General features: G+C 39.9%; 2 protein-coding genes across 12 annotated transcripts; one reads left to right on the top strand and one right to left on the bottom strand.

Moving 5' to 3' along the window:
• Nucleotides 1-24,801: 24,801 nt before the first annotated feature.
• Nucleotides 24,802-38,856, bottom strand: ATP23 (ATP23 metallopeptidase and ATP synthase assembly factor homolog). Of its 4 annotated transcripts, none has more exons than XM_070947235.1 (6): nt 38,806-38,856; nt 31,630-31,675; nt 31,466-31,547; nt 30,371-30,508; nt 27,385-27,468; nt 24,802-25,406 (listed from the first exon to the last, which is right to left on the bottom strand). In XM_070947235.1, exons 1-6 carry the CDS (start codon nt 38,831-38,833, stop codon nt 25,203-25,205), a joined length of 582 nt encoding a protein of 193 aa, XP_070803336.1. In that variant the 5' UTR covers nt 38,834-38,856; the 3' UTR covers nt 24,802-25,202. The 4 variants fall into 4 exon arrangements, with proteins under 4 accessions (XP_070803336.1, XP_070803335.1, XP_070803337.1 ...); XM_070947234.1 differs by lacking the exon at nt 38,806-38,856 and adding an exon at nt 38,361-38,795; XM_070947236.1 differs by lacking the exons at nt 31,466-31,547; nt 38,806-38,856 and having other exon boundaries at nt 31,630-31,670.
• On the top strand, nt 38,637-70,359 carry RPAP3 (RNA polymerase II associated protein 3). Of its 8 annotated transcripts, none has more exons than XM_070947231.1 (17): nt 38,637-38,716; nt 40,114-40,266; nt 43,104-43,241; nt 43,937-44,050; nt 46,804-46,931; nt 51,120-51,241; nt 53,208-53,278; nt 53,433-53,564; nt 57,729-57,856; nt 62,698-62,819; nt 63,201-63,271; nt 63,405-63,521; nt 64,814-65,040; nt 65,522-65,720; nt 68,054-68,151; nt 69,481-69,581; nt 70,110-70,359. In XM_070947231.1, the coding sequence occupies exons 2-17, from the start codon at nt 40,114-40,116 to the stop codon at nt 70,193-70,195; spliced, it is 2,007 nt and encodes a 668-aa protein (XP_070803332.1). In that variant the 5' UTR covers nt 38,637-38,716; the 3' UTR covers nt 70,196-70,359. The 8 variants fall into 8 exon arrangements, with proteins under 8 accessions (XP_070803332.1, XP_070803331.1, XP_070803330.1 ...); XM_070947230.1 differs by having other exon boundaries at nt 38,702-38,716; nt 40,081-40,266; XM_070947229.1 differs by lacking the exon at nt 38,637-38,716 and adding an exon at nt 38,947-39,118.
• Nucleotides 70,360-72,089: the final 1,730 nt, after the last annotated feature.

Here is a 72,089-nt window from a genome sequence, read left to right as displayed (position 1 = left end):
AATCCAGTAGCAGTTGAACTACTTCTTCCAAAGACACTCAGGCAGATCCACCCAGTATTCCATATCAGTTTACTCAAACGAGAAGTAACCTCATCCCTCAGACCACCTGCATCTACACCATCTGTTCCCATCATGATTGAAGGTGAACAACACTTTGAAATCAAGGAAATCCTTGATTCTAGGATCCACAGAGGGAAAGTCCAATACTTAGTTGCTTGGAAACATTTACCATCAGCACACAATGAATGGGTCACTAAACACCACGTTAGGGCTCCAATCTTACTGAGAAAATTTCACTCCCAATACCCTAACAAACCTTGTTGATCTACTATCATGAAATCTTGAAATCTTGTGTATATTTGTTTTTGTTTTTTTTTTACAGGTGGACCCTTTTGTTTTCTAAGGAGGGTAGCATGTCAGATCCCTAAAAGTGATACTGCCATTCAAGTGAAGGAAGGGGGGACTTGGATGGCCTGTGTCATCAGATATTTTACAACCTATATCCTGGCGCCAAGGAAGCCTGAGATTCCCTTTACCTGCAGGAATTTATATGATAACCATGTGGGTTGTCTCACTTTAAAGGGAAGTGGTGGGTATGCATGTGTGTTCGGGTTCTCAAAGGAAATAGTAAAGAAAACATCTTCACACTTGTGTATTGGCTGAAATCCGCATTCTGACCTAAAGGGAGGGGTCTCTACCACTTTAATCCTACTGCTTTGCCTAAGGGCATTCAGATTGTGCTTTAACTGGATGGTTTTCACTTCTGCTTAATAAAAGAATCCTTTTGAACAACTACGTTTCAAGAGTTCGTACTTTCTTAAGTTGGAAGGAGAGGTGATCCTTACAATCTTAATGAAAAAAATACAATCCCATTCCCTTTTGGAAAAAAACACCTTTGAGATAACCGTAACTTGGATGACTGAGAATTTCCATAGACATTGTTCTTTCTATCATTTTCCCCTCAGGTGCAGGGTTTGCTTTTTGGATCAACTAATGCCATTTCACCTGATTTAATGCAGGAACTGGATCTAAATGGGTGATCTTTATGTCTGAGTCAATTGCGTCCTGTTACCTGTGCTTTGATCTTCCATGCAGGCATTTGCCATCAATGTAAAGTGTTAAATGGTACAAGTAATGCTGTGGAGTGTTGCTGATAGGACATGGCCATACCACTATAGGCATTTCCTTCACCTTGGAGGTGAAATCCTCCAAGGTTTGTTACTTGTTCGCTATGCGCACGTGCGCGGTGCACACCAAATGCATGCTATGCACACATGCACAGTGAATGCCAAATGCACGCTGCTTGTGCATGCACAGTGTGCACCAAATGCATGCTGTGCACGCATGCACGGTGTGTGCCAAACGCATACTACGTGCAGAAAAAGGAGGCTTAAGAAGGTAAGTAGAACAGTGAGGGGGTGAACAGCTGTGTTGCGCGATTTAGATTTGCTAGAAAGCAGAATATAAATCGCGCGGCACAGCTGATCATCAGAAATACCGGTTTGAATGAACTGGTAACATTTTTTTTACTACCGGTTCGCCTGAACCGGTAGCTTTAATTACTACCGGTTCGCACCAGTTCGGGCATTTCACCCCTGCATTTCTCCCACATTTTTTCTGTCATTGGTGCAACATTTGTCTACCGATGGTTTGTTGCTAACATGGTCAAGAAGGGAAGCACCTAATGACCAACAGAACATATGCATCTCCCTGCATCCAGAGGGCATTCAGCACTTTTGTCCAGTTCTCAGCACCATTGTCCAGTTCTCAGCACTTTTGTCCAGTTCTCCTTCTACCACAGCCATGTAGCATTCATTTGTACAGACACTTCCCATTCATATCACATCACTTTGCAGATGGGATCTTAAGATGGGAGTTTGTCTTTAATAGATTTGCACTGCTGACTTAGATGATGGAGGTGCTTGAACTAGTCTCTAGATACACAATCTTCTTGATTTTGAGGCACAAACTAAATTGGCTAAGATGGTCATTCCATGTCTGAACACAGTGCTGAAGTTATTCTCTGATGGTAACAATGAACATAGAACAAGGCCCAGGGGACACTACGAAGCAGATTTCATATGATGGAATGGCATATTTGTTGACATACACTTTAACACATTTTTACTGTCTGTTGTTCTATAACCATATTTTCATGGTTTCTTATCTGATATTTGGTATGTTATGGTTTATTGTACCTCACTATCTGAACATATTTTTTACCTAGAAATGTTTCTCTACGATCCAATTTTTTTATCGTATAGTTTTTCTCCATCCTTTAATCACATTTGCCTCTTTTAGATTATCTTTGAATACTGTTGTCTTAGCCATACATTTCATTGTGATATCTCTGCTCTTTAAAATATATCTTATTTTCTTGTTTCTTTCTATTTTATTAACATGGTCCATAGTAGAAAACTTACATTGGCATTTATTTTATTGTCCTTTCTATAGAATTGTCTATATTGAAGTCTATGTTCAATTATCCTACTTTTTCCCCCTTTTGTCTTTCTTTACCTATCATGATTATTTGAAATATTTTATATTTTCAATTTTTGGGAATATTGCTTTCTACTTTCATTTTCCATTAATTCTTGCATTGCTTCTCATAGTTCTTCAGTCCTTTTTTGCATAAATGAAGCACATTGAATCTTTTCCTTACAGTGAATCTATCTTCTGATTGCATGTTGTCCAGGATGAATCTTTCTGTGTCATCTACTTGCTAATTCATATATTTTATATCAGAAATTCCCAGTCTGTTCTCCACCCTATACCTGGAAATGCCATGTCTGATTAAATTATACTTCTCCATCTTCTATTTTCTGTTCATAATCCAATAAAATGCATCTAGTGATATCCATAGACAGATTTACTTCAACAAAATTCTACTAAATTAGCTTGTCCATTAATGTGCTTAACATATTCAAATATTCCTCCATTTTTTTTCAATTTTGGAAACTTAACCTAGGCATCATTCAAGGAAAGATATATGTAGGTATGGATATGTATCTATATATATGCGTCTGTGTTTAGTATTGCAATACTAAGTTTACTTATTGTCTTCAATATTTATTTATTTATTTATTTATTTATTTATTTATTTATTTATTTATTTATTTATTTAATTTATATACCGCCCTATTCCCGAGGGACTCAGGGCGGTGAACAGCGAACGATAAAAATACATGTAATACAAACGTTAAAAAAACCAATTAAAATATACTAAACACTCTGGTCCTAGATAATTCAAGACATCCCAGTTTAAAATAAAATCAAAAGCAATATAAAGGGAAAGTTAGGCCAGGCTGGCCTGCTGAAACAGGAATGTTTTGAGGGCATGGCGGAAAATGCGCAGATCCGGAATCTTCTGTATCTCTGGGGGGAGCTCGTTCCAGATGGTGGGTGCCCTCACAGAAAAGGCTCTCCCCCTGGGGGTCGCCAGTCAACACTGTTTGGCTGACGGCACCCTGAGAAGCCCCTCTCTATGGGAGCGTACTGGGCGGTGAGAGGCTATTGGTGGCAGAAGGCGGTCCCGTAAGTACCCCGGTCCTAAGCCATGGAGCGCTCTAAAGGTGGTAACTAAGACCTTGAAGCGCACCTGGAAGACCACAGGGAGCCAGTACAGCTCGCGCAGGAGGGGAGCCATATGGGAGCGCCATGCTGCTCCCATAACTACCCGCGCGGCCACATTCTGGACCAGCTGAAGCCTCCGGGTGCTCCTCAAGGGGAGCCCCATGTAGAGAGCATTACAGTAGTCCAGGCGTGAAGTGATGAGGGCATGAGTGACCGTATTTAATGAGTCCTGATCCAGAAAGGGACGCAACTGGTGAATCAGGCGAACCTGATAAAAAGACCTCCCGGCCACAGCCGTCAAGTGTTCTTCTAAAGACAGCCGTGAGTCCAAGAAGACGCCTAAGTTGCGAACCCTCTCCGTGGGGGGCAATGACTCATCCCCAATAGTCAGTGATGGCACCAACTGACTATATCGGGACGTCGGAAACCACAGCCACTCGGTCTTGGATGGGTTGAGCCTGAGTCTGTTCCTCCCCATCCAGATCCGTACAGCCTCCAGGCACCGGGACATCACTTTAAGGGCATCATTGGGGTGGTCCGGGGTGGAGATGTATAGCTGAGTATCATCAGCATACTGATGATACTTCACCCCCAAACCACGGATGATCTCACCCAGCGGCTTCACATAAATGTTGAACAGAAGGGGTGAGAGAACCGACCCCTGTGGCACCCCACATACAAGGGGCCTCGGGGTCGACCTCTGCCCCCCTGTCAACACAGACTGCGACCGATCACAGAGAAAGGAGGAGAACCACCGCAACACGGTGCCACCCCTAACTCTTCCAACCGGTGCAGCATGATACCATGGTCAATGGTATCAAAAGCTGCTGAGAGGTCTAATAGGACCAGGACAGAGGAGCAACCCCTGTCCCGGGCCCTCCAGAGATCATCTACCAATTTAGATGTAGTGATCTGCATGAAAACAAGTTTGGAAGTGCTGTTTTGTGGAATTTAGCATCCACTTGAATAAACTCCCAATCCACATTTTTATGTTTAAAAGAGCAAGAGATATGCTATTAAATGTGTATACTTTTCAACAATTCATGCTGGCAGTCTTGAAAAACCATGAAAAAAAGTTGGACAGTTAGGTATTCTCCATACAAAAGTAAAAAATATTGTCACTGGCAATTGGAAGTGATTGAATGTCCACCTTTAATACTGGAAAAAATAATTTGAAAAAAAGGACATTTCACTTAAAATTCTGATTAATCGTAGTATGAATCGATCATCTAAATTACATACAGAACCCTTGCTGAATCATTCAATCGCTATATTTATTGAAGACCATGCTGTTCTGCCCCAAAGATTTAAATGGAAAACATGTCTAAATGTTTATCTTGAAAAATCTGAAAGAAGTTTTCTTAGACAGGATTACACTTGTTTTTCAATGATTAACTTCATAAGCTGACAATGTGATGTCGAACAGCCACTGTAATTATTTTTTAACAAATTGGAAACAGGTAAGACGCTTCCACAGAATTGAAGATTCTGCCATCAAAATGATGAAAATAGGATCATGCTATTACATTGTCAGAAATATGTATACAAAATGCAGAGTTTGTGGCACACTGGTAGGATGCTATTTTTGTCATTCACCCTCTATCGCTTCACCTCCACATCCACAAATGTTTCTGCAAGAGAGCCTGAGAAAGGTATATACTCAGTCCATTGGAGTTTATTCTAATATTGAACTCAGTTGATGTCAACATTCAGCTTCCATATCTTTCTGCAAGGGACATCCTTTATCTACCTATCCTAAATATCCTCATGGTAAATGCATCAGGAGAACCAGAGCCTGCCAAATATATTCTACTTATAGTCTCTGATCATTATTATGAGGAAGTAAATGTTTCATTTTTGAACTCTCTAGTGCTGAACAATGCAGCAGAATTGTGTTTAATTTCTAATCTGTTTTAACATTAGTTATGTAAATTGGATTAAAATGTACATTTAAATAAAAATGGAAATGCATGCTGAAATAATTCAAGGCTTGCTTTTCACTGTAGTTTAATTTTAGTGATACTCTAGCTCCCTCTGCTGTGCTGATAACTATCCCCAAATGCAAGGGCAAGGATTACTAATCCGATTCTCCCGTTTTTCCCCCCTTCAGTAAAATTATTAGCAAATAGCACATATTCATATTGTAGAGAAAAGCAGTGGTTTCTAACAATTATAAATAGTTCAGAAACTGTCTATTACCTCCATGTATTTTAAGATTAAAGTACATGCTGACTGCTCGTCATTTCTGCAACTATATAAGCAAAATCCATTCTTTTTTTAAGTCTTTGCACCTTTCACAGATGACCATTGGTGGCAGCATATAGTCTCAAAAAAGTTAAGCATGTCAGGACTGCTTAATGTTTGGATGACAGACCACCAACACCCCTTCCCCAATCTATAAACTAGATTGGGAATTTGAACAAAGTATTATGGAAGACTATGTCTGTCACTGCGTTATTTTATTTACCAGCTGAGCTCATCATTTCTGGACTATCAGACTTTCCGTAGCTTGCCAAGAATTGTTATCAAAAGCTACTACGCATGTCCATCCACCCACATTCTTTCACACATTTTTTCCTTTGTTCTCTTGCCAGAAAGGTCTGGCTGAGAAATAGCCGGCACGAACTATTTCAAAATGTAACAATTACTTTTCTTAGTTAGTGAGGTGTTTTATTTTTCTTTATAACAAATAAATGAGTTTTATTAGAAAATATTTCTTCGGGTTTTATTTTCAGAATATTGTAACTTGGAGAAGCCACGACCCATCCTCTAATTAAAAATCAGGGTGATTGTCCTAGAGCCAAAGATGGGATTAATCAATGCCCTGACATCTGGTAGCAGACGGACGGTTGATTTATGGCTTTTTCCTTGTTTTGTTATTTCTGATAAGAGCGCATAGGCAATTAGTTTTTAGCTACTGAGGTACGCTAATTATTTTGCTGAGATGCCGAAACAGAAGAAAAAAGGCAAAATGAAACTAAGACCACTCTTCATAAATGATTTGATTGATCTTTTCAACGAAGAGGTGGCAGACAGGAGATTTTCAGATTTCCAGCCCCTTGCTACAGCCACACGCCTGGAACAAGAAGCCGTGGGAGCAGAAATAGAGGGAGATAAGACAGAAGTTGTTTTTGAAGATGATGATTTACGACTGAGGTCAGTAGCATTTTCTTCTGATATTCCAAGCTCTGAAAAAGTCCTCCCAGAACCTTCTGAATTTGTAACGCTTGGTGCAGAGCCAGATTCCCCACAAACAACAAAGCCTTTTTACTCCCACGCAGAGAGAGAAATAATTCATTATTCTCCTCGCACTCTTGAGCTCACCCTGGATGAGCTGGCTATGAAAGCCTATCGTGACCGTATAAAATTCTATGAACAGGAGCTATCCCAGGCAAAAATGGCTATATCTATGCTTGAGCAAGATAAGGGAGAATCTTGTGACTTAAGATTTTCAAAAAGTGGCTTCCGGGTTGGCTCCGCGGCACCATGGACGGTCTTTTTAGACCGCCGCCCCCGCGATCCCGTTGAGCCGTTCTGTTTTTTTTTACAGAGCTAGGCGTCGCGTCCAATTTCTGCTGTCAAACAGAAGATTAAATGATTTCAAAAAAGCAGGCGGAACAGAAGCAGAAGGACAAGCTTTTTGCAAGTATAATACTTAACTCCGGGGATACAATGTTTCTAACTGGATTTTCTGAGCTGGAAGTAAAGATGGTGTTTTTTTGTTGCGATTTTAAAAGTGAAAGCTAGAAAGGAAAGTGTCTGCTAATAGACTCGTGCTCAGAGACTGGCTTTAAGTTGCTGGAATAGATTTTAAAGAGCTGTTTGGGAAAAGATTATCTCGTTTGGTGATTTATAAAGAAATTGCTGAAAGTTGCTCAAGAGGATGGCTGTGACTTTATGACTTTATGGTTGTGGGAAGAAAGAAAATCTTTTTAAAATAAAATGGCTTCCAAGAAAGGAGATTTTGAAAGTGCTGGAAGCTATTTGGAGGTGTCAGAAATGAAACAGTTGTCTGATTTACAGAACTATAAGGATTTTGATGCAGAATTTACAGAATTTACAGAAGCCATGAATAATCATACTGCAGCTATAAGTAATCAAATAGCAATTCTTAAAGGGATAACGACAGAAATGACTGAGGAGACAAAAGCAAGTACGGAGCATGATGACAATTCAGGAGACATTTTGATTGAAGCAGAGAAGGTGGAAGAATCTTCTCAAGAATTTTTGAGCTTATTCTCTGCTCTTTTTGAAAAAATTGATAGAATCTTTCAAAATTACAACTTGGTTTGGAAGAAAGTAGTAAATGACCAGACTTCCGAAGTTTCAGAAGATGAAGGAGATTTGCCAGTGGTATTTATACATTTAATAGAAAAGAAACAACTGAACTTTTTTTCACAAACTCTTGACAATCTTTGGTCTTACAGACGAAGGAATGAACTGATTTATATAAGCAAGAAGAGGCGATATGGGGGCTCTAAATCAGAGGAAATTTTCTCAAAAAGGGGACAATCTTTGCAGTTACATCAACCTCAAATTAAAATGAAAAACCTCCTCAAAATAGAAGTAGGAGGGATGCAGAAAGACTGGAAAAAATATAAAAAGAAAGCAAGAATGGAAGATTAACCTTTCTTTTTGGTTTTGCAGTTGTTCTATTCATGGTTAAAAATGATTATGTTTTAGGTGTTATAACTACTGAGGGGGGAAAAGTATAAATTTAAATATTGATTTTTAAATACGATGCATTAATGGTTAATTAAAATGATTATGTTTTTTTTTTTTAAAATGTAGAAATTTAAATAATGATAATGGCTAAAAATGATTATGTTTTAGGAGTTAAAAGTTGGAGGGAGGAAAAAAGACTGAGGGGGTAAACGTACAGATTATGATTAATTAAGGTTTATTTTTTGTTTTAAGATTTTTAAAATATTTGAGAGTAAGTAATGGTTAATGAAAATGATTATGTTTTTTTTTTTTAAAAAAGGTAGAAATTTAAATAATGATAATGGCTAAAAATGATTATGTTTTAGTAGCTAAAAGTTGGAGGGAGGAAAAAAGATTGAGGGGGTAAATGTACAGATTATGTTTAATTAAGGTTTATTTTTTGTTTTAAGATTTTTTAAGAGTAAGAATGTAAGATTAATCTTTTTTTGTTTTCTAGTTTATGTATTAATGGTTAATTAAAATGTTGATGATTATGTTTTAAAATTTTAAAAGTTGGAGGGAGGAATAATGAAGGGGGAAAATTTAGAAACTTAGAAAATGTAGAAATTTAACTATTAAATACCCAAGGTTTATTTTTTGTCATAAGATTTCAAAATATCTGAACTTTGAGAAAAGTAGGAGGGGGAAAAATGTTTTTGCAAATGAATTGAATACTTTATTGATATATTAAGAGAATTTTTAAGGTTTGAATGCTTAATATTTGTTAATGGTTTTAAAACTCTAAGAGTTATTGGATTATACGCTATTTTGAATCTATAAAAAGGCAGGTTGATGAAATTGTAAAAGGGGAGTTAAGAGGTCTTGGGAGCTATTAAATCTTGCAGTTAGCTAGTTTACTTCAGCGAATGTTTGGTGAAATCTATGCCCTGTTTTTGTTCTGGGAAGTCGGGGGTGGGGGGTGGTGAGGAGGGGTTGAAGATTGAGTTTAGTGATGGATTATGGATTGATTTTTTTTCTTTCTTGATGATAGTTTGAATGATTGTTTATATTGTATACTTGTTTGATCAGAAAATAAAAACTTTTTTAATAAAAAAAAAAGATTTTCAAAAAGTGCCATATTGCCTTCTTCTCCAGAGCCAAAGACACTCCCCCTGGTGAATTCTGTGTCAGGCCAATTAAAACAGAGAGCACTGCATACGTCACATGAAAGTCTCCCTGATCAAGTTACATGTAAACCTGCCACACAGTCATTTCTTGTAACTGGGCTGCCCAAAACTAAAGGTGCAGCACCATCTGCTGCCGAAAGTAATTTACTACAGGAAGCTGAAATGCCACAAGTGTTTCCACAGGCCCAAACTCAAACACCCCCTGGTGGTGCTGGTGTCTTTTTAGATGGAACACAACCAAGCTTAATGCAGCAAAGGCAAATGACTGCATCTCCAGCAGGTCATACCAATATTGCAGCTCAAGCACAAATGGCAACTGGAATACAGCAGATTCCAGTGCAACAGTCACAGCAGCTACAAATGCCTGCATATGTGCCACAGCCACAAATGCAAATAGGGCCAGCTCCTGGTCCACCTCCAATGGCACAACCAAGACCATTTTTAGGTCCACAACAGGCACAGCAAATACCACAGGCATTTCTGCCAGCACAGCCAGCATACCAAATGCAGGCTCCTTACCAGGCATTTTCTGTCTCTCCACTAACTGGTGAGTCAAAACTAAAAATGTCAGGACATAATTATAAAGCCTGGGTCAGTGAGATTACACTATTGCTTCTTAGAGAAGGCACTCACTGCATGATTTTTAACCCTCCTGCACAACCTTGGACTTTTGCAATAAGAGATATAGAGATAAGAGCTCATACAACATTATTGATGTCCATGGATACTGAACTGCAGGTCACTTTTCCACCAAATACAACAGCCTGACAAATTTGGGCTCAATTGGAAAATTGCTACAGGCCTGTCTCAATTGAATCTTCATGTTTACTCATGTCTGAATTCCACGGTTCGAGATTGAAACCTGGTGAACAAATTGGAGGGCATTTGACCAAACTGAAAGGAATCAGAACAGAATTGAGAGAAAGAGGCCATAACATTGAAGATATTCAATGAAGATATTCAATATTCATTGAAGATATTCAAGCATTATCATTAATTCTTTGAACTATGAATGGAAAGATGCTGTTACAAAAATTAACAAGTCCCAATTGCTCAACGCACAGTGGACAATGTCTGTAGACTTTTAATTGAAGAAGAGGCATTCATGTTGGCCATGCCACACTTGAGAGGACCACTCGCATCAAGAGCTCCAGCTAGGCGCCCCTTCCGAGGAAGGACCTACACTCCAAGGATGCCAAGGTGCAACACCTGCAATCGTGTGGGACATGCCACCCGGGATTGTCCCCAACGAGTTCCAGCTCCCGTCACGTACCAGCCCAGAGGAACAGATTCCAGAGGCAGAGGCAGAGGTGGAAGACAAGGTCATCGTGGTCCCCGGCGTGATCCATAAGCTCCACTCGCCACATTGGCTTTAACCAATGATCCACAACTTCAACCAGAGTACGACAGATGACTCCTGTGGACTTTGGACAGTGGTGCAGCATTGCATGTTACCTACAGAAAGAAACTTTTCACAGAGATGCACGAGCCTGAACCAGAACTACGTGAACTTTATTCTTTTTCAAATGATCCTTGTCAGGTCAAAGGAAAAGGAACTGTTTATGTTGAAGAGCTCGATGCATTCATTCCTGATGTTTATTACATACCAACAGCAACCAGTAATTTGCTTAGTCAGAGTCACTTGTCTAGAGCATTAAAGTTCCAGGTTCACCACCTTGAAAATGCAAGTTACATAGTTAAAGATGGAGATATTGTTGCTGGAACCATATTAATTAGTGGTGTTTATTACTTAAAGCCAAAGCCTAAACCGCAAACACAGGCAAGTATACAAACTCCAAAAAGGGAGAGCACAGGCCCAGAGAGAGATGCTCCAGTGAGAGATCCTGTTGCTGCTCCTAAAGCCAACAAAAAGAGAGTTGGTAAACAGGTTGCTCAGAGCGAGCCTGAGGTTCCTCATAAAAATGTTAATGTTGAGAATTCACTAACTGGTAAACCTTTGCATTCCAGGTGTATCCATAAATGGCATAGAAGATTGGGGCATGCCAGTTTCTGTGTTCTTAGGAAGATGCCGGAGTTCGCAAAAGGTTTGGATCTAAAGGGGTGTAAGGTGTTTTTGGATTGTGCTGTCTGCAAAAAGGCCAAATCCAAAGCAACAGCCATTCCCAAACGCGCTGCATGCCTGTCAACATGCATTTTTGATTTGGTTCACACTTGACATAGTTGGTCCTTTCCCGCCATCATTTGGTGGTAGAAAATATTTCCTAACAATTGTTGATAATTACTCTAGATATGGATATGTATATCCTATGAAAGAAAAATCAGAGACCTTTCAGATCTTTAAAGACTTTGCAGCCCTTGTTTCTACCCAACACCAAGTTCGCATCGCCAGAATCCAGAGTGATCATGGTGCCGAATTCATGTCTCAGCGTTTCCAGGACTGGATGCGTAAGAATGGAATTATTCATCAGACTTTGGCCCCTTACACACCGGCTCATAAAGGAGTCATAGAACGAAGACAAGGGGTACTGCAAACCATGATGCGTTGTCTCCTAGACAATGCCAACCTTGGTAAGATATACTGGGGTGAAGCTATCAAGTATGCAAATTACATTGTCAACCATACTTGGAGCAGTGTAACAAATCAGACTCCTTTCTTCATGTTGTATGGCTACAAGCCCGATCTTAAAAACATCCATATTTTTGGTTCATATGCTATGGTGAACATTCCCTTAGCTCAAAGAAGAAAGGGAAGTCCAGCAGCAAAGAGACTGAGATTTATGGGTATTGATGATAACTCAAAATGGAGCAAATTTATTGACTCTAAGCATGTAATTCTGATTTCCCAATCTGCTAATTTTGAGGAAGATGTTGACTGATCCAGGATTCATTCCAATGATCCTGGAGTTTATTTTCCTAGAGATGATACTGCTGATGCTACGCAGATTGATGATCAAGATTCCACTAGTTCTTCTCAACCCAATGTTCCGTCTTTGCAAGCCGCGGATGCTGACGCTAGCGACGAAAGTGAGGACGAGGATGAAGCAGAAGAAGACTGGACTGTTGTTCCGAGACGTTCCAAGAGGGCCACAAAAGGAATCCCTCTACAACGATATTCTTGGCAACTGACAAAAGCATCCTTGCCTTTGATTTGCAATGTTACACTTCCACCTGATAATTTCACACAAATCAAGCAGCTTCCTGATTCAGAGCAAGACAAATGGTATGAAGCAATGCAGGTTGAAATGGACAGTCTAAAGAAACTTAAAGTATTTACACCTGCAAAACCTCCGGCAAACAAAAAAGTCATTGGCACTCGATGGGTCTACAGAATCAAAAAGAAGCCAAATGGTGAGTCATTGTACAAGGCCAGACTTGTAGCTCAGGGTTTCGCTCAACGTTATCCTGAGGACTACACAAATACTTACTCACCGACAGTTTGAACTGAGAGTTTAAAAATTGCTTTAGCAACTGCAACTATTCTTGGTTTAGAAGTTTTCCAGTTCGATGTTGACACAGCTTATCTACATGCAGACCTAGATGAAGAGATCTACGTGAGAAGCCCTCCAGGATTCCGACAGCAAGAAGGGGATACCTGGTTTCTAAACAAAAGTCTTTATGGTCTGAAACAATCTGGTTTAATGTGGTCTTTATGTCTTACTGACAAACTAAATTCAATGGGCTTTATTAAGTCCGAAACTGATGAGTGCGTGTTCAGAAAAAGATCTAACAATGCATATGAGATAGTTCTTGTTTATGTTGATGATATTGTTTATATTGGTCCAAATAAGCAAATGAGTGAAAATTTTGCCAAAGCTTTGCAGAGATACTTCACATTGAAATCATTAGGTCACATTAGCACTTATTTAGGTGTTCAGATTGAAAAAACACAGAAGGGGTTTAGTCTTTCACAAGAAGATAAAATTGAACAAATTTTGCATCATTGCAACATGAAAGATGCTAACACAACAAAGACATCCATGCAAACAGATTTTCATAACTTAACACATGAAGCAAGTCCTGAGTTCGAGGATCAAACACTTTATCGTTCAGTCATTGGGTCACTATTGTATATTAGTAGTTGGACAAGACCCGACATTGCACTTAGTGTTAATCTCTTATCACGACATGTAGGTAAGGCAAAACAGTTTCATTGGACATGCATTAAGAAATTATTGAGATACCTAAAATACACTAAACACATGAAGTTATTGTTAGAACCAACACATACTGATTATGCAGAATTAAGTTGTTATGCAGATTCTGATTGGGCAAGTGATAAGAAATCACGTAAAAGTACTTCAGGTTATATGATGTTCTTAAATGGATGTCCTGTTTATTGGCAAGTACGTAAACAGAATTTTGTTTCTTGTTCATCTACTGAAGCTGAATATGCTTGTGTTTCTGATGTATGTAATTCTCTAACTTGGTTTGATGCTTTAGTCACAGATATCTGGACATACCCGATCCGACCGATCACCATGATGGAAGACAATGAATCGGTGGTTTATATTTCTGAATCTCATTTCACAGGTTCTAGGTCCAGACACATTGACATTCATTATCAAAACATAAAACATTTAGTGAAAAAAGGTTTTGTTAAAATGCAATATGTATCTACACATGATCAAATTGCTGACATCCTCAACAAACCACTCCCAGCAGCTCAACACGAGTATCTGCGTAAGAAGATGTGCCTTATTTGATGATGTACTGATATACGCTCAACTGGCAAAAGAAGGGGAATGTCACTGCATTATTTTATTTACCAGCTGAGCTCATCATTTCTGGACTATCAGACTTTCCGTAGCTTGCCAAGAATTGTTATCAAAAGCTACTACGCATGTCCATCCACCCACATTCCTTCACACATTTTTTCCTTTGTTCTCTTGCCAGAAAGGTCCGGCTGAGAAATAGCCGGCACGAACCATTTCAAAATGTAACAATTACTTTTCTTAGTTAGTGAGGTGTTTTATTTTTCTTTATAACAAATAAATGAGTTTTATTAGAAAATATTTCTTCGGGTTTTATTTTCAGAATATTGCAATTTGGAGAAGCCACAACCCATCCTCTAATTAAAAATCAGGGTGATTGTCCCAGAGCCAAAGATGGGATTAATCAATGCCCTGACAATGTCAGACTAGTTCCATAGTATTACCCGGAAACTATGTGGATATTCCAATATAGTGTAGATATTTTCTGACAAGTAAATTGCTGATTTGATACATCAATCCTCAGGAGCAACCTTCGAACACATGCTAAGTCAACCCCAACCTGTCATTAGGCAGACACCTCAGATGTTTTTATGGGTGGGGGGGAGATAGCATCCCCACCTGTCTCCTGCACCTCCCGACACATTTCTTCCATTGTATTACTCTTTATGTTCTTCCCCAGAGCTAGCCTTCCATGGTCAGATATGATTAGGAAAGTAGCCTATTCCCCAGACATAACATACAGCTCTTAAAGCCAGACAATTTTTGGAATAGAGCCATTTTGTTACTTCAGGCAATATGTTTTAGAGCATTTAGACAATGTTGGTTGCAAATAAAGGAAAGCTGGTGCAATAAATAAATAAATAAATAAATAATAAATAAATAAATTAATAAATTAATAAAAGCTTTTGCAAATAAAAGCATCAGACTAGAGAGGTCTAGGTATCTTGAAAACTTTTCAAGATATCAGGACTTGGCCCCTTATCTCTGATCACTTGTTCCCCTTCTGCTCCGAGAATCTCGCCTCCCAAAATGCCACATTCTCAGTACCCACAACTGGCTGGTTTGACCTTTCAGACCCCTCGGGCTCCCCCTCTTTCCCCGGCTATCATCATCACCAAATCACATAACGGCTGCATTTCTTTTGATGACAACAACACCATACAGTTGTCCCCCCCGACAGTTCTACCTGTACGATATTCAAGCCACTACCGAGACCAGGACGATAACCTCAGCCCAAATCTGGCTTCCCACCAGAATTCTCCAAGAACTAATAATGACCCCAAAACTAAGCAAGGAAAACAAGGCAAGATAACAGATTTTTTCGGCCTAACTGTCCCCCAGTCTTCCCACCAGCCCCCTGTTGCTTCTAAATGACAGTCAAAGATCTAGTCTCTAACTCTTCCTTGGTCCATCATGAGTTGGAACATCGCAGGGTGGGCATCCAAAAATCCGACCCGGACTTTTTGAACTACCTCAAAAACTTTCAAATTCTCATATTTCAGGAAACGTGGGAGGTCAACGACATTTCACTATGTGGTTTTGAAATCATATCCCTGCCAGCCCGTCCCTCACTGCTTGGTGGTCGTTCGGAGGGTGGCCTTGCAACAGGTATCTCCCTGGATTTGCACACAAACGTGACTCTTGTGGACTCTCTTCCCCCTTATGCCCAGGCAAATTTGATATCCGTCGGGAAGCTCTCGCTCCTGGTGTTTAATGTCTACCTTCCTCCCGGGGGCTCTCACTGGGACTTGGATGATCTGTGGGCCGGTCTGGAAGACTTTCTCGCTACCATCACACTTAGATTCCCTCATTCTCTGGTTCTTCTGGTGGGGGATCTAAACGCCCGCATTGCGGGGACTTGGGAAACCCTAGTTGCCTCCCGTTGGTGGACAGGCCCGGCCAGGGATGACCATCCCCTGGATACCCTGAAAGGGAGAATTTCCAAGGATCGGAAAGTTGACAAAGCGGGGACCTGTCTAGCTCTCCTTACCATCAAACTAGACCTCTTCCCCCTTAATGGCAGATGTGCCCCGGATGTCCCCAGGGAATTTACCCACTTGGCCAAAAATGGCAACAGCACAATAGACTATACTTTGGTTTCGAGAGTCTTTTTGCCATACATTTCTTCCTTCAAAGTAGACGACAGGATTTTCAGTGACCACCTTCCTCTCATTATGGTTGCACAGCTATATAACCTCAAGGCCATCCTGCTCACGTTGTCTCAATAGACTCTAATCCCAGAGGCTCCCCGATGTTGCCGAAATGGTCAAAGTCTCTGGCCCTTTTCCACGCACGCTTTTTTTTTTTTAAATCTTGAATTTATATACCACCCTACTCCCGAAGGACTCAGGGTGGTGAACAGCCATAGAATAAAACATATAAATACAAAATTTAAAATGAAATAAAACGAATTAAATAATTTGGCTGAACAAATTTAAAACCCCAATAATTTAAAACCAAATTTAAAATTTCCATTTAAAAAGGGGAAAGACTTAGGTCAGGCCAGCTTGATGAAATAAGAAAGTCTTGAGCGCGTGACGGAAGGTACGCAGATCTGGGATCCTCTGTATCTCCGGGGGGAGCTCATTCCAGATAGTAGGTGCCCCACAGAGAAGGCTCTCCCCCTGGGGGCCACCAGTCAACATTATTTGGCCAACGGCCAAATAATGGCAACAGCACAATAGACTATACTTTGGTTTCGAGAGTCTTTTTGCCATACATTTCTTCCTTCAAAGTAGACGACAGGATTTTCAGTGACCACCTTCCTCTCATTATGGTTGCACAGCTATATAACCTCAAGGCCATCCTGCTCACGTTGTCTCAATAGACTCTAATCCCAGAGGAGCCCCTCTCTATGGGAGCGTACTGGTCGGTGGGAGGCTATTGGTGGTAGCAGGCGGTCCCATAAATAACCAGGTCCTAAGCCATGGAGCACTCTAAAGGTGATAACCAAAACCTTGAAGCACACTCGGAAGACCACCAGGAGCCAGTGCAGCTCGCGCAGGAGAGGTGTTACAGGGGAGCACCACGTCGCTCCTGTCACCACCCGCGCGGCCACACTCTGCGCCAGTTGGAGCCTCCGAGTGCTCTTCAAGGGGAGCCCCATGTAGAGAGTGTTACAATAGTCCAGACGGGAGGTGACGAGGGCATGAGTGACCGTGCATAAGGAGTCCCGATCTAGAAAGGGACACAACTGGCGAATCAGGCAAACCTGATGAAAAATCCTCCCGGTCACAGCCATCAAGTGCTCTTCTAAAGACAGCCGTGAGTCCAGGAGGACGCCCAAGTTGCGAGCCCTTTCCGTAGGGGCCAATGATTCACCTCCAATAGTCAGCGATGGCACTAGCTGACTATATCGGGACGTCGGAAACCACAGCCACTCGGTCTTGGATGGGTTGAGCCTGAGCCTGTTTCTCCCCATCCAGATCTGCACGGCCTCCAGGCACCAGGACATCACTTCAAGGGTATTGTTGGGGTGGTCTGGGGTGGAGATGTACAGCTGGGTGTCGTCAGCGTACTGGTGGTACTCCACCCCGAAACCACGGATGATCTCGCCCAGCGGCTTTACATAAATGTTGAACAAAAGGGGCGAGAGGACCGATCCTTGTGGCACCCCACATATAAGGGGCCTCGGGGTCGACCTCTGCCCCCCCTGTCAACACAGACTGTGACTGGTCAGAGAGAAAGGAGGAGAACCACCATAGTATGGTGCCTCCCACCCCCAACTCTTCCAACCGGTGCAGCATGATACCATGGTCGATGGTATCAAAAGCCGCTGAGAGATCTAACAGGACCAGGACAGAGGAGCACCCCCTGTCCCGAGCCCTCCAGAGATCATCCACCAATGCGACCAATGCCATTTCCATGCTGTACCCAGGCCTGAAGCCCGACTGGAATGGATCTAGATACGTTTTATCATCAAGAAGCAGCCAATACCTTGTCAGCCTTAATCGGCACCAAGGCCACACCTGGTGTGCTACTGACCACCTTCACTGAGTGTCTAAACGGTCTTATAGCCTCCTTTCAGCCCCCCACCCTTATCCCTGGTAGAGTTTCCCGGAGGAAGGGAGCCCCTTGATTTAACTCAGTGCAAACAAGCCAGGAACCATATGAGATTTATATATTCTGCCCAGAAATGAACAGGTTCATCGAGCCCCCCCCCTGCTTATTTCGAGGCCAAGAAGGCATACAAGCTAGCCCTTTCAAGAGCTAAGCAAGACTGGCACCGGCTAAGGTGGAACGCATTACTAGAGGCCGCAAAATCCAGCAACCCTCGAGATTTCTGGAGTCTGTTAAACAGGAGGCCAACTAGTAGGCTCACTCATTCCATCTCTGCCACTACATGGGAACTCTTTCTACGCCGAGTCTTTTATGACACTGACATGCCAGTTTCTTCGACCTCAGGCTCTCTTCCTAACCACCTTCCCAGATGGCCTCCTGTCGAACCATCCACGATTGCCAAGCTAATCGGACAACTCAAACTTCGAAAAGCCCCCGGCCCGGATCTCATCCCAGCCGAAGCCATTTTAGCCCATAAGGACTGGTGGACCCTGGTTCTTACCGAGGTATTCAATGCGATCAACCAAACGGGCCTTATCCCCAAGCTCTGGAAGGATGCCATAATCTTCCCAACTTCTGTAACATCAGTCTTCTTTCAATTTTGGGGAAACTCTATGCCCGCTATCTCCTGTCCAAACTGGAGTGCTGGGCTGAAGAGGCTGACCTGCTCGGTCATGAGCAGGCGGGGTTCCTTCCAGACCACTCTACAACTGACCATGCTCTGATCCTTCATCATCTTGCCGTCAAATATTCTACCCCCAGGAAGGGTCGTCTCTGCATTGCCTTTATAGACCTAAAGGCTGCCTTCGACAGCATCCCTAGAGCTATGTTGTGGGCCAAACTTTCTGCCTGGGGTATTGACAAAAGATTACTCTGGCTTATCTCCCAACTGCACGATGGAACAGAAGCAAAAGTGCGCCTTACCCCACAGGGAGATCTCTCTAATGCTATCCCCATTAACAAGGGGGTTAGGCAGGGGTGTATACTGGCACCCTTTCTCTTTAACTTATATATCAGTGACTGGAGAAAGGCAATTTCGGTTCACATGGTCTACATCCATGCCCCTAGATTAGCTGATTATAGATGTCCGCTCCTGCTCTACGCTGACGATGCCGCAATACTTTCATTTTCCCAGGTGGGCCTACGTAGAGCCTTAAAAATCCTTTCTGCTTATTGCTCTGCTAACCAACTGCATATAAACCACTCTAAGTCTAAAATCATGGTTTTTGCAAGAAGCAGGAAAATTTATCATTGGAACCTTGATGGCAGCCCAGTGGAACAGGTCCACAGATTTCAATATCTAGGTATCCTCTTTCAATCCAATACCAAGTGGCCTGCGCAGGTTAAGTCTCTCTGTAATAAGGCTAAGATCTCCACTCATGCCCTCGTGCACTTTTTTCATACTGAGAGAGCCCATCACATCCCCTCAGCAATAAAAGTCTACAGGGCAAAGGTGATAGCTGCTATCACCTATGGCGCCCCCCTCTGGGTCCAATCCAACATCTCCTCTCTTGAGTCTGTCCACAGCCAGTTCCTAAGCTGTTTGATGGGAGTCTCTCCCTGCGTAAGTAATGCCGCAATTCGTTCGGAACTGGGCATATCCTCACTTGCTACAATCTTGTGGAAACGTGCAATTGGCTATTGGTTGTCCCTGTGGATTAGACTTCCAGGCTATTACTTAGGCCAATGCCTATGGCGGGACCCTTTTCATAGTCCCTGGGCCCATAATATCCATACAAAACTTTTGAAGATTGGGATTTCCCCCATTGAAGCTTTTATTTTAGGCCCTGATGCTGCCAAATCATTGATTTTTCAACGGCTGGACGACATTGATAGACAATTAAATCTGGCAAACGGATCGGGAACATGTTCACCGTTTTCCCTTGGTATTGTTCCCTCGCCTCACCCTTCGCCTTATCTCTCCGCGTTACACTCTATCAAACATAGGCTCGCATTTATGAAGGCACGATTTAATGTGATCCCCTCGAATGTCCTCGACAGTAGGCTCTCGGGGGGAGTAAAATCCATCTATTGTACATGTGATGGCCGATCCTCGGAATCTCTGTTCCACATTACATTTGTATGTCCCCACTACCGAGACGTAAGATCAAGATTCATTTCTCCTATTTCCCAGAGATTCCCTGGTTCACCTGATCTGTTCAGCCTTTATTTCCTACTCCAGGACACAGACCCCAATATAACTCCAAAGGTGGCAATTTTTTTTGCTGCAGTCGTGGCTGAAAAAAAACGGGGGAAGAGACGGGTAACCCCTACGGCAGAGGATCACTAGTATTGACAGTACAGATTGTATCTGAGGCAGTAGATGGTGTACTGTCAAATGATCTATCTATATTTGTAAAATATACTCCCCTTCTATGTGTATTTTAATTTGGTCTCTGACTGCAGTAAAAAGCTTACTTACTTACTTACTTTGTGTATAGGAATATTTCTACTGCAAACCACAGCAGCTAAAATGCCTCAAATTACAAGGACCAAAATACCTAGGGGAGAAAATCAAGGTAGTTTTTAGGTTACACTTAATATCATAAATCTTTGCAATGTGTTACTACACAAGGTGACAGTGAACAACAGTTTATGTGCATGACCTTTTGATGCTTCCTGAAAATGCTGCCATACTGGAAAGTGTTGAGGAAACTGGAAAATAACTAAAGGTCACAGGCATATTAACAAGCATGATTATGCTATTGCAAGCTAAACTGTTTATGTCAAGAAGGATCTTTGAAGAATTTAATGCACAATTTTCTCCATAGATGCAGAAAATATTTTCTAACCACTTTACTTCTAATATTGAGTCACTTTACAGCCAGGAGTTATGACATAGTGGGTCACTGGTAAAATTACCAGTGGGTCATTGGTAAAATTACTGCTTGAAAGGAAGATTTAAAAAATCTTGACATGAAACATAAGGAGTGGGAGGGAGGGTCAGTTGTTTATAGATTAGATAATTACAGATAGAATTGTATAATGCTCCACAATGGGACAATAAATATGCAGGCATATGGATTGTGATATAAAATATTTGCAATTCCCCCCATCAAGATCCCTGGTTACTCCATCAGTCTCATCAGATGTGGCAGAAGAGGCCTGCCAACAGATGCCCCTACCATGTCTGTGTCCTTTGGATGGAACATAGTTTGGTCCCAGCCCTTGACCTTTAGGAAGGGCCTGAAGATATGGCTGAGCCTGTCAACTCTGAAGCAAACCTGGATGAAGCCATCTTGTGCTGCCTCATAGTTGCCACGAAACCAGAAAGGGGGAAGGGAGGGGGAAAGTAGATGGCCAGGCTCCAGTCAAAATGCTTTCTTGCGGGAAGCAAGATCATTGAAACAGGTAGTCATTGAAAGTGGAGAAGAATCTGCCTTCCATCTTCATTGGACAATGTGACCAGTGACACTTGGAAGAGGGGAGTTTGATTCTTTTAATTAAATGAAAACTGTGGGAATTGTCAGAGTTGGTTTTCACCTGCTGTCCTGATATAAACATATCCTTTGAGGAATCTACCTGTCTTGAAGTTATGTTTTCAATGGGTGCATTACTTGGAACGCTGACAAAGCCACTGCGTTTGGCAGTTCAGTTGGAGGATGCCTCTTCAATAGTTATATTATTGGGATTGGATCCAGGCAGTAATAATAGCATCCTTGGATGAGGGGATCTTCCCTGCCGCCCTGAAAGAAGTGGTGGTGAGACCCCTCCTCAAGAAACCTGCCTTGGATCCAACCATATTGGATAACTTTCATCCGGTCTCCAACCTTCGCTTTGTAGTGAAGGTTGTTGAGAGCGTCGTAGCATGGCAGCTCCCATTGGCCCTGGAGGATACAGACTACCTGGATCTGTACCAATCGGGTTTCAGGCCGGGGTACAGCACGGAGACAGCATTGGTCACACTGGTGAATGATCTTTGGAGGGCTCGGGACAGGGGATATTCCTCTCTTCTGGTCCTCTTGGATTTTTCGGCGGCGTTTTATACCATCGACCATGGTATCTTGCTGCGACGGCTTGAGGGGTTAGGAGTGGGAGGCACCGTTTTACGGTGGTTCTCCTATCTCTCAGGCCGTACGCAAGCGGTGTTGGCAGGGGGCAGAGGTCGGTTATGAGGCCCCTCACCTGTGGGGTGCCCCAGGGGTCGGTCCTCTCGCCTCTCCTGTTCAACATCTATATGAAGCCGCTTGAGAAGATCATCTGTGGTTTTGGGGTGCAGTATCATCAGTACCAGCTTTTTATATCCACCCCAAACCAGCCCAGTGATGCCCTCGACGTGATGTCCCATTGCCTGGAAGCGGTACGGACCTGGATGGAGAGGAACAGGCTTCGACTCAACCCTGTCAAGACCGAGTGACTGTGGGTACCGGCATCTTGTTCTGATCGAGATATTTCATCGTTGACCATTGGGGGTGAGGTGTTACCCCCTGTGGATAGGGCCTGCAACTTGGGTGTCCTCCTGGATTCATGGTTGTCTCTGGAAGACCATGTGACGACCATGACCAGGAGGGCATTTGCCCAGGTTCACCTTGTGCGACAGTTGCGCCCTTACTTGGACCAAGATGCCCTACGCATCGTTACTGATGCGCTGGTCACCTCCCATCTTGACTACTACAACACTCTCTACCTAGGGCTGCCCTTGAAAACCACTCGAAGGCTTCAGCTGGTGCAGAATGCGGCCACGCGGGTTGTGATGGGAGCGTCCCAACACTCCCATGTTACACCCCTCCTGCGCGGCTTTCATTGGTTACCGGTTACCCTTCGGGTGAGGTTCAAGGTGCTGGTTATCACCTATAAAGCCCTTCATGGCCTAGGTCCGGGATATCTGTCGGACCCCCTGCAGCCAGCAACAATCCCCAATTGCCCGGTGCGTTCCCACAGACAGGGCCTCCTCAGGGTGCCGTCGGCCAGACAGTGTTGGCTGGCGACCCCCAGGGGGAGAGCTTTCTCTGTGGGCACACCCACCCTCTGGAACCAACTTCCTTTGGAGCTCCGGATGGCCCCTGACCTTTGCTCGTTCCGCCGCAAGTTGAAGACCTGGTTGTTCCGTAGCCTGGACTGATGGCGGGTTTTTAATGAATTTTAAACTGTTTTAAATTGGATTTTAATTTTATATCGTTTTAATAAGGAACTATGCATTTTATCGTTGTGAGCCGCCCTGAGTCCTCAGAGATAGGGCGGCATATAAATTGCATAAAATAAATAAATAAATAAATATACTAAACTGGATGTATTGATTGTATTTATCTTATCATATTATGCTTTTGTGCTTGAGGTTTTTAACAGTGGTTTTGGTATAGTTGTACATTAGCTATTTTTACTTTTTAGTTTAGTTTAGTTTAGTTTATTTGATTTGTATACCGCCCTACTCCCGAAGGACTCAGGGGGGTGAACAGCCAAGCAATAAAATACATAAATACACAAAATTTAAAACCAGATAAAATCAAATTAAATCATTTTGGCCCAGACAGATTAAAACACCCCAATAATTTAAAAACAGATTAAAATTTACATATTAAAAGAGGGAGGAGATTAGGCCAAGCCCGCTTGATAGAATAAAAAGGTCTTCACAGCGCGGCGGAAGGTGCGCAGATCCGGGATCCTCCATATCTCTGGGGGGAGCTCATTCCAGACGGTAGGTGCCCCCACAGAGAAGGCTCTCCCCCTAGGGGCCGCCAGCCGACACTGTTTGGCTGACGGCACCCGGAGGAGTCCCTCTCTATGAGAGCGTACTGGCTGGTGAGAGGCTATTGGTGGTAGTAGGCGGTCCCGTAAATAAATTTAAATTCTTCTTGCTGTTTTTTAAAATTTCTGTGAGCCACTGTAATATCCCATTTCAAAGACAGGTGCTGCATTTTCAAAAGGCAGAAGCCAGTCTAACCTAACAAGTTCTCGGATTTTTAATGCAAAAATTAATATTTGTCAGGCATATATATTTGAACATGTCTTCTTTAGTACATAATTATTCACTGGAATAAAGAATTATTTTAATAAGAGCACGCACACATATAGAAAGCAGGAATGGATAAGACTTGGTGTGAATCCCAAATCCAGAATGGATTAGAATAATTTACTCAAAGAGAAATGAAGCAAATCCAATTTGTCCACAAACCAAACAAAGAAAAAACTACCCCTCCTCCAAACAGTTCAAAGAAAAAAGGATGGAGAAATCACTGAATTTAGTGAGTATATTTTCTGACTTCCAGTCTTTTTTTTTTTTAATTAAAGGACTATCATTTAAAACCCCTTCACCAGTCTTTATGATGTTTGGCTTCCTCCATTTCTTTGTGGTGTCCTAAAGTTCCTGAAATTTTTATCCAATTCTAGTGAAAAATAAAAATATCATTGGAGGGTTCAGATTGCTACAATTCAGTTTGGGATGTTGCTTCAATTTGGGCAAAGAGATCAGAGTTGTTTTTTTTTTTTTAAAAAAATAAATTTTACATTGATGTTTGATTGAAACATCAAACAAACTAGGGCAGCAATGAATAAAAATGACTAGTCATGGCACACCCTTTTGGGATGCATTCTGAATGTCCTACAAAACAAGAATGTTATGATTTGGTTTAAGTGTTTGTTTTCATATTGACTTACTACACAGCTCTGAGTTTGATGATATTTACATTATGTTAAATGACAAAATCACACTGTCCAACCACTTGGAATAAAGTACATACAATTAAACATGACCTTTATTCAAACAAGGATGAAAAAAATTGCAAATAATTAAAAGAGTAATATATACAAACAGACATTTGAAAGCCAAAGTGAACAAAGCTCAGTTCTGTGGCAAGCTTCTTTCCTTTTGTTCCCCCCAACGCAAAAGCAAATAATAAAAGTTACTGAGCTTGCAGTGAGATGCTACTTTCATAATTTGTCCTCCCTTGAGCCTAGCCCTTGATGCCTATGTTCACAAACATCCATTTTGCTTGTTGAAAAAAAATAGTAATCAATCAATTGGGCAAATGAAACACAGAATGGAAATTAAACAAACTGGATATAGTCTCTCAAGGGACTTCAATTATCCTCTAATGTGGTAGATAGTCTGGATACAAACAGTTTTCATTTATAAATTTTGATAGTAACGGTGTCGGTTTTGAAAACCTCTGTATGCATACTTTGCATCCAATTTGCTGTGAGGCACTCTGTCAAATGGCTCATGATCATTGAAGCAGGATTCAAAGACTTCATCTACTGCTTTCTCTGCCATCTCTTTAGTGATATTTCTAACAGCCAACATGGAGCGAACAGCTTTCATCTTTACACAAGTCTGAAACAGGTGATTAAAAAAAAGCCAAGGCACATTTAATCAACTATTAAATCATCATCATTTAATCATCAATCATCATTAAACAAACAAATAGATTTATATAATATTAGGTAATATAACTATTACCTAAATAAATAGATAATTATAGGTTCCATGGATATCTTCCAATGTATTGCTATCTAACTCAAAAATATTTTAAAAATACTTTCCACATTAAATGTATCACTTGGAAGATACCATAGTGTACAATTCAACAGTTAATAACAAATAATTCATGAGGATACTTTATCAGCTGTGTCATTTAAAAAAAAACCCGTAAACATTTGTAATGCTTTTGCAGTAATTTTAGATCAATGAATAAATTCAGACTTTCATTATATCTAGGACTTCCATTACTTGAAATACACATATCTAGATTACCTGATTATATGATTTCAAGAATAATAGCAATTTTCAAAGGAATAGCGAGAAATAATTTAATATATTTATTACCTCATAAATATTGTGGGGCATCCAAGGCCTATATAAAGTAGTCCTGAACTATAGATTATTACCAAAGAGCAATGAACAATTATTTTATCCAAGTCCAAATAAACAAGTAATCTTAGTGTCTATGGAGATTCTCAGTCATGCAGGTCATGGTTGTCCCAAAAGTGCTTTTTCAAGAGGCAACTGGGCTTTCTGGTTTTTCTTTGAAGATATTTCGCTTCTCATCCAAAAAGTTTCTTCAGAGCTGAAGAAGCTGTTTGGATGAGAAGCAAAACATTTTCAAAGAAAAACCAGAAAGTCCAGTTGCCTCTTGAAAAAGCACCTTTGGGACAAGTAATCTTCGCCTTTCTAACCATAAAAATAATGTTCCATAATTTGGAATGTACATATCAAAACTGAGAAATATAATCCAAGATTTATTGCTTAATGCATTGTAAGCCGCCCTGAGTCTCCAGAGAAGGGCGGCATATAAATCGAACTAATAAATAAATAAATAAATAAATAAATAAATAAATAAATAAATAAATAAATAAATAAATAAATAAATAAATAAGATTGGCTAAATTTTGAAAAAATTGATCTGGTCAATGAACAGTAGATTTCTCATCCTTAATCCCTCTTCTTTAAAATAAAGGATGCATGAAAAGTATTGCTCTCACTTCCATAATGTTAATTTAAATAGGAATATTTTAATAAATAAAACCCAAAATCATTGAAAGCTATCTTTTAACTGTATTATTATATTTACAACTCCATATTATCACCATTATTCACTGCTTTATTAAATGCTTCATTAAATGCTGTCACAAAAGTGCTTCACATTTTGTCTCTTCATCCAGGCCTTGATAATCCTTTCCACTTCCTCTACCTTTGCCACTTCAAAAAAACAGTTACCGTATTTTTCAGACTATAGCACGCACCAGTGTATAAGACACACCAAGATTTCGAAGAAGTAAGAAAAAAAAAGTTTTTGCCCTCCCCAGCCCCCAGGAGCACTTTGCAAGCCTTCCAAACCCCATTTTTTGCAAAAACGGGTCCGTTTTTCACGTTTTATCCCATCTCTTTTATCCCATTTCTGAGGACCTGCTGGAAGACCAAAATGTGAAGTTCTTTCATTCAGAAGCTTGTTCATCACTGAGAAATGTATTCAGAGAATGTGATTTCATGGGGAAATAAATTCAGGTAACAAACAGTTTATTTTGAGGATTATTTTTCTGTTCCATCTATTTTAACATCCCTATTTCAGTTAAAATTATGGAAATGGAGGCATTATTTTTAATTCTCTCTATTTCCCCCCCCCCACACACACACACATGTACATGCATACACACACACAGCATAATGAATGAGAAAAAAACCCCTGGTCTTATGTTTTTTTCATGTCTATTGACACTACATTCCTTTTGCCAAGTCTCAAATTACAGAAGAAACTACCTCAAATGAAGACATGAACTGAAAACTTTACTTTGACAGATTATTATTAATTTACCTGCTGATGCTGCTTCAGCCCAAACCTAAATCTCATCATCTCATTTATTAGAGAACAATCTCCACTGAGATTAGATGCCCGAATCTATAAAAGATGCACAAATTGAGTAGAATATTTACAGAAAAGTTAGCATAGTATCCCATTTTAAAGCTTTTGTCCAAATGGCTGCAAAACTGTGCTTCATTTCCAATTTGTTTTGTAATTGTTGTCAAATGGTTAAGAATAAGTGAATTCTCTTGGTTGTTCATATAGCCAAGGATGCTATTAAAACATAACTGCTGAAAGACTATCACCTTGATATCATTTTAGATGAATAGAACATGACTTCACTCATTCAACTAGGGCAGTAGTTTTCAACTTCAGCAACTTGAAGATGTGTGGACTTCAATGCCCAGAATTCCCCAGTTGAGAAATACTGAGCCAGGTAGTAGCTAAATCTCAAATTACAGAAGATACTACCTCAAATAAGACATGAAACCTAGGTGAACTTAGCTGATTGCAGAAAATTAAAGAAGAGATGATTTTATTAATTTTTGATTTTATTAATTATTCATGATTTTATTAATACTTAGTTGGGATATACCAGGAAAACTCCAAAGCTGTTAGCTAGGCGAAAAGTGTTTATTAGAAGCACCCCAAAACTGTACCAAACTATTCCCATACTACTGCCAATAAACTAGATCCGTGATGGCAAACCTGTGGCACTCGTGGCACGCAGTGCCCTCTCTGTGGGCACATGACCCATCGCCCCAGTTCAGCTCCACTGCACATGTGCACGTACCTCCTGCCAGCCAGCTGGTCGTTGGGTCTCTGCCATGCATGTGCAAGGGGCCAGGCCCCCATAGGGGGGCCATGAGCACATGTGTGCACACGCTTTGGGCACTCAGTCCAGAAAAGGTTAGTCATCACTAAACTAGATTAACATATCCATGGAGACAATAGGAGTTGATATTCTGATTCAGCAACGACTTTATTTTCTCCAACCTCTAAGTAATACTACCCAAACTAGCTTAATTAGCACCTCTTAAGATCTGATGGACATCTATCAGTCAGTAAATCTTTGATTATCTCAGTAAGTGGCAGTATCTAATCTATCCTTTCTGAGTTTTGAAGCTATACAAGTGGGCTCTGCTTAGTCCTTGAATGAGACAACACTAGTACCAGAATTATATTAGAAAGAAAAGTTTTTAAAAATCTGAGGAGACAATTGCAAATTATGACAGTATTGGATACATCCATGAAGTCACAAGGTACCAAGTTCAACCCAAAGAAGGTATCAGTGGGAAAAGACAATATAACTGCCATAGATCAGGATTATTTTCCTTGTGTTTACTAACTGTAAAGCTCTTTCTAAATTGTGTGAGGCAGGATACTTTTTCCCTGGAACCAAAAAAAAAAATAAAGGGGGGGGGGAAGAACTATTGTTCTTTATCTTAAATATAAATCAGCTGGTAAGATATTTTCGATTGTTTGCAAAACTATTTATTGTTATACTAATTTAAATAACTCGGTGGAGTTATTTAAATAACTCATAGGTTGTTTTATGTGTTTACTTTTAAAAGCTTGCTGGCAATGAGGGTTAGAGAAATACACCGCTATGGTCAAACAATGGCTTAAATCATTTGAAAGATGCAAAACATGCTGCAGTTTCACAAGCTATTTCTCCTGTGACATTTCTAGGCTGCTCTAGATGAAAGAGGAACGAGAGAATAGTCAAGTGAATATATTGTTATATCCGCTGAAGATAAGAACACACTACTCATTTAAAAAACTATTCACATTACCTTACTCCTCTCTTAACTCTCTCTATCCCACCCTCTTTACAAAGTCCTGGATCTGCTTTAAAAGTACATAGACACAAACACATATTCACACATATATAGACTAAAAATTTGCTGCAAACAATCCAGAAAAATGGTGCATAACATAATAATTTTGTCTTAGTACTTCATATATTTCGATATATGTTAAAATAAATCAAATGTCGGGGTTTATTTTTGATTGATTGTTTGATTGATTCATTGATTTATTCCATTTGTACCAACAGGATGAATGAAGAAAATCTATTTACAGAAATTGCCCAGTATATTTTACTTTTAACATGTAAAAAGCAAACAAGCAAACAAACAAACCAAACAAACAAGTCCTTCACAATGTAATTGATAAATTGCTACAATAAAACTGTGAAATCACAGAACCCATATCATGACCTTATATTCCAAACACTGTGGAAAACTTCAGTATTGTGATTATAAGAATTTATCTCTTCTTGCTTATACTGAAAACAATGAATTAGGAGTGGAACTGTCTTAAACCTATAGGGTAAAAGGTTAGAAGCCTGCAACCTTCTTTCCCAGACGTTCTCTGGGTATTTAGACCTGGCCCTCCTACTTCCTGCTTTAGAGTAGCAGCTTGGTAGTTCTACTGCTATCATCTAATTTCCCGCGTGTGCTTCCCCTATTATCCTCTTCCTGAATCCCAGCACACAAGAGACATACGGTTCCACGTACTATTTTTCTGGCAATAATCAAAAGGAACCAAAAGTAAAATAACATTTGAATAACGTTACAGTCTACATATTACATTACAGAGTATTGCTCTGTAACTAATGTTCTTGTTAAATTCTCTTTCTCCAGACTAGAGGGAGGGACTGGAAAATTTCCATGGGCACATGGACAACAACCAGGTCTCACTTGTGGGTACAGACTGAGATACCTACAGTTTGTGAATGTTTATGCCTATCTATAAACAGACTGATATTCACAACAGGAATTAAGCAAAGAAACATAAAATATGATAGTAGGGTCACTTAATTCTACTAATTCATTCAGAAATATGTTTCACTTAAACTATCAGGACTTACTTTCTGAATAAATAAGCATAAGACTTTACTGTAAGTGAAACTGTGTTGATATGAGGTTTATGCTATGTGTGTTTCTGATATCCTTATTAAAATATATTTATAAAATTAAGTGTTTCAACTTACCTCTGAACAGGCTAAGTGCTTTATATTGTTAAACCAATCCACATGAGCACGGCAGTGATCAAATGCATGGATAAGTTCATGAGCAACCACTCTGTTCATTTGTGATTGACTATGTATGTTGTTTTGGCAAAGTACAATCTGAAAACAAAGTTAACCCAAAATTTTAAGAATGCATTTGATTTTTAGAGCTTTCACAACATAATGTGCTTTCCTGTTCTATACACATCATTGTTCAACCATTCATTAGATGTAGTGCCAGAGAACTTGAGGGCACTGTTTATCTGGTTTCCCCCTCTCTTTCCTTTTCTGAGCATGAGGAACCTCCCAGAGACTAAATATACATATTAAAATACAAACTAAAACTAAATATCAGCTGATATCATTACAATATAGCAATAGCACTTAGACTTAAATACCACTTTACAGTGCTTCACAGCCCTCCCTAAGCGGTTTACACCGTCAGCATATTGCCACCAACAATTTGGGTCCTCATTTTACCCACCTCAGAAAGATGGAAGGCTGAGTCAACCTTGAGCTTGGTGAGATTTGAACTGCCAAATTGCAGGCAGCCGGCAATCAGCAGAAGTAGCCTGCAATACTGCGCTCTAACCAGTGCGCCACCGTGGCTCATATACCTGGAGGAGATCACCAGGCTGAGGCTGATGTATCAACAGTCATGAGTCCCTTTGTGCCCACAAGAGAGCTAAGTCCAGCCCACCATGAATTCCATTTTTACCGCTATATTGCTTTGACCACTAGTGAAAAATAATTGCTTTGTCATTGAGTTCTGGGGCTATTCCTAATTTATTTGATTTCCTACTATAGTTATCTAGAAATAGCACCATCTATTTTAATATAATAAAGCTAGTTTACAAAAAATGAGGGAAAAATATATTGACCCAATAGAAAAAAAAATCAGAGGGTTTAATATGAATATTTAGAAAATATTAAGTTGAGATTGACAAAAATTCTACTATTTAGAGTTCTACTATAACTACTATTTAACACTGACTACATAACTCAACTATTTTGTTTTACTAATATAGCAGAGCAAAAAAAGGTGCAAACATTAGGCAGAAAAAAGTAGTAGTTTACCTGTGATACTGAAGAATCAAATCCTCCACCAACATGTTTATCACAATTTTCACATGAAATGTGTCGGTTATTGGTAACAGCACTAAAACAATTGAAGAGTCACACATATAACAAATATAATACAGAGCATTCATATAATAATCTTTGGACATAAATTATCTCACCAGCCAGAATTCTTCATAGCTTCAAGTAGCAGTTTAGCTTGTGGACCTAGAATAAACATTGGCACAATTAACTCATTTTTAAACAAATCTGTTGTTCAGAGAAAAAAAAATGCAGAGCTCATCTTTAAATTACCACAGAAAGTGTTTACAATATCATTAAACTTATGAAGCATCATAATCCAGAAACAATTTATAGATATCATAATCAAAACACAAAGATGAACTTGATTGATGGCAAGAGATACTACTGGCAAAATCTTAAGTGTTTACTTAGATATCAAATCTCATTAATTAAAGGGAGTTTAATAATGTTCAAGTGTACACATGACTTTCACAATCAAGGACCATAGGAACTAATCTGAGTAAAATTGCAAATGAATATTCTGCTTTGGTAAAAACTTTGAAAAAATATTCTTTTGATGTAGGGCACCAAGGCAGATGGCCCAATACCTAGATACTACAATAAAATCACGATACCAGAGCACCCACTTTGCTGATTGTGACATCCTTTGTGCAGGAAAAGAAGGAAAGCAACATGTCCCAAAGGCGCTCTTTCAAAAGGCAACTGGATTTTCTTGGTTCTTTTTTCCTTTGAACACGTTTCACTTCTCATCCAAGAAGCTTCTTCAGAACTGAAGTCCAGTTGCCTTTTGAAAAAGTATCTTTGGCACAATCATGGATGATTGAGAATCTCCATAGTCAAGGAAATCATTAATTTTTTTTCTTTTCTTTTGCTACATGGTATCTCAATGGTTAGACTGGAGTGTAGAAGTAGAGCACTTTGCTTTTCCATAACTCACTGAAACTTCACTTCTGTGTTCAGAGAAAGAAGTACTGTACTCTATATGGAAGCTGACTTGCAACAAATTAAACTGTGTCAATTTAACTTAAAACTGTCTTAAAAAGTCTTTTTCAGCTGTATTCAGATACCATGAATTAAACCGGGCACCTTTATACTCTCTATAAAAGTGCTCACTTACCAATTGCTTCACTTAGTGACCCCTCAAAGTTATCATGATGTAAAACAAATAGTTTTGCAACACAACCACCTGGACAAAAAATTGTGTTTTTTGCATACCAGTGTCATGAGTCAGCTTTATAAATAAGTTTGTTACAGATAAATTCCAATACGGTGACTGAAAATGTAATATAGTTTTCAATATGCATCAGCATAATTTCTACTTGAAGAGAAGCAAATTTTATCCATTTTGACAAAAAAATGTATATTTGAGGTTTCTATTCCTTCCAAGTGTCCAGCTAGATGACAGCATCAACATCCTTGACTAATGTTATGAAATAGGTATTTATTTTAAATGATTAAAATAAATAAAAGTTAATAATGTATCTAGAAAAAATAAGACCAGTAGAACATTCCAGAACTGTAATTAAATTGAAAAGGAAGAAGAAAAAAGATGAAGCCATGGAAGAGGAGTTGAACTTTGACTGAAATGAGTCTTCCCTTGCTATGGAAGAGTACACAGGAAGGAGAAATTTCCTAAATAATTAATCATTGAAAGGAGCTGGACTCCAGAAGTTGTGGGTTCTGCATCACTGGAGGTTTTTAAGAAGAGATTGGGATTGTATTTCTAATTAATTGTAGACATTCAAACTATCACCTCCATCTATAAATTGGTAGGTCTCCTAGTTTGTAGCTGGTTGCTTTAACCACTACAGGAGCAGCAGCAACTGCAGGAATGATTTCCTTCTGTGGTTTTATCAATGAACCAAGACTGATAAGATTGTTTGGACCTTTTAATATTTCAGTTTAAGTATTTTTTTAATAGACCTGTGATAGTCAGGCAATAAATTGTAACAGGCAAACCTCTCTCAGAGACAACATGGCTGCGACAAGGCCAAGACAACCCAAGATAAAAGACTTTTTTCAGATAACGGACACTGCCAGTAAGACCCCGTCACTCTTTTCTTCCCCCCCTCCAAACAAACCTAGCCCCATACTGGATTGGGAAAAAGACAACTGCTTCTCTGTGGAGGAGGGAGTTCCAGTTACAGTAGGAGTTGGGGGAGGGAACAAGAATAATATTAGGAACAATTATAAAGGAGACTTGGATTAGGTCACCAAGAATTGCCTACTAAAAGCACAAACAGTTTCTGCCATATTTGACAAGCTCCTGAAAGCAAATGGAGGGATTAAAGAACTAAAGTCTCTAATGGGAAAACATATCAATAAATTAGATGAAGAAGTAAACATCAAAACTCACATTCCAAAGCTTCCCCATAATGCTTAGTCAACCTATGTGGACCGGGGGCCTCAAGACAGAGAAGATACAGTGGAGAGTCTGGTCTTACAGAGACACAGGATCTTACTCCACGTTACTAACACCTCTCTGAACAGGGGCAGGTGGCATAACAGGAAAGTGGTTTTGATCTCTCTAGCCCAACTCTTACACTGTAGGGTATATTCCAAAGAGCTAACAGAGATTTCTTGGCTCCCCAACAAACAAGGCTGCAAAAGAATATTGCTAACCTTTGGATAGATTGTTCTGCCATCGATGTTATTCAGGCATGAAACCTCCTTAAAGAAACTCTGCATTTGGCCAAGATGGGTATTTCGCATCACCCAAATTCAGTTAAAGTCTGGGCAGAGAGCCAAGACAGTAAGGGAGGTTGACAACAACCTTGGGAATTCCAAAATACTAAGGGCCAAACAAACAAGCCTTCAACTAACAAGGTTATAAAAAGATAAAAAAGAATATTTAAATCTATGCAATGGAAAGTTTCAGTTCATGGATGACATGGAAGAACCAGTTTGCCAGCCTTTGCCCAGGAGACCAAGAGCAGATACTAAAGAAGATTGAAATAATTAGCTTAATATTGAAATCAGCAACTAATGCAACAGAAAGCTTGAATGTTTTGCTTCCTTCTGGCAGCTTCTCTGTGGAATTGCTATCGGCTTCTGAAAATACTCAAGCGCCAATAAATAGAAAGAGATGGTGTACCAGTCCAAAACAAAAAGGAAAGGAAAGGGACATCCAACAGGACATAACAGTACAAGTCCAAATTAACCATCTAGTAGGACAACTAAATAAGGAGAAGGAAAGCCAGAGTCCCCGCCCACTTGAAGAAACATCACTTAGATCAAAAGTAGAAGAACACTGGAAATCAAGATAAAGAGGAGCAACAACAACAAGAATTGCAACTCACAAGGAAAAATACCGAACCTCACAATAACTGTGTCTATATGAGAAGCAAAGTATTGACCCAGCTCCAAGTCAAGTTGACATCCGGCATTTTACTACCTAGCTAGCCAACCAACCAAGCCAGACCACCTTGCTTCCGCAATCTCATACAGATGGTGATGTGGAACGTGGCTGGCTGGAAAGGAATGGTTGATAGTGGACTAATGAACTTTAGATTTGATGTAATAGCCATTCAGGAAACCTGGTTAACTGAAAGTGGACGAACCAGGACAACTGCCAGGCTTTCAGGGATGGGCCTCCCCAGCCCAAAAAACAAAGGGAGATCCTCTGGCAGGTTATGCATTCTTATAAAGCAAGAATTGCAATGGCAGGGGAAGAAACTATACAATGAAGACAAGTATTTGTATTTCTTAGCTGTTAAATTTGGATATGAAGAGTTCGAGTTAATAGTGGTAAATGTGTATATCCCTCTAAACACAGTTGCTCATATACAAGCTGAGATGTTGCACACAAGAAGAGAATACAAAAAAAATATAAAATTAAAGAAAAAAAGCTTCACCACCTTAATTTGGGCAGAACTTGAATTGGCCGCTAAAAGTCATAACTCAGCAATATTGTGGCATTCAGTAGCAGGAGTTCTAAAGGAACAGAGATTTGCATTGATAAGCCAATCTCTGCTGAAGAATGGGAAAACTACTATGTAAGTCTGTTTGCCTCTCTATGTAGAGAAACTGCCTCTAAGCAGTGAACAAGCACCCCCTAAAACCCTTCCCCCTTGGGGGCCAGTCTCTGTAAAAGAGATACAATCTATTATTAAATGTCTAAAGAGCAATAAATCTCAAATGTGGCCAAGAATGAACATTTCGCTTGTAGCCAGCCCAGATGCTAGATCGGCCCCCTGCAAACTCTCATCTCTCGAGGAGCGCTCACTGAAGCGGCACAGGAAACTTCAGCTGGACTCTTTGAGAGATGAGAGTTTGCAAGGGGCCGATCTAGTGTCCGCAATGGACACCAAAGCTAGGGTTGACTCTGGCTGCTTCTCTCTGCTGTAATGCTTCCCGGACATGGTTTACCACTCCAAGCTCCAAGCGGCAGGAGATGAAGGCTGCCTTGGGGCCGCCAGCTGGCGCAAATATACCGCGGTGAAGACGGAATGCTGATGCCGCGCAAATGCAAGTAGCGCTTCGCTCCCATGCTTTCCCGCCATTGCCACCGCCGCTTTGCCCTGCTTCCCCCCCCCCCGCAACAGCACCATTACCTCATTCTGGCTGGTGAGGGCTGCTCTCCTTTTTGCATGTTGCACCACCTGCAAAGTTGTACATTGCACGTGCCACCCCCACCCCCATGGTGGAGATTTCCAGGCCCCCCAATGGGCAGGCCAGTGAACTCAGGTGGAGGAGCTGCTCTGGGATGACCAAAGGGCCAGTCCTGTGACTACTACAGCTCTGGAATATGGGACTGACTTTCCCACCAACGTCGGCAAGCTACCGTCAGTCTGCCCATCTTTGTTTTCCTTAACTCAGATTGACCAAGCTTCTTGAGAGAAGGAACACAAAAGAGGTTTCCATGCTAGGTGCCTGGACCAGGCACTTTCTCTTGGGCCTCCCACCCGGAGGCCTCGCAGAAGCAGACAGGTAAACCTGAAAGGCGGCTGAGAATTCCCCCCACAGTGGTCCGTGGGATTAAAAATTATGAATTTGGTGGACCCTGAGGTCCAAAAGGTTGGAGACCCCTGCTCTGGATTACTAAATTGACAAATTATATAAAGAGCTGTGGCCTCCCTGCCCTCTGTGTAACAGGAGAACAAAAAAGAGTTGCCCAAAGAATCATGGATATAGAAGCTCAAAGCGACATATCCACACTTAGTAAGGCTGGTAGCCAGAAATGGCAGAGCAAATATAAATGCACCTTCTAAATGGACAACTATTTAAAGTCACAACTGCCAAAACATCTCAGGGAGATATTTACTTGAGCAAGATTCAAACAGCTTGATGGTTAGATTTGGGAGATTCCATTCTATCCCATATAATGAACGTACATATATTTGTGGAGCTGAAGAAGTAGAAGATCTGACTCATATATTATTTGATTGCTGTTTGTATAAGGGGGCGAGAGATAAGTACCTTGATCCACATATTAAACATATGGTCCAGTGGGAGGCCCATATTAAAACAACATACCTCATGTGTGGCCAGAATTTGAAAATGACGTTGAATACAGCACAATATTTAACTAAAATGGTCCAATGCAGGTGTGAGGGGCAGCTCTCTGCTTCGTCCTCACCCTTCACCACCCTCGCTTTGTGGCCACCGCATCAGTGCATTGCTCAGTATCCTGCTAGGTTATGGCAGCGAGCAACAAGTGGCGAAGAATGAAGTGAGGCAATAGGAGGAGGTGGAGGATGAAGCAAGGCATGGGGTGCGGAGCAGCCCCACCCACCCCGGCTTACCTGAGGGCCCTTCAGCCAGGCCAAACCCTCACCCCCCCCCCCCCCAGGGCAGCCACAACCCTTTTACTAACCTGCTTTCCAGCTCTATTCTCCATCACTGCATGCAGGGCAAATAAGTAGTCTGTGGGACTACGGTAAAAAAAATAGTTCCAACCTCGCAAGATTTTTTTTTTCATGAGAAGTTGGAAGGTCTAGACTATTTTTTTTCCCCATAGTCCCACAGACTACTTTAGTTGCCCTGCATGCACCAATGGAGAACTGGGCCTGTGCGCGTGCGTGCACACCGGGATGGCGTGGGCCGGGCTGAAGTGACATGGGCCAGACACTTACAGTTTCCAGGATGGCTTGTGGGCTGGATCCGGCCTGCGGGCCTTAAGTTTGACACCCCTGCTTTAGGCTAATCAATCAATAATAATAATAATAATAATAGTTCACAGTTTGATTCAGATGACACTTGATATATCAGCAAAATTATTTTCCAAGTTTATTAAAATAAATACTCAAATGATATTTTATTTTTTGCTCTCTCCTAGGCCAGATCTCCTCTGCATTAACAATGACCACAGTTGGAGAGGAGCAAGCATTTTCTTTGTTGTCAGTTGGTAGGTTTAACCTTATAAGTCACTTTGGGAGATTTACAATCTGGAAATATCAAATACAAATAATATTATACAATTATAATAAATAATATCAACACCACATGCTACAATTCTGCATTAAGTTCTCAACTTCCATTTTGGAACTTGGCAGATCTCATGGTTGAATTACATGCTCTAAAATTTTGGATCTTTCCACCTTTTCCCATTTTTTTCCTCCCCCATTTTGCTTTTTGAAGAATTCTGTCAAATGAGAAAGTGTGTGTAGGTGTATACGTATTTCTATAACCATACGGATATAGTTTTGTAGCTTTTTGGTCAGTCACTATAGTGGAGTTACTTAAGATAGGGCAATATATTTTCAAGGTCAGAATTACAACTTACCACGCAGTAAACTTTAAGGAAATATGTTAAGGCTCATTTGTTCGAGGAGAATGCACACTAAATACCTAGAGCGATTTCTCTGAAACCGCTCACTAGAAAAATACATTCTCACGACTAGGGAGCCGAGGGGGGGGGGGGACTTACTGTCTAAGGCAATCTTCAGCATCGACTGGCACCTATACTGGGAACCAAACAAGCTGGAGATGATTTTTCCCTTCAACGCGGGCTTCTTCCCCTGGCCAAGAGTTCGCTCGGGAAACCGACTGTAGCCAAAGTCGTCCTCCTGCTCTTCGCCAGAGTCGCGACTCTCCGGTTGCGAAGTCTGCTCAGATGTCATCGTTCATACAAGCGCGGGCTATGGAGCAAAGTGACCTTTGTTCACATGGCCTCCCCGGCCACCGTACCCGTCCCTCGAATCCAGGCAAAGGCCACCTTCTGCCGAAACCATAGAGGTTCGCCACGCGTGTTTCCTGCTGCCTGTCTGGGGTGATTCATCGTAGGTAAGCTAAATGAGATGGGGTCCATAGAGCTCTTTCTTTATGCCTCTTTTCCAAACCATCTATAGACAAATAAATTATAATTCTCTTGCCTCGGCAACTTTTTAATTCTGTATCCATGAAGCGGGGTAGTGGAAGCGCGGCAGTCATGCGCATTCTGTGTAGGGAGAACGACACTCATGCACCAGAACGCGCATGCGGAGAGGTGGGCGAGCGGAGCTGTCGACGCTCTTTCTCATTTTCTCTTTCTGCCTAACTTGGACTATAGAAGTTGGAAGTATTTTCCGCTAGAGCGGCTACCAAGACAACTCACTTCCCTTCGTTGGCGCGCTGGGTGTTGTGGAAAAGGAAAGCGAGAAGGGCTTCCGAGCAGCAGAAGAGTGAGAGGAGTTTGCAGTCGCAGAGGTTGGGGCCGCCCCGCTACTGTTCCCAGGCAGGGCTGGGGGAAAAAAAGCAAAGAAAGCGCATTGAGGTTGGGCTGATGGCTTGTTTCTTGGGTGCTTATGAAAAACCGGGAACATCGAGCCTTGTTTGCCTTTCTGGCGCAGTCGGAGAAATTGACGTCCTCCCTTCTTTTTGGAGGGTGACGTTCAGCATTCACAGGCCGCACCCAGGACGATTCTTTTTCACTGGGGGAATACTGTAATAATGCATCAGGGTTGCTTCCCCGCCTCGTTCGCCCCCCCCCCCACCGCGTCCCTTCATGCCCACCATACACAGATATCTTTTTTTAAAAAAAACCCTGTCCTTTAAAACCTGTTCCCGCCAAAATGATGGGCTTTCTGAGGTCACAGAATATGAATGAATATGTACAGAAATAAAGCATGCTTATCTGACTTGTGTATAAAAATAAGTTGCACCTGTCATTTGTTCAAATTATTTCTCATTTTAGTGAAAAATTAAAAAGTGGATTAGTTGTTCCATATCAGTTAAAAAAAAGTGCAAAGGTGCTTGCATGGGCAGAATTTGTGCTTCTGGTTTGATTCCTGCCTTAGTGGCTGATTTATTTTCAGGTGAACTGGAAACCTGATTAGCTGTGGTAGGACAGTTGTCAGAGAAACTTTGCAGAACTTTGACTAGGCCCAGCTGATTGGCAGGACATCACTTTCTAGTACCAGGGTTCTTCATAAGATGCTAAGATGTTTGCTTACATCAGATTTAATTTATCCAAAGGGGAAGTGCAGTGCGGCAATTGTCCTTCAAAGAGACTTGGATGATTTCAATTTGCTTGTGTTATTTTACACCTAAGTATTATTGTAATAATCACTGGTAAGCTAATTTTTCCACAGTAAGCACATGTGATTTACATAATACTATGCCAAAAAAGAGGGTTTTTTTAAGCTAAAATATGTTTATGATTCTTACAGACCTATCTGTTTTCCAATGCATTCTTTCATCAGATGAGTTCACCAAATAAAGCAATTGAGTTACAGTTGCAAATCCGACAAAATGCTGAAGAACTTCAAGATTTTGTGAAAGATTTGGAATCATGGGAGAAGGATATTAAAGAAAAAGATCATGATCTAAGGCATCAGAGTGGCACTGCCGAAAAAGTAAGACTGGTGTTTTGATAATGGGATGAATAAAGACACCTTGAAATGCAGTCTGTTAACTAGATCATCTAATTACAAATAGAGTTACAAATAAAACACCTATATAGTTAACTTAGGATTCAGTTATATTGCTTCTGTGCCAAAGACTTAGGCGTAATGGACAGATGGGCTTTCTTGCTATAGGTCTAAGTAGAATATCATAAAATAAAAATATATTCCTTTTAAATCGCTTTAGAAATTGCTACAATTCTTCCTCACTGTTCTGCAGTGAAGAAAATCAATACTTGGGAAGGTGGAATGGGATATTTTAAATCCAAACGTTTGTCTCCATATCTTAGATGAGTACTTCAGCTAATGTAAACTATTTCAATCTGTCACTGTTAAAATCATGTGAGAAGCAAAACCTTTTCTGTTAGGACAGATTGTCAGTGTTCAATTCAAGGAAGTGGAATTGCCCTTGTTGGAAGAAATAGCCAAGTTCAGTTCCAAGCCGGGAATAAAATGGAGGCTGATTGGAAAGAAAGGTTCCCCTTATTGATGAAGCAGAACCATCAACCACATGTAATTCTGGGACAGCTGACAAAATGGAATTTAGAGTGGGTGGGTTTTATATCTTCTGGATTCCTAAGGGGTCATGTAGGGGTCATGTCTGGCTCTATAGGCAAAAGGGGAAATGCAAATCCTAGATGTTTGTCTGAGCTAATTTTGTCAACCTTTGGCTTGATTGTGTTGCTTATCTGAAGTTTCTGCCTGACCCAGTCTTTCTGAATTGATTACCAAATCTGCATTTCTATAAGCTGGCCTCCTCTGTTTCTGCTTGGGGCAGGGAAAAGGGCTAGTTTATGCCTCCCTTAAGATTTTTTTCATTTCTCCTTTAGGGGAAATATTCTATCCTGCCTTTTTAATATTCCCCAAAATACTTCATTCTTGGGGTGAGGGTGTCCCACACCCTGTTAGAATTAGAATGAATGAGCTGGAAGGGAACTTGGAGGTCTTCTAATCCATCCCCCTGGTCAAGCAGGAGAACCTATAAGTGATTGTCTAGACCAGGGGTCGGCAACCTTAAACACTCAAAGAGCCACTTGGACTGGTTTCCTACAAAAAAACAACAACGCCGGAAGCCACAAAACCTGGGTGGGCGTGGCCAATTTGATGTCACTCACTCCCACCCAGTCACATGACCCCTAGCCATGCCTACCCAGCCACAAAACCATTCTCTATGTCTCTCTCCCTATCTCCCCCTCTCTCCCCCCTTTCTTTCTCTCTGTGTCTCTATCCCTCTCCCTATCTTCCCCTCTTTTTTCCCCCCTCTGTGTCTCTCTCCCTCTGTATCTCTCTCTCTCTCCCTCTATGTATCACTCTGTGTGTGTCTATGTCTCTCTCTCTCTCTGTAAGTGTGTGTGCGTGTGTGTCTCTCTCCCCCCCCTCCAGGTGACCGTCCTCCTCCTCCCCTCTCCTCTGGCTGGCTGCGGCTGAGCCAGAAGCATGTGCACATGTGGGGAGACCCTTCTCAAGCAAGCGCCAAAATTCAGGAAAGGCGCACGCAGGGCGGGACGCAGTTTGCTTAAGGAGGGCCTCCCTGCGCAGTGCGCATGCATACTCTACTCCTGCACTCAGCCACAGCTGGCCAGGAGGTCATGAGAGGAGGAGGGGTGAGGAGAGTGCAAGAGCGAAGTGGCGCTGTACCTGCCTTCGCGCCACATTTTTTTTTTTAAATTTGATTTATATGCCGCCCTTCTCCGGAGATTCAGGGCGGCTTACAATGCGTTAAGCAATAGCCTTCCTACTTTTGTATATTTATACAAAGTCAGCTTATTGCCTCCACAAGCTGGGTTCTCAATTTACCTACCTTAGAAAGGATGGAAGGCTGAGTCAACCTTGAGCCTGGGGAGATTCGAACTTGCAGTAATTGCAGGCAGCTGAATGTTAATAACAGGCTATTAGTCTGCTGCGCCACCAGGCTGCCTTCGCTTCCTGCCGTTTCGGGCTAGAGTCCAAAAAATAAGAGGGGTGAGGGGCAGACCCAACCAGTGATGGGACAGGGAGCCACGGCAGAGGGCCCAAAGAGCCCCTTGCGGCTCCAGAGCTGCGGGTTGCCGACCCCTGGTCTAGATTCTTCTTAAAAACATCCAGTGATGGAGTGCCCACAATTTCTGGAGGCAATTGGTTATTTGTCCTCACTGTTAGGAAGTTTCTCCTTAATTCCAGGTTGCTTATCTCTTTGATTAGTTTCCAACCATTGTTTCTTGTCCAGTGCTCCAGGGCCCTTCAGAAGCCCTCCAGTGCTTTGGAGAATAATTTGACCCCCTCTTCTTTGTGGCAACCCCTCAAGTACCGGAATACTGTTATCATGTCACCCCTAATTCTTCTTTTCTTTAGACTAGCCAAACCCAAATTCTGCAGCCGTTCTTCATATGTTTTAGTCTCCAGGCCTTTGATCATCTTAGTTGCTCTTCTCTGAACTTTTTTTCAAAGTCTCAACATCTTTTTTATAGTATGGTGACCAAAATTAGTTGCAGTATTCCAGGTGTGGACTTACTAGGGTTTTATAAAGCAGTAGTAATTCTTCACGTGATCTTGATTCTATGCGTCTGTTTATTCAAGTTCTACCATTTTCTATTAAATCATTGGTTTGGGATTTTCTGTTGAAGTGTTTGGAAGACTTTATGGTTTTCCCCTTGGAGAACCACTTTCCAGTGGCTAATGTTTTGGACCCTTGTCTTTTAGAAAAAAGCTAGCATTGATTTTATACTACTGCATTCCTGTTTTATAAATGGATGTCATATATTATTGTCAAAAGTTTTCTCAAAGTATACTGCTACATTTTCTGTTATTAGGATTTACCCCCAATTCGGAATGAAGCTTACAAAAAAAAGAAGAGCAAAGTTAAAACAGACTCAAAACAAACAAGTGAGGAAAACAAAAAGAACAAGATAAAATCTTATGATTATGAGGCTTGGGCAAAGCTGGATGTGGTATGAGAATATTTTTTATTAAATATGTTTATCAAAATGCTAGGCAAGATTTCGTGACATTTATACACATAACTATAAATTACTAGTTTTCATGTTGTAAATAATGTTGGTAACTGTACTAAAGATACCAGTCTTAAGTGTTGTAGTACTTCATTAAAACTGGTATCCAAAATTTAAAAAAATGCTTATTTTATAAAAAGTATAGTTGACACTATTGTGTAGCATGCATTAATTTTGTTTTAATGCTTAAACACTACTTTAAAGTTTGGGTGTTGATTTTATTTAACTGTTGTACATAACCTTGATGCTGTCATGAAAAGACACTATATAAATATGACAATATTTTACACACACTTTTAATGTAAAAAAACAGCAGACATAGGAAGAAGATGTTTATACTTCTAGAAATTATGAAGAAATTTATTTCCTTCATTAGATAGGAGTTTGATGGAGTAGTTGGAAATAGTATCGAAAGGCTATGATTCTGCCATTGATACAAATATTTCTATATAGTACCAGTATTAGTATTAAATTTATATGCTGCCCTTCCCACTATCAAGCAACTATATAAACTTTATATAACTGCAGGGTTCTCTTTATGTATCATATATTTACTTAGATTGCTTCGTTGTTGGATTATATACTCATTCTTTAAATTTGTTTTGCCTTTGTAAGATTTACATTTGTCTTTTCAGGATAAGATACTTGAAGAATTTGATAAGGAAGATACCACTCATGATTCAGTGTCAGATTCTGAGGAAGATGGAATTCACATTGATACAGAAAAAGCTCTTGCTGAGAAAGAAAAGGTTATTTTTCATGTTTTAATAGACCCACATTTTTTCTTCTAATGCTCACTAAGGAACAGGATAAATTAACCTATATAAAAATTTGTATTCTCAAACTCTAGTTGAGAACATTTTTTTTTCTTTATATTATGCCTTTATTATTTGTATAAATAATTCAAGGCATACTCAACATACCTTCCTCCTATTTTTCCACAACCATGTGAGGTGGATTGGGTTGAGAGAGAGTGACTGGCCCAAAGTCACCTACCTTGCTTTCATGGCTAAAGTGGGACTTGAACTCATAGTCTCCCACTTTCTAACCTGATGCCTTAACCACTAGACCAAACTAGCTCTTAAGTTTCAAGTTCCTATATTGTTTAGTTATATGAATTTTGAAACCAAGTCTGGATTTTAGTAAAACCAAGAATATGTCTTGCTGTTCTTCAGTTTTTCATAAGATTTTTGTTCGTATTGTAATTTGATTGCCTATTCATCTTATGATTTTTTCATAAGATTTCAAAATTGTCAATAAATAGTGTTCTAAATCAAATTACAGAATGCTTTGAAGAACTTTTGTCTTTAGAATATATTACAGTGCAATAGTGACCATGATTTAATATCCCTATATATCTATATCTTCTTTCTGTTTCTCTTCTACCATGGGTTTTGTAGATCCTGAAATTTATGTTCTTGAAACTCTAAAAAAAAATCCTTCTTGGATATATCTAGGTAATTATTAAATGATTGATATGTCTTTATTGCCATCTGATCTACCTGCTAGAACAGAGGTGTCAAACTCTTTATTTCATTGAGGGCCATATCAGGGTTGTGGTTGACTTCGGCCCAGGTGGGCCTGGCTGGGGTGGGCATGGCCAGCTTAACATAGTTTGTTTCGCGGGCACCTGTGGTGCCTGGGTGAGACTGGGAGGATCCATTGTCTCCAGAGGAGGAAGGTGAGAACAAGGTGAGTGTCAAAACTTTATCTTGGGCCACACAGAGAACCCCTGGATCGTGGTGCAGGCTGCCCGGAGCCCTAGGCAGTGGAGTGCAAGTACCCAGCCCAGCCCTCGAGCTCCCAAGGCACCGGAATCCCAAGGGGGTACCCGGTTCCGCTTACCTCCTTCTCGAGGCTGCTGCTGTTATACTCGCTCTACTTGGTCAAGTTGCTCATCATGTGTGCAGGAGGGCAAAGTTTGTGGATCAGAGGGAGGCCCATTCCCTCTCCTTGCAAAGAGACCCGGCTTTGTAACCAAAGCATCTTCAGCTCTAGAATGGGAGACCAGCAGGAGCAAGGCGATGGCGAAAGGGCAGCAGGGCTGCTGGTGGCCAAGTGCTAAGGCAGGACTTCCCTCAGACCCTCCCTCCTTTTCATAATCTCCACCCTTCCCTCCTTCCTTCTCCTTCTTCCCCTCTTCCCCCTTTTCCTGCCTTCTCCCCCTTCTCCCATCTTTCTGTCCCTTCCTTCCCTCCCTCCCTTCCTTCTGCATTTCTCGTTAGGTTAAAGACAAGCCCTTTGTCCCTGTCACCCACTCTCCTTTCTTGCTGCGCTATCAGCTGACTAATCTGCCTGCATATTCTGATACACATAGCTGTGAAAGATTGAATCTGTGCGTTGCCATCTCCCTCCCTCCCCTCCCTCCCTTCCTTCCTTCCTGGGCAGGGGGAAAGATTGGCAGCTGTGGCTTTCCCACACAGTGGCGGGGCAGTCCCAGCAAAAGGGAAACCTCGTAAGTTGCGAGGCCAAGCCTGTGAGCAGGGTATGGAGGCTTGTGGTGGCCATCCAGGCCAGTACGTGGTCAGCCTTAGATCTGTCCCATGCGGCCACCCTGAGTGTGTGCACAGGAGGCGAGCGCTGGCATCCTGGGTGAAACGGAATCACTCCGAATGCAGTCAGCCTGCGAGGCAAGATGGTCCCCAGGGACGCCAGGTCCTGCACGCTTGTTGCTTCCTGTGCGTGCACCCAGGGGGAAGGGCAGGAGTGGTCCCTCGCTAGCTCCAGGGTGGCCCCACAGATCTAAGGGTGACCACATTCTGGCCTGGATGGCTGCCACCAGATTGTGGGCCGAGGCACCACAGGCTGTTGTTTGCTGTTTCCAGGGCAGTCCCGAGGACCAGATCTAACCACTTCATGGGCCGGAACTGGCCTGCGGGCCTTGTGTTTGACATGTCTGTGCTAGAATAAAGCCTGAAAACTAATATGAATTCTTATGTATCTTAATGTTTAAAAAAGTAAGAATTGATAGAGTTGATAGATTGTGAAGTAGATTGGCCTTCTGTCTTTTTCCAATTTTGTATCTTGTCCTCTTTATCTTATCTCTAAAACAGTCCCATGAGTTAGGTTACAGTAAAAACGAAACAGACCGAAGATCTTTTTTGAGTGTTTTTCTTTCTTTTATAAAATAGTTTTGTTTTTTATTCATTTATTTCAGTCATTCAATTTACACTATTTGGATACTACTAATTGAAGATAAGAATTCTTAAAGAAGTTCAGATGAAATGTCATAAAATTAGATTTATAATCACAAATTGCCATTTCAATTATGATGATATGGGAAATATAGCATTTATTTAACAAAGATTTTGAAAAACCCAGAATATTGTGGTTGAATTGGACTCTCCTGTTAAATCAAATGTAAGGATTTCATTTATCTAGCACTTGAAAATAATTCTGTTGGTTTGAAAAACTGTGCAAGTATTGTTTCAAAGACATGAGAAAAAGAGAATAAAGGTTTGTAATATATTCATCTTTGTGTATATCTCATTTGTTTTAACAGGGCAATACTTACTTTAAACAAAGAAACTATGATGCTGCAATAGAATGCTATACAAAAGGAATGAATGCAGATCCTTACAATCCAGCTTTGCCTACAAATAGGGCATCTGCCTTTTTTCGGCTAAAGAAGTAAGAGTTTGTTGACTTCCATCATATTTCACTTCAAATATAATTAATTGCAGATTAAAAACTGAATTTTTACATATATTTTATTGGGATATCTTTACCACATCATTATCTGGCAAAAAAAATTCTTGCTAGTTTTAACCTTGTAATGTTTTATATACTTGTGTTATGCAACCCTATACACACAAACATACACACATATACATACATACACAAGTATTATAACAAAAAACAAGACTATTTTTCCTGTTGGAGGGCAGTGCAAAATAGAGCTATCTGAAGAATACAGAATGTACTTACAAGCAAAGAAAACAAAAAACTAAAACATTTTTAAAAATATGTGCTTTAAGAAGAATTACCTCATTTCTAATGCATTTCTATTGCACATCAAATTTCACTTTAATAATGCTCAGGGAAATGCATTTTAAAATTCCCATTTTAGTAGTAAAACAATTCTGTGAAGTGAGGAAGACCAAGTGATAATTTATTTATTTATTTATTTATTATATTTCTATAACGCCTTTCTCCCGTAGGACTCAAGGCGGTGTACAGTCAAGAAAAATATAGACACACAAACATCATAAAATTGCTAATTAAAATTATTACTTAGTTTGGTCAATTAAATAAAACCCAGAATTAGATAACATTTAAAAAATCATTCACATGTTCGTATGTTTAGCCCCGCCTGTTGGAACATCAGGGTCTTGAGGGCACGGCGGAAAGCACGGAGATCAGGGATATTCCGTATCTCCGGGGGCAGTTCATTCCAAAGGGTTGGAGTCCCCACAGAGAAGGCCCTCCCCCTGGGAGTCGCCAGTCGACATAATTTGAGTAGTCCCTCCCTGTGAGAACGAACTGGTCGGTGGGAGGCTATTGGTGGCAAAAGACGGTCTCGTAGGTACCCAGGTCCTAAGCCATGGAGCGCTTTAAAGGTGATAACTAACACCTTGAATCGCACCCGGAAGACCACCGGGAGCCAGTGCAGCTCGCGTAGGAGAGGTGTTACATGGGCGTAACGAGCTGCGCCCATAATCACCCGCGCGGCTACGTTCTGGACCAGTTGGAGCCTCCGGGTGCTTTTCATGGGGAGCCCCATGTAGAGAGCATTACAGTAGTCCATATGGGAGGTAACTAGGGCATGAGTGACTGTGCGCAAGGCGTCCCGATCCAGAAAGGGACGCAACTGGCGGATCAGGCGAACCTGATAAAAGGCACCCCTGGCCACGGCCGTCAAATGATCTTCTAAAGATAACCGTGAATCCAGGAGGACACCCAAGTTGCGGGCCCTCTCTGTGGGGAGCAAGATTTCATCCCCTATTGTCAGTGATGGTACTAGTTGACTATACCGGGACGCCGGAAGCCACAGCCACTCGGTCTTGGAGGGGTTGAGTCTGAGCTTGTTTCTCCCCATCCAGATCCGCACAGCCTCCAGGCAACGGGACATCACAGCAAGGGCATCATTGGGGTGGTCTGGGGTGGAGATGTATAGCTGTGTGTCATCAGCATACTGATGAACACTCACCCCAAAACCACGGATGATCTCGCCTAGCAGTTTTACATAAATGTTGAACAGAAGGGGTGAGAGGACTGACCCTTGCGGCACCCCACAAATAAGGTGCCTCGAGGTCAACCTCTGCCCCCCTGCCAACACAAACTGCGAACGGTCAGAGAGGAAGGAGGAGAACCACCGAAGCACGTTGCCCCCTATTCCTAACCCCTCCAGCCGGTGCAGTAAGATACCATGGTCGATGGTATCAAAAGCCGCTGAGAGATCTAATAGGACCAGGATAGAGGAGCAACCTCTGTCCCGAGCCCTCCAGAGATCATCCACCAATGCGACCAATGCCGTTTCCGTGCTGTATCGTGACCTGAAGCCCGACTGGAACAGATCCAGATAGACAACTTCATCCAGGTATCGGGGTAGTTGTCACGCCACCACACTCTCAACAACCTTCGCAACAAAGCGAAGATTGGAGATTGGACGATAATTTGATAATATAGCCGGGTCCAGGGAAGGCTTCTTGAGGAGGGGCTTCACAACCGCCTCTTTCAAGGCGGCGGGAAAGACACCCTCACTCAGAGAAGCATTTATAATCCCCTGGAGCCAGCCTCGTGTAACCTCCCGGGAGGCCAGTACCAACCAGGAGGAACACGGGTCCAATAAACATGTAGCAGCGTTAAGCTTGCCCAGAATCCTGTCCACGTCCTCAGGAGCCACAGAGTCAAACTCTTCCCAGATAACGCTCTCAAGACCTGCCCCCGTCTCCTCCCCTGGATCTACCCAATCGGAGTCCAGGCCTTCCCGAATCTGAGCGACTTTATCATGCAGGAATTGTACAAAATCCTCAGCTCGACCCTTTAAGGGATCTTCCCGTACCCCCACCTGAAGTAGGGAGCGGGTCATCCTAAACAGCGCAGCTGGGCGGTTCTCTGCTGATGCAATAAGAGCGGAGAAGTAGCTAGACTTCGCCGCTCTTATCGCCACTAGGTAGGTCTTAATATAAGATCTCACCTGTGTTCGGTCAGATTCAGATCGGCTTGTTCTCCAATCGCTCTCCAGGCGTCTTTTCCGACGCTTCATCTCTCTCAGCTCCTCGGAAAACCAAGGAGCTAGACGAGATCGGCATCGGGTCAGAGGCCGCAAAGGCACAATGCGGTCCAAGGCCCCAGTAGCCGCCCTGTCCCAGGCGACCACCAGGTCCTCAGTCGAGTTGTGAGCCAGAGTCTCAGGAAATGGCCCAAGCTCCATCAGGAACCTTTCGGGGTCCATCAGGCGCCTGGGACAGAACCATTTGGTTGGTTCCGTCTCCCTGCGGTGGGTGGAAGTGACTTGAAAGTCCATGTGAAGGAGAGAATGATCAGACCATGACAAGGGCTTGATGTCTATATCCCCTATTCTTAGATCATTCAGCCATTGATCAGAGACAAAAATCAAGTCCAGAGTGTGATTCCCCAAGTGGGTGGGGCCTTGAACTACCTGGGTCAGGTCCATGGCCGTCATGGAAGCCATGAACTCCCGAGCCATCTCCAACATCTCACCAGCGGATGGCAGGTTAAAATCCCCCATAACAATAAGTCTGGGGGTTTCCACCGCCACCCCGGCTATAATGTCGAGCAGCTCAGGCAGGACCGCTGTTACGTGGCAGGGAGCCAGGTACGCAATCAGTAGGCCCATCTGAATCCCCCGACCCCACTTCACAAGGAGGAACTCACATCCGGCTATCTGAGGAACAGTGGCCTCCCTCGGGCAAAGACTTTCTCTAATGATAGATTCTCTATCTATAATGATAGGCCCCATGCATTTAATGCTTCATCTTGCTCCTGGTCCTGCCTAGAATATCACTAATTCCAATTTGTGAATTAATCAGGGAAGTTTAAATTGGTTAATCATAAATACAGACCACGTGAAATTCACCGAATTTGCTTAGATATAGTATAGTATATAGTAGTAAAGAATATGGCCAGAGCTAGACTATAGGGAAAATTAACCTTTATTTCTCCATAGAGTCACTGATTCTAAATTGATATTTTTGGAACCTTAAAAAGGATTAATATTTAGGGTTTTTTTTTCCTAGTAGGGTATTTTCCCTGGACACACTTAGATATTATGTTACAAATTTAGTCTAGTGGTTCATGTAAGCATCCTATTTTCTCTTTAATTACTTAGGAACCTCATTTTATTTCAAATTGGGTCTATAACCTAGTTCACTATTAAAAGAATTGATTACAAACTAAATTGAAACACCAGTACCCTAACGGTGGTTGGCTGCTGTTTTCCTTCTCAAAATTGGACCGCCAATGTGAGAATATTTTTTTCACAGTCCTTCCAATGTACAGTAGTAGACTATGTCTTCAGCAGCCTTGATAGCTTATGAAGTTAAGAATGGGAGCTTTTTAAAGTTTTGCCCCAATTGTTCATTTATAGCTTTGAGAAATAATATGGTGAAATAGTTAAGATGGTGGATCTAAAAGAACCAGGTCTAAATCCTCCCCTATGGTAACTTGCTAGATAACTTTGTATGAGATTTCTCAGCTCTCGGTATTCAGAAAAATTGGAGGAAGATAACTTATTGAACTACTGAAAGAAATATAGCAGATAAATAGTACTTCAGAATCTGTATCTGGGCTTGTCCTTTTATTAGTATGTAATTAATGAATAAGTATTTTAATAGCCATACAATATCATTTCAGGTTTTCTGTGGCTGAATCTGATTGCAATTTAGCCCTTGCCTTAAACAAAAATTACACAAAGGCTTATAGCAGAAGAGGGGCAGCTCGTTTTGTCTTGCAAAATTTTAAGGGTGCCAAAGAAGGTACATGTCACGTATTGTATAATGCATTCCTTTTTTTGTTGTTATGCAAAACCTTTGATATATAAAGTATGTATTTGAGATGATCACTATTACTTTTCATAACTGCTGTTTCTCCAGTTTCAGCATAGAAGAAATTAGCCAATTATTCTTAAAGGTTGCTTAAGAGTTTTTCTTGTGTTATTATGGGAAATATCTATGATTTTAAAAATTTAAACACTGACACAATATGCTTTATCTGACCTTTGTAGAAGATATTACGGGAAATATCTGGTTTTAAAAATTTAAATACTAATGTAATATGCTTTATTTGACATTTGTAGAAGATCGTGATTGGTACCATATTTTCCGGCGTATAAGACGACTGGGCGTATAAGACGACCCCCGACTTTTCCTGTTAAAATATAGGGTTTGGGCTATACTCGCCGTATAAGACTACCCCTCTTCCAACGCACACGAAATAAAAATTAAAAAACATCAACTGGCTCACCCACAATGTAAAAGCAGCTGTGCTAGACCCAAAATGGCCCCTGCAACAAGCAGGAACCTCACACAGCCACAAAAAGCCCAAAAAAACAACTTTCACACTTTACACAAACAAAATTCCACATACAGCTTTGTGAGATTTTGTGTGTTTGTGTAGTTAGAGTGAAACACTACAGAAACACACTAAATCTCAGAAAGCTGCACAAATATTTTATTTTATTTTTATTTTTATATGAAAACTAAATTTAAAACTTCCTAAACTTTAAATGGCTAGGTCTAAAAAAGAACAACTAAAAAATTGATTGCAGGTAGGGAGTTGCTTGCTGATGGAATGGATTCAGGCAAGCGTTGCGACTAGCAGCTAAGGTAAGCAAGCTGGAGGGGGGAAACTTTTTTCCTTTTACATGGCTCTGGCGATCCAAGCTGAGTTGCCTGATTAGCAGATCGTCAGAGCTTGGATCGCCAGAGCCATGTAAAAGAAAAAAAGTTTTTTCCTTTTACATGGCTCTGGCGATCCCAGCTGAGTTGCCTGATTAGCAGATCGCCAGAGCTTGGATCGCCACAGCCATTTAAGGCGTGTCAGAGCCTTTTGGGCTGGTCTGCCTGGTTACAGGAGAACGACACCTGGCGTATAAGACGACCCCTGACTTTTGAGAAGATTTTCATGTGTTAAAAAGTAGCCTTATACACCGGAAAATATGGTATATAAAAGTTATTTTTTACAGTTTTATCCCATCTTTAGGTAGACGATAGGCTATGTCAGTGATGATGAACCTTTTACAACTTTTTAGAGTGTCCAAACTGCACGTGCATGCCCAAACTGAAAGGTGCACGCACGCTAACATGTGCATGTGTGAACATGTGCATGCATGCGCATGCACGGACATGCATGAGCGTGCACATGCACCGATATGCGCATGCATGGACATGCGCACATGCACAGCAGAGACCCGAAGACCAGCTGGCCAGCGGGAGGCGGGGCATCCCAACACCGGCAGCGCAGCAAGAGGTAAGATCTTTTTCTTTCATGAGCTTCTGTTTCATCGTTTGCAGGGAAACAGAAGCTCACAAAAGAAACGCCATGGAGACCTGACCTGGGGCGATGGCGCACATGACGGTGCCAGCAGAGAGGACTCTGTGTGCCATCTCTGACACGTGTGCCATAGGTTCGCCATCACGGGGCTATGTTAATAAATTGATAACATAAAATGAACTGTGGCAATGTTCAATCAAAATGAAAACAAGTACATGGAAGACCTGGTTTCTAATATTGTAGAATATAACTATAATACTCTAGACAAATAGAATATATTTCAGGAATGATCTAGTTTATCTAGGGCACAGTTTTTGCACTGAACTATGTCATATTTTATATAAAGAAGCACTACTGGTATCATAACGGAACCTTATATTTTCCTTTCTTTAAAGAATTTCTTATACAATCATAGTTTTTTGAAAACTCTACCTTTATATCTTCATGCAGATTATGAAAAGGTTTTGGAATTGGACCCAAACAACTTTGAAGCGAAGAATGAACTTAGGAAAATTGAGCAGGTGAAGAACATCAACTTAATAAATTTGCCAATGACCATGATTTTGTGTAGCTAAATATGCACCAAAGACAAATTCCTTGTATGTCCAATCACACTTGGCTAATAAAGAATTCTATTGTATTGTATTTGAAATATTGTTTATGTTTTTATATTAGGCTCTCTTGTCAAAAGTAAACTGTCAGGCTGAAGAAACAGATACTTTTAGGAAAGTGGAAATTACAGAAGATGAACTGAAACAATTGGAGGAGGAGCAGTTAAAGCAAAAGGCTATGGCAGAAAAAGATTTGGTAAGCAGTAATGCAAGAATATTTTTCAGATATTTAAATTGGAATGTTTTTGGTCTAACGAATCATTTCTTGGCCAGTGGCAGAATGACCATGCTATTCATGGATTGCATTCTCATAATTGATGACTATATTTGACCAGTATTGTTTTTTTTTTTTATTGAAAAAGTTTTCAATTACAAATTTTTCCCCCTTTCCCCCCCTCCTCCCTAACCCCCCCTCACCACCCCACCACCCCTGTGACTTCTTCAAAATAAAAACCTAATACATAACAGATTTTATAATATTTTACCATCCCCTTACTCCCTCCTCCAAATACTGACCCTTACTTCTAATGATATTATTAATATTATTACTTCCCCCTCTTACCATGCACTTCAAAATAACATTCTATTATAACACTATATAATAACTTCTGATTTAACACAGTAATATTATTATAACTCCCAATTTAGCAATAATCTGCCCTTTTTTCTCCTCCCCCATACTTATGTCTGTATATTAATATAACATTTCAAAACAACCTTCCACTTTAGAACTATATAATAAATCCTACTTTAACATTTAAACTTTTGTGTATATTAATATGACATTTCAAAGCAGCCTTCCCCATAAATTCTAGTTTTACATTTGTTCTGCTCTATCCATTTCCTCCACTCCCATAAATATATCTCTTAAACATCCCTTTTCTTAATCTATACAATCAATACACTAGCCTGTTTCCACCCACTTTCCTACAAAATTACCATACACAACAATTCTTAATATCTTTGTTCTTCTGCCCATCCTACTAGAAAATATTCCCTTATATAGACAAAATCAATGACTTTAAATTTATAATCCATATAATATCTTCTTTGATGTCTTTCCACTGGATTGCTGACTCCATCATCCGTATTAGGGTAACATAACATCCCAGTTGCAACAGAATATTCAAAATCCTCAGTTATCATCTGCCCCCATCAATAATGAATATCTTCATATATATATAAAAAAAGAAAACAACCACCCGAGTGACTTTATAATTGTATTCCATATAATATCTGTAATAGTGGCTTTCTTCAGGATTATTAATTCCCATCGTCATAATGGGGTAACAGCCAGATCTTCTGCATGCCCCAACATAACTCTCTTGCCTTATAGCTCAGCATAGATATAATACGTTGATCAATAAAAAGAAAACCAAAAATAGATAATTCCAATCGAACAGTTTAAGGCCCTTTTCACATCCCAAAATTACGGCACTGCAGAGGTCCGTCACTCTCCTCAGGATGATATTAACCACTACTTCGCCTCAACCATCTCCTCAAATATTCAATCATGTATTTTTTAAAAATAACTGGCTTCGCTGTTGCTTAATTTAGAAATTTTTATTTTTGTGAGACCTGTTTCTTTTTTTCCTTTCTTTTTGTGGGTTTGATCTCCATCCTAATTTCCTTTCTGCAGGTTTTGTATCAACTGATCGGTTTTCATTCTGATTTATAACTTGATCTTGTTGGTTTTGCTTTTGTGACTCATATTTCTTTTCTGTAAGTTGTGTATCAATTAGTTGATTTCCATGGTTGTCTGTGACTTGATGAATCATCACGTTAGAATCCGATGCCACTTCTCTCTTATTCATAAATAATCCAGCTGAGGTGTCTGAAGAATCCAAAGGCAATTCATCTACAAAGGCCTCTGTGTCTCGATGTTTTTCCTTTATTTCTAACTCCTTCTGCTTTTCTTGTGTTGTGCATAAAGATGTTAAGTTCATTTTTAAATTTTTTTGATAAAATTCTTCCGCTTTTTCAACAGTATTTAATTGATATCTTTCTCCTTGATATCTCAATATTGAAATGTAAGGTCCGGCTATATGCTTAAGCTCTCAGTGAACCAAAAAGAAAGACTTAAACAGAGGCTTGAATAAGAATCAACATTTAATCTTTGATCAAAGACAAAAGGCTGGGTAAAACCATTCCAAACACATACAAAGAGATATGTATATGGGAGGGTTCACATCTTCAGAGAAGATGTAACCACGTTTTATACCTTTAAAGCATCAGTTAGATCCCCAATTCTGGCCCCTTAATTTATGTTTGTGTATTCTTTGTTGCCCTGCAAAGGAATCTAAACTTCCAATTAGTTTTATCTTTGTTTACTTAATTGGCCACTTAGCCCCTGGCTCCTGAAGACCAGATCTTATCCAGATCAGGAATAAATTAGGATTGAGATGTAAATTATCCCTTTGTTGATGGCTGGAGTTCCAACAGATACATACCATGTTTTTAGGTGGCACAGAAAGAGATTGATATGAGCAGGTCAAATGGCAGGGACATACGTTTGACAAATACCAGATACATTTCAGAGGCCTAATGACAATATGTTTGTAACAGGAGATACAAATAGAAAGGAATAATATATGTGATACAAAAGCACAATATATATGTTACAGGAACCTAATGATTACAGAATAACAAGCTTTTACTAAATCTAGTATATCAGTATTTTATATTCTATATTATTGTTTCCCTACAATACCAACTGGAGCATTCCATCTGAATAAGATATTTCTTTTTTTAAGCTCAGCCACCAGAAAACCAAATTTCTTTCTTTCCAATAACATCTTAGGCAGTAATTCTTTATATATCCAAATCTTTCTTCCAAACAGTTGCAAAGTAGACTTAAAAGATTTCTGCACAATATTATTTCTTATTTCTTTATCTGTAAAATAAATCACCACATCTCTAGGCAATTGCCTTTGCTTTGCAATCCAGGAGTTTATTCTATAGACTCTATCGATCCTACAAAATACCTCCTCAGGTTGAACCTTTAAAATCCCAGCCAGAACTTCAGAAGATATTTTCCTTAAATCATCTCTGTTATTTTCCTGTAATCCTCTCAGTCTAATCGCATATTCAGTAAAATTATATTGCATCATTAAAACTTCCTTATCAATCCGTTGTTGTATATTTTCTACATTACAAATCTTTGGATCAACTTCCATTTTTGGTTTTTCTTCTAAACTATTGTCTTGAATATTTATCAAATCATTTTCAATTTTTTCTATTTTATTTTCCAAATTGTCCTAAATTTCCTCCATTTTAGACTCTAATAGATTAATATTTGTATCCAACCTGATCATAAATTCTGAGAAACCATTAGCCATTTTTATAATCTTTCGATGCAAAATATCAAACTTTAATTGCACCAATTCTTTAGTTTCCTGCTTAAATTTCTCAAAGTTCTGATTCATAATCTCATCCCTTCTCACAATCTCCTCCAGAAGAAATTCAATTATATTAAAATCAGTTTTCTGAGACTGTAAGTTAAGAACTTGTTCATATAGTTTGTGGATGGGGGAATCCCCCCCCCCCCCGCTTGTTTGTCCGGCTTTGTAAGCCTAAACGCCATATTTCCACACAGGCAAACTTTTTTTAAAAAAGAAAAAAAAAGCAAAGCTTTCCAAACGAGATTAATATCAAATCAAGTCTCCAGGAAGGAGAAAACACAAAACACAAAAGTAGAGCTTTTTCTTCAATTGTAGCCAGGAGTATTTATTCCGCTACTTTGTGGCTTAATAAGAAACGGAAGGACTTTCCCTTTTCAGCTTCCCTGCTCAAATTTCGGCAGTCGCCATTTTAAAAGTTCTTTTTTACTTTGTTCAATATCCTTTGCAAAATAAGTATAAATACTTGCAGTTTAGGGTCACAGATCCAGGTCCAGATCTCATCCTCTTTGCTTAATCTGTTAGTTATCTTGAAAAGCTTGTTTTCGTAGCCTTGCTCTGCAAAAAAACAGAGGTCTCCCAACGCCCGGAGCAAACGGCGAGTGATATAGGGAGCAGTATTGTTAAACTGATTTTTTCTGTACTTCCTTTGCATGTCAGTAATTTCAGATGACGCATTGCTTACAATTGATTTATGACATCTCAATTTAACTTATAATTTCAACAGTAACACTAATTGTGGTATAAGGCAGTGTAGTCCAAAACAGCTGGAGACATCATATTGCTTACTGTCTGATACAAAGAATACAGAATTCTATATAGCTGTTAGAAAATTTTCCCCGTGGTCAAATCTTCCTGCTCTACTCTTGCAAATAAAATTATTGAGAAAAGTGTTATTTTCAGTAGTACATGAATGCATATATTTAGATTACCACATTATTTATTTCTTTTTCCAAATATAGGGCAACAGATATTTCAAAGAAGGTAAATATGAAATAGCAATAGAATGTTACACACGTGGAATAGCAGCAGATGGCACCAATGCACTTCTTCCAGCAAATAGAGCTATGGCCTATCTAAAAGTTCAAAAGTGAGTTGTGTGAATTTACCATTTTTATGTATGCATTTTTATGAAATTCACTTTAAAATGCATGATTTTTATTAAATCAACCATTCATTTTATTGGTCATTGGGAATGGCTTACAAGGAGTCCTTGGTGCTCTCTAAGCTTGCTTTTTTTCATTACCCTAACTAGGTAACATCATCAGTGCTAGTAAGGAGATTTGTCAGAGTGCCAGGCTTCTAGAAATTCCCTGGCATTTTTGGACTTGACCTGGTCTAAGTTTGTCACATTTTTCCAGTTGATTTTCTCTGAAATCAGCCATCATTAGACACATAAACATTAACAACATCTATAGTCTATGCAAAAGAGATGATCAACCAGCCCAAAAGAGAAAAAAAAAAGACTCCAGCACCTCTCCACCAGTAATCAGCACTCTGATTAGCATAGATTACCGTATTTTTCGGATTACAAGACGCACCGGAGTATAAGACGCATCTACCTTTTTTGGTGTTTTTTTTTATTTTTTAGACAAACACACATACAAACATACAACGTATTTTCTTTGAACAGAGTATTTGGCTGGTTCACAAATTTAAACAGTGTTTAGTCATTTCAATTAAATTTACAATTTCTATATTTCCTTTTTACCATATTTATTCCTCATCTATTTTTTAAAAAAACCAATATTACCATTCATCCTCATCTCTAATCTTTATTTTTTTTTATTTTTTATTTTACTTCAATTTTATATACCGCCCTTCTCCCTAGGGACTCAGGGCGATGTACAGCCAAGTAAAAACAGATATATACATAATACATAATACATAAATTAAGAACAGATTAAAAGGAAATATCTCAATTTGGCCCAAAATTTAAAAAGACAAACAAATTTAAAATGATTTAAAAGGATTTGTTAGGCCAGCCCGGCTTGTTGGAAAAGGAAAGTTTTAAGGGCACGGCGGAAGGCACGGAGGTCTTGGATTCTCCTTATCTTTGGGGGCAGTTGATTCCAGAGGATAGGAGCCCCCACAGAGAAGGCCCTCGGTGGCAGAAGGCGGTCTCGAAGATAACTAGGTCCTATGCCATGGAGCGCTTTAAAGGTGGTAACCAACACCTTGAAGCGCACCCGGAAGACCACTGGGAGCCAGTGCAGCTCGCGCAGGAGCGGTGTTATGCGGGAGCACCATGCAGCTCCCGTAATTACACATGCGGCCGCATTCTGGACCAGTTGGAGCCTCCGGGTGCTCCTCAAGGGGAGCCCCATGTAGAGAGCGTTGCAGTAGTCCAGGCGAGAGGTGACGAGGGCATGAGTGACTGTGCACACGGAATCCCGATCAAGAAAGGGGCGCAACTGGCGAATCAGGCGAACCTGACAAAAGGTCCCCCTGGCAACAGCCGTCAGATGTTCCTCCAAGGACAGGAGGACACCCAGATTGCGCGCCCTCTCCACAGGGGCCAAAGACTCGCCCCCGATAGTCAGCACTGGAGTCAGCTGACTATATCGGGATGCCGGGAACCACAGCCACTCGGTCTTGAAAGGGTTGAGTTTGAGCCTGTTCCTCCCCATCCAGATCCGTACAGCCTCCAGGCACTGGGCCATCACTTCAAGGGCATCTCTGGGGTGGCCTGGGGTGGAGATGTACAGCTGGGTGTCATCAGCGTACTGGTGGTATCTCACCCAAAGCCACGGATGATCTCGCCCAGCGGCTTCACATAAATGTTGAACAGAAGGGGCGAGAGGACTGACCCTTGTGGCACTCCACAGATGAGAGGCCTCGAGGTCGACCTCTGCCCCCCTGTCAACACAAACTGCAACCGGTCGGAGAGAAAGGAGAACCACCATAACACGGTGCCCCCATCCCCAACTCTTCCAACCGGTGCAGCATGATACCATGGTCGATGGTATCAAAAGCCGCTGAGAGATCTAATAGGACCAGAACAGAGGAGCAACCCCTGTCCCGAGCCCTCCAGAGATCATCAACCAACGCGACCAATGCCGTTTTCGTGCTGTGCCCAGGCCTGAAACCTGACTGGAACGGATCTAGATAGGACGTTTCCTCCAGGAATTGTGGAAACTGTCGTGCGACCACACTCTCAACAACCTTCGCCACGAAGCGAAGGTTGGAGACAGGACGGTAGTTAGCCAATACTGCCGGGTCCAGGGAGGGCTTCTTGAGAAGAGGCCTCACCACCGCCTCTTTCAAGGCAGCGGGGAAGTGACCCTCAACGAGGCGTTGATAATTCCCTGGAGCCAGCCTCGTGTGACCTCCCGGGAAGCCAGTACTAACCAGGAGGGACACGGGTCCAGTAAACATGTGGTCACATTAAGTCTCCCCAAAATCCTGTCCACGTCATCTGGAGTCACAGAGTCAAACTCTTCCCAGATAACATTCTCAAGACTATTCCTCGTCATCCTGCCCGGATCTACCCAGTCAGAGTCCAAATCCCGCCGGATCTGAGTGATTTTGTCATACAGATATCGTCCGAAATCCTCAGCCCTGCCCTCCAAGGGGTCCTCCCGCACTCCCGATTGAAGCAGGGAGCGGGTCACTCTGAACAGGGCCGCCGGACGATTCTCTGATGACGCAATAAGAGCGGAAAAGTAATTAGACTTCGCCGCTTTTATCGCCACTAGCTAGGTCTTAATATACGACCTTACCAGTGTTCGATCAGATTCGGTGAGACTGCCCCTCCAACCTCTCTCCAGGCGTCTTTTCTGGCGCTTCATCTCCCTCAGCTCCTCAGTGAACCAAGGAGCCGTGAGGGATCGACACCGGGTCAGAGGCCACAAAGGCACGACTCAATCTAAGGCTCCGCTAGCGGCCCGATCCCAGGCCGCCACCAGGTCCCCAACCGAGTCATGTGCTAGAACCTCAGGAAATGGCCCAAGCTCCATCTGGAATCTATCAGAATCCATCAGGCGCCTGGGGCGGACCCATCTTGTAGGCTCCGCCTCCCTGCGGCGGGGTGTAGCGGTTCGAAGATCTAGGCGAAGGAGCGAGTGGTCAGACTATGACAAGGGTTCTATGTCTATATCCCCTATAACAAGGTCACTCAACCACTGGCCAGAGACAAAAATCAAGTCCAGAGTGTGATCCCCCCCCGTGGGTGGGGTCATGAACTAACTGGGTCAGGTCCATGGCCGTCATGGAAGCCATGAACTCCCGGGCCATCTCAGACGTCTCACCAGCGGATGGCAGGTTGAAATCACCCATGACCATAAGCCTGGGTGTATCAACTGCCACCGTGGCTATCACATCGAGTAGCTCGGGCAGGGCCGTTGCCACGCGGCAGGGAGCCAGGTACGTGAGCAACAGGCCCATCTGAGCCCCATGACCCCATCTCACAAAGAGGGTTTCACATCCGGCAATCTGTGGCAGAGTGGTCTCCCTCGGACCAAGACCTTCTTTAATAATAACCGCCACCCCCCCCGCCCCTCCCCTGGGCCCTTGGCTGATGGAGCGCTCTGAAGCCTGGTGGGCACATCTCAACCAGGGGGACCCCTCCCTCCGGGCCCAACCAAGTCTCAGTAATAGCTGCCAGGTCCGCTCCCCCATCCTGTATAAAATCATGGATGAGGGGGGCCTTATTAACCACGGACCTGGCATTGCATAACATCAGCCGGAGGCCCAGGTCCTGAGTATCTAAGCCACCTAGTATCTGAGTGGAGTCTTGGGGACCGGGGCGCGCAATTACTCTCAAACAGCGAGTGCGCGCCCCCAACACATGATATGGTCCCCTGCTCCCGCCATATCTGCCCCTCCCATTATCTTAATCAAATTCTGTTTTTCCCTTCTATTCTATATTATACCCCTTCCCATTGTCATCTATTTTTATATTCATCCTCACATTGGTTAATTATGTAATATTACAGTTGTTTAATACAAATTCAACATTTTAATATAAATCAATTAGTTATATAACTATCTTTTTTGTATATTAATATGAACATGAATATTCCAATTATTTCCATGCAATCCAATTTCTTACAAATCAATTAATTATATTTACCAATAATAATAAACCAAATAATTTTCCCCTCTTATATTATTCATTTTCACATCTTAAACTCTCCCAATAACCCACATAATTTTGCCCATATAATCCTCCAAATCACAACTTAATCATTTCTACTTTCATCACAATATATAATTAAAAATATTTATATCGTTACAATTTCTCTAATTAAATGTAAAAATGTTCTAGCTGTTATCCAAGCTATAACTTAATCCTTTTTACTTTCATCACCATATACCATTAAAGGTATTTCAATTGTTACAGTTTATACTTATTCATATTTCTAAAAAAAAAAAAAAAAAAAGAAAAACTTACCATTGTCTAGATTTCAAAAATACAAAGACAAATATTCCAATTATTATTCATTTCATCTTTACAATCATTTGTAGTTCTAGACTAATATTTCTCACATGTATTTTAGCTGTATATAACTCATTAAATTTACATGTTTTCTTAGTAAAGTTAATTCAGTCACAGTTATATATTTATTTGCCTTTCGTCTTTATTTTTTATTAACATTCACAAAGTACAGCTAGTAAAAATTGAGATTCTTGGGATCCAAGCAAGATCCTGCAACGAATTATTGCTGTTAGCTTCCATTAGAGTATCTTACCATTCTAGTATCTACAAGATTTTTGTTTCTAAATAATAAATATATGTTAGTCCTTCCCTAATTAATCTGTTGAGGTGATTTTACATGCATTCTAGTATATATTTCTCTTTCATACCTCACATAACATGAAAACCTTAATTGGAATAGATGAGAATTACTATATGCTTTAAGAGCCCAAAACTGTATTAAATTATGCTATAATAAGTATTTTTTAAACAAACAACTCTTTATCAATAAGATATGAAGAAGCAGAGGAAGATTGCACTCGAGCTGTGTTATTTGATTCTTCATATTCTAAAGCCTTTGCCAGAAGAGGCACAGCTAGAGCTGCTCTTGGAAAACTAAAAGAAGCTATGCAAGGTACGATTGTGTGGCTGTTTAATGTTGTCCCTTTCTCTATCCAACTCTTTGAAGGAAGCAGCTCCAATCCAGCAATAACATTCAGAAATTCAAAATGCTGTGATGTACAGTAGCATAATATTATAGCTTTTTTGAACCAATTTTTTTCTAGTTGCTTTTTAGTAAGAATTAAAGAACAGTTAATATTACTATTACGAAAATCCTATAGGTTTAAACAGATAAATGTTTTGGAAGTCCTGTTGAAGTTAGTGAAACTGCCAAGTGCTTACCCTTTATAGATGTAACTGTACCATTGTAAATAAATGTGTATATTGGAAGAAATGCACTTGTATCTTTATAAAAATGTATTGAAAGCCTAAATATTTTTTTTTCGTTTGCTAGATTTCAAAAGTGTCCTGAAGCTGGAACCTGGAAATAAGCAAGCAATGAATGAAATAACAAAGCTTAAAAATGTATGTGTGCTTGTGCTTGTGTATTTTAATACTATCTTGCAACAGCAATTAATTGCTTTTAATCTGGATATTTTGTGGGTATTAACCTCTTTAGATTTCCATGGATATTTATTTGACTAATCTTTCCTTTAAGGAGTTAATCGCAAAAGGTTTTTTGTCAGACACTGAATATTTTGGACTACTACAGAATGAATCAGAAATACAAAATCTGGTAAAACCCATTGATAAACCCTTGCATCTGAGATCAGCTGTAAGTAGTATTGGTTTGTTTGTTTAAATATAAATATTTTAAATAGGACAAAAATAGTTAAAATGTGACATTAAAAGGCGGGAGGAGGACTTAAGTATTAATGATGAAAGAATGCAAGTCTTATTTTTTTAAAAATTTTTAGTGAGGACTTTTTTGTGTGTAGTATTTCTGTAAGGATAAGCAATTTGGCATATTAGTTGAAGTTACTTGTTTCTGACTCCAATCCTGTCTCTCTTATGCATTTACCAGTAATCGAATACTTATAATATTGAGTGAATAGTGTTTAGTAGATAACAAGAGAATGCTTCTTGATAATAAAACTGAATAAATTATCCAGGATTCAATTCCACTTATCCAGTTCAAAGCACACTATTGAATCTAATCCAGAATTTATTTAAGTTAATTGCAAATCCTGGCCACCAATATATCAGTCATAATTCTCTTGGGTTTAGATGAGGGATCATTAAAATCTATAGGTGGGCAAAACATTTGTTAGAACTAAACAAAGTTATTCAAAAGAGCATGAACATTTTGAACTTAGAGGCTCTTCATCAGGTAAGACATTGCACAAATGGGTAGAAAATGAAAAGAAAAAATAAAAATGCATCACAGTATTAAGTCATAAAGTCCACAGTAAAAATACCAATATCAAGTTCTTGGACTCAGTATATTGGGTATTGTTGGTAACAGGTTACATTTGTAAGGAACAAAGCAGATGAGTTGTAGCTGATTTTAAAACCATAGTTGCTAGTCTTCACATGTTGATAAGTCAGGAATTAATAAAGAATATTTATCAGGGTTGAAATGAGGGGTCCTTGGTGCTCTCTGAGCTTGGTTGTTTTCTTGCAGACATTTCATTATCCAAAATGAAACAGCTGCAAGAACACAACCAAGTTCAGAGTGCATCAAGCACCCTCAATTCAGGAATTGGCCAACACAAAAAAGTGGAATTCTAGTTTATTCTTTCCTGTTGTTCTTTATCTCATTCTCCTTTTTCACATTCAAATAATGATAAACTACCATTTTAATATTATATTCAAGTCACTGAAAAATCAGGCACAAAAAGTATAATTATTTAAAGGAGTGAAATTTCATTTATTTTCTTCTTTCTACCTTTGTGATAAGATTGATAGATTGGATGCAACATTTCCCTTAGATTATTTCTGTGGAAGAGATAGACAAAATATTCTTTGTTTTCATTAAGATATAGTTATTCTTTAGAAATGCTGCTCATTATATGTAAAAGTGTGTTTCTATGTTAATTCATTGCTTGGTTATTTTTGTTTATTTAGAAACCTTTAAGAAGAATAAACATTGAGGAAATCAATAATGATGTGCTAAATGCAAATTTGATGCTCACCAGAGAATCTGAGCCTATTCAATCTGTTTTTGATAACCCAAATGAAATACAGGAATTAATATCTATTAAGAATCAAAATGAAGATTTCTCTTCTCCATCTGGGACTCCCAAAGCAAAGCTGCTGAAAATAGAAGAAATTGGTGATGCTTTGTTGACCAAGTAGGATTATATATTTTAGAACAGAATATTGTCAATTTTTTATGTTCAAAGGCTTTGTAAAAGAAATATCCTATGCATGAATTTGTGCCAAAAACATATTGTGATTTTCTTACTACTTTTTGTAACCCTTTAAAATTATATGAGTTTAAGAATCTAGTTCAACATTTCAACTGCTTATTTACATATCTACAGTTTGGCAATAGCACTTAGACTTATATACTGCTTCACAGTGCTTTTACAGCCTTCTAAGCGGTTTACAGAGTCAGCCTATTGCCCCCAACAATCTGGGTCCTTGGAAGGCTGAGTCAACTGCATTTAGCATTTGTTAAACTTAATTACATAAGAAAATTTGCATAATTTGCTACACAATGATTCTAATGGTACTTTTGACATGGTACTAAGTACTCTAAACAGGTAATTGTATATATTTCCTAAGGCAAAATATTTAACCAAACAGAAATTCTCTGTCTTAATATTTTAGATCTGTTATCACAAATGCTGTGAAAGAAAAACCGTCACTTCAGCCTAGTGTTATAAAAAAACAAGCTAAGACAAAAAACTACATTATTTCTTCTGTGTCTGAATTTTCCGTGCCTCCAGTCCCTGTGAATTCTTTCCAACTTGAATCAGATTTCCGAAAATTAAAAAGTTATCCTGATCAATTGTATAGATATTTGAAGGTAAGATAACTCATTCTTTTTATGGTCACTAGTTTCTCCCAAATTTTTGGCATTTAACAAATTTTATTTCAAAAACCAGTTTGGTTTGGTGGTTAAGGCATCAATTAAAAACTGGGAGGCATCAACTAGAAACTGCCTTAGGCTCAAAACCAGCTGGATGACCTTGGCCAGTAATTCTCTCAGCTGTAAGAAATAAGGAATGGCAAATCACTTCTGAAAACTTGCCAAGAAAGCTGCAGGGGCTTGTCAGAGCAGTTTCCAGAAGTCAAGACTGACTTTGTCAAAGAATGAAATAAGATTGCTTTAGCATGATCTGTTTTTAACAAATCTGTGTTGGCTAGTTGTTATAACTTTATTTGTTTCTAGATGTTCACAAATCTGTTTATTGATTATCTTTTCCCAGTATCTTTTCTGGTATTGATGTTAGGCTGGTCTGTAATTTCCTGGGTCTGGTTTTTTTTTTCTTCCTTTTTTAAAGATGGGAACCACATCAACTCATTTCCAATCCTCTGGTAGTTTCCTAGTGCTCCAAGATTTTAAAAAAATATAATAAATGGTTCTGAGATAACATCTGCCAGCTCTTTCAGAATTCTGGGATATAATCCATCAGTCCTGGTGATCTATATTCGTCAAGATCAGATGGGTGTTCTCTAAGCATTTTCTTGCTTATTTTAATTTTTATTTCTAATCTGTCTTTTACAGTTATGTTTTTGGTAGGTTCGACTATAATTTCTTTTTGTATAAAGACTGATGCAAAGAATGAGTTAAGCAGCTCTGCTTTCTCTCTGCTGCCTGTTACTTCTTTGCCATCTTCTCTCTTTAGTGGACCAACTGTTTCCTTGACTTTTTTTCTTGTTATTTATATGTTGAAAAACTTTTTTTGTATTATCTTTGACTTTTGTTGCAAGTCTGTTCATTTTGAGCCTTTGCTTTCCTAACTTCATCTTTTCAGATTCGGACTGGCTGCTGATATTCTGCCTTATTTCCTCTTTCCACTTTTTGTACTTATCTTTTTTTTGTCTTTCAGTTTATGAGAGAGATCTTTGTGCAACAATGCTGGTTTCTTCTTGGATTTCTTGTTTTTCTTTTTCAGTGGTATTGTTTTGGACTGGGCTTTAATGATCATATTTTTCAGTGTTTCCCATGCTGCTTGAGTTGTTTTCCCCTTTAGGATTTTTATCCATGAAATTTTGCTTAGGGTCTCTCTGAGTTTTTTAAAATCAGCTCTTTTAAAGTTTAAGATACTGGTTGGATTATTTTCTATTGCTTGTGTTTGCATTTAATTAAATTCCACTTTGATGTGATCACTTGTCCAAGTTTCCAGCAACTTCAACTCCCTCTATCATTTCTTCCCTACTAGTAAGAATTAGGTCCAGTATAGTTTTTCCTCTAGTTCCTTCCTCTACCTTTTGGATGACAAAGTTGTCAGCTAAGTTGGTTAGGAATCTGTTCGATCTCCCACTTTGTCTCCCAGTTGACATCAGTTAAAGTCTCCCATTACTACTGTGGTATGTTTCCTACAAACATTTGTTAATTGATTAGCAAAGAGTTCATCTATTTCTTCTGCTTGGCTGTGTGGCCTGTATTAAAATATTGCAATGGATCTAAGAGATAATTAAGTTTCACACATGTATACTCAAAGCAAGCTTCATTTGTTAACGAATTCAGGCTGAGGGGAAGAAAAAATAAAGCTGAATATTTCTCTTCAACTAATCTTGGCTGTAATTGGCTGTAAACTTGGCTGTAATAGAATCTTGAAAGCCGATCTAAATTGTTTTCTGTTCTATCTTACACTAAAGAAAATAAGGTTATTTTGAATTTATTTCTAACAGTTTTTTTCAATTCATGGACTGTAATCTTTTCTTCAAGTCCATCTTCAATGACTTTTGGTATCTTCTTCAATATTGAAATTAATTCCTTTATACTGAGTATGAATTTGAATCCAGGTATCACATATCTAATTCATGGACAGATCTTTAGGGCTTTATTTCACCACCATGTAAACTATGAAATATGCTTCAGAAAATGGTCAGCATTTTTGTCTGCTAATTATAGGAGTGGGGTGGGGATAGCATTTGTCATTCAAAGACATTCATTGTGTTTTACTGTGAAAGGTGATTGCCATTATTAACCTTACTGAGAAACTGAGAAGCTCCCAAGGTAATTAATAGTAATCTGCTATAATTTGAATAGTAATTGTTACAATAAATTATGTTTGAATGTTATTTTAGTAGGCATTATGAAAGAATATGAAATCTATTAATAGTAAATGTGGGGTCTGATTTATATATATATTCCTATTATTAGTCTGTTTTTCTTTTGTTCTTCCAAAGCAAATTGATCCTTCCCTTTATCCTAACCTCTTCCAAAAATCATTGGATCCAGAGGTTTTTTGCCAAATCTTGAAAATTCTACAAGATTTTCATACTAAGTAAGTTTAAAGCTATTGTCTCAGATTAATTTACTATTGTATTTTTGATTGGATTGTGCCTTAAATGGACTACCAGTTTTAATATTTTCTGCTGCATATTTCTTAGACAAATTTGTTCTATCTGATATTAGTAATATGCTAATATTAAAATTCATACTATTTGGATAAGAAGCAGATACAATAAATTATTATGTAATTTAAGATGTTTTAAAAAACAAGGGTAAGAACAGCAAAAGTAGTTCTCATGGTTGAAACACTTCAATGTGACTTACCATTTTTGAATAGAAATCCAGAGATGATCCATAAATTGCCATGGCAATTTTTTCTTCATACATATCTGACAAAATTGTATCCCAGAAATACTCTGAGCTTCTGAATAATATGTTAAATTAAAAAATGAAAGCATTTTTTTCCCCCAGACTTATAACTAGGGGAAGAAGAAGCAACTCATCTCAATATTTTTGTGCTATGTTTCAGAACATTCTGAATTTATAGAAAGCACAAAATTCTACCCAAATATTGTTCTGGAAGGGATCAGTGACTACCTCTTGAAAGATGTTGTAAAGGTCTTCCATCAAATTCTCTCTGCATATTGGAAAAATCAGCAGATACATCAAACTATTAAATACTCTTTTTAATTCAAGATGCCAAAAATTTAAACGAAGAAAATGATTATTCTTCTTGAACTTTTACCAGTTTCTTTGGGAGAGGGGTGGTTACTTTTTAAGAGGAAGTTTAATTTATTTAGTGTTGTTTAGTGACCACTTGAAAATCAGTTGCATACTTGTATACAGAAAAAGAAAAGTTTACAGTGACCAAGGAAATAAAGATTAGTAGACTATTTAATATAAATGGAATGTTTCCATTATTGTGTATCTATAATATGGAACAGATTTTATTTATTTATTTGTATATTAAATTTCTACACTTAAGTGACTCTGGGCAGTTTAGAACCAGACTCTGGGAAGTTTAGAACCAGACTCTGGGCAGTTTAGAACCAGACTCTGGGCAGTTTAGAACCAGAATGCCATAAAGATAAAATCAGATATTCTCATTTAAACAATTGCAATTTGGGGAATCCATCAGCTAACAGAAAAATACAGAAGGGTCATTTGGTTTTCAGGGCGTGACTTTATTTTCATTTTAACAACAATTATATATTTGATATATAGCTACTTTTAGAGTATGCAGCTGTATGTATTATTTTCAAATATGCATTTTTCATTTTAGTCAATGTTGTGCTTTTTTTATGCCATGAAATATAATTTTTTTTATTATTTTATGCCATAAAAATAATGATAGGTATGAATTAATATCTTATCTTTCAAGGAAAGAAGAGCCTTTACTTATCCTTGAAATTCTGCACAAATTATCAGAATCCAAAAGATTTGATATGGCAGTTATGTTTATGTCAGAATCAGAGAAAAAAAGTAAGTAAAACACATTACTGGGTCATTATTAACATCAACTGGCTTGTTAGTTTAGAGATTAGTATAAATATGATCAGCATGTCACTATTCCAGATATATTAAAAACATTTATTACAACATTTTTTCCACAGAAACCCTTCTGTCCCTAAAAATATTTGAAAATATTTTTTTCAGAACAAACTATAAAAAGATTTGTTGGGTCTGTGAAATTCTTCTCTAGATCCCATATCTCTTTGAGTATCTTTTCTTTCTGTTTAAATTGGAAGATAATAAAGAAACAAAGAACCAAGATGGCCAAGCCATTTTCTGTTTCTTTTCTGTACAATTACATCTGTATAGCAGTGGGTTGTATTGTTCATAAAGTCAAGTTTATGTGCATTCCAAGTTTAATATGACTCTTAGTTCAGACTCTTTGCAACTTGTTTATTGTCTTTTTAAATATATAAATTGAATGCTGATATCATTTACTAAATGCTAAATCTATTTTTAATTTAAACAATGTAATACCGGATTTCTCTTTTATTATAGCTGTACGTTGTTTATTTGATCATTTGGAACAATCTCATTTGGAAGATTCTCCTATTAAGCAACTCAAGATAAAATATAGCATTTAATTTAAACACTTTTTATATCTCTCTATACAGCAGATTATATACTGCTTTGGAAGGACAGTTCCATATAGATGATTATGATAGAGAATTTCAAGTTCATTGAGCTTTTTTGTTATGAGTTGATCCACCATGTTATGCCTGAATCTTATTTAATTTTTCATTTTGAACATTCTGTAGAAATAATATTGATAGCTGTTAAAATATTTATCAAATTCCATTTTTTACTAGTTGTGTGTTAAAAATTATATATTTTTATTCATATAAATAAATTCACAAATGTTAAATTATTTCAATCTTTTTTCTTATTTGCAATACTTCCAGTATTTCTTGGCAGAATTTCAAGCTTAGACAAGTGAAAAATCACTTTAAAAAAAAAACCCTGACATTTAATATTTCTCTTATTTTTATTATTTAGTCTTGGTATCTTTTAAGAACATTTGCTTGCTGTTAAAATTTCACTAATTATGATTTTGACTGCCAGTTTCTTCTTTGGAGACAGAACCACTATATATACTTAATTGTAATGCTTTAGGTGTATATTCCTTTAATAAGGAATAAGATTTTAGTTCTTAGTGCCATGATAGGATGAGCTACAATAGAGAGAATTACTTTTTAAAATATATACAATCATGGCCGTAAATGTTGGCATCCCTGAAATTTTTCCAGAAAATGAAGTATTTCTCACAGAAAAGTATTGCAGTAACACATGTTTTGCTATGCACATGTTTATTCCCTTTGTGTGTATTGGAACAAAACCAAAAAAGGGAGGAAAAAAAGCAAATTGGACATAATGTCACACAAAACTCCAAAAATGGGCTGGACAAAATCATTGGCATCCTTTCAAAATTGTGGATAAATAAGATTGTTTCAAGCATGTGATGCTCCTTTAAACTCACCTGGGGCAAGTAACAGGTGTGGGCAATATAAAACTCACACCTGAAAGCAGATAAAAAGGAGAGAAGTTCACTTAGTCTTTGCATTGTGTGTCTGTGTGTGCCACACTAAGCATGGACAACAGAAAGAGGAGAACTGTCTGAGGACTTGAGAACCAAAATTGTGGAAAAATATCACCAATCTCAAGGTTACAAGTCCATCTCCAGAGATCTAGATTTGCCTTTGTCCACAGTGCGCAATATTATCAAGAAGTTTGCAACCCATGGCACTGTAGCTAATCTCCCTGGATGTGGACGGAAGAGAAAAATTGATGAAAGGTGCCAACGCACGATAGTCTGGATGGTGGATAAGCAGCCCCAAACAAGTTCCAAAGCAATTCAAGCTGTCCTGCAGGCTCAGGGAATATCAGTGTCAGCGCGAACTATCCGTCGACATTTAAATGAAATGAAACGCTATGGCAGGAGACCCAGGAGGACCCCACTGCTGACACAGAGACATAAAAAAGCAAGACTACAGTTTGCCAACATGTACTTGAGTAAGCCAAAATCCGTCTGGGCAAACGTCTTGTGGACAGATGAGACCAAGATAGAGCTTTTTGGTAAAACACATCATTCTACTGTTTACCGCAAACGGAATGAGGCCTACAAAGAAAAGAACACAGTACCTACAGTAAAATATGGTGGAGGTTCACTGATGTTTTGGGGTTGTTTTTCTGCCTTTGGCACTGGGTGCCTTGAATGTGTGCAAGGCATCATGAAATCTGAGGATTACCAACGGATTTTGGGTCACACTGTAGAGCCCAGTGTCAGAAAGCTGGGTTTGCGTTGGAGATCTTGGGTCTTCCAGCAGGACAATGACCCCAAACATACGTCAAAAAGCACCCAGAAATGGATGGCAACAAAGCGCTGGAGAGTTCTGAAGTGGCCAGCAATGAGTCCAGATCTCAATCCCATTGAACACATGTGGAGAGATCTTAAAATTGCTGTTGGGAAGAGGCGCCCTT

This window comes from Pituophis catenifer, unplaced genomic scaffold (genome assembly GCF_029215685.1).
Source record: "Pituophis catenifer annectens isolate HBS135680 unplaced genomic scaffold, rPitCat1.0.hap2 SCAF_7, whole genome shotgun sequence".
Lineage (NCBI taxonomy): Eukaryota > Metazoa > Chordata > Lepidosauria > Squamata > Colubridae > Pituophis > Pituophis catenifer.
Note: the sequence above shows the minus strand (reverse complement) of the source record. Positions and strands in the feature narration are given on the sequence as shown.

What these genes read in the sequence shown, in the direction of transcription:
- ATP23 (XM_070947234.1), bottom strand. Translation starts at nt 38,553, where the DNA reads ATGACATCTGAGCAGACTTCGCAACCGGAGAGTCGCGACTCTGGCGAA. An exon ending in GCTGAAGATTGCCTTAGACA is followed by an intron (nt 31,676 to 38,360) that starts GTAAGTCCCCCC and finishes TGTTTATTCTAG; the next exon opens with GTCCACAAGCTAAACTGCTA. An exon ending in GCTATGAAGAATTCTGGCTG is followed by an intron (nt 31,548 to 31,629) that starts GTGAGATAATTT and finishes CAATTGTTTTAG; the next exon opens with TGCTGTTACCAATAACCGAC.
- RPAP3 (XM_070947231.1), top strand. Translation starts at nt 40,114, where the DNA reads ATGAGTTCACCAAATAAAGCAATTGAGTTACAGTTGCAAATCCGACAA. An exon ending in CTACAAGATTTTCATACTAA is followed by an intron (nt 68,152 to 69,480) that starts GTAAGTTTAAAG and finishes TTATCTTTCAAG; the next exon opens with GAAAGAAGAGCCTTTACTTA. An exon ending in GTCAGAATCAGAGAAAAAAA is followed by an intron (nt 69,582 to 70,109) that starts GTAAGTAAAACA and finishes CTTTTATTATAG; the next exon opens with CTGTACGTTGTTTATTTGAT.